The sequence below is a fragment of the Ursus arctos genome, unplaced genomic scaffold (genome assembly GCF_023065955.2).
Source record: "Ursus arctos isolate Adak ecotype North America unplaced genomic scaffold, UrsArc2.0 scaffold_11, whole genome shotgun sequence".
Classification (NCBI taxonomy): domain Eukaryota; kingdom Metazoa; phylum Chordata; class Mammalia; order Carnivora; family Ursidae; genus Ursus; species Ursus arctos.
Window position 1 is genome coordinate 43,311,900 of NW_026622775.1, and position 72,089 is coordinate 43,383,988.

Genomic DNA, 72,089 nt, shown 5'->3' on the forward strand with positions numbered 1-72,089 from the left:
GTGCCTGGGAACTTCTTGCTTTTCCTGCAATGTGACTACTGCAGCTCACACGCTATGCTCAGGACAGGAAGAAAGTAGAAAAGCCCCCTCATCTGTCTCCTTCTATCAGAAAAGTGGCAAGTTATCTAGACTTCTCAGGAAACATCAACTCAAATCTCAGGGGATTCTGCCAGTGTGTCCTTTGTCACCACGAGCCATAGGAAGGATGCAAAGCTTCTATAAAACCAGATACTTTGCTGCCCTCGACATAATTATGGTTCTGTTATCAAAGGAGAACGGGAGAGTAAGTTAAGTAAGTGACAATGTCTGTAATTCGTAGGGGTAACAATGAATGCCAACCTGGTAACTTTGGCTCCACGTATTTGTCTATACGGGGGGTTGAAAGACCCAGAAAAAAAATCAGAAAGTAGTCTCTTTACCAAATGCCAGAAGTTAACAGAACTAATCATATCTATGCAAGGGCTATATGTAACTTCTGCTTCCATGTGGCAGACCACTTGCTGCATGAAAACCCAGCCATGTTCAAGTGGTTGGCTCTTTCATGACACAGTAAGAAACAGATAAAAACATAGATGTGTACAAATACTTTTACAATGATGTGGGGAAGGAAAAAAGAAACAAGAAATTACTTGCAGAAGTTTTCTGGGTGAAACCCTCCAAGTCTCCCATATACGGACTCATTCAATCAACTTTTTACATTTCAATTTAACTTCGTTTTAATTTTTAATGAATCAGATAACAATCTCCTTGTGTTGTTTGAGTATGTGATGGCAGTTGAGTTATACATTAGCTTCTTTTTTAAATGTATCTTGCCGGGAGTTTCTAATTAAGCAACTCTCCTATATGACTCATAAGTAAACCTTTTACCCAGTCAAAAACATCTGGAAGCCACATTTATATTTTTATGACAGATTTCACTTGCTGTCATGACTCATGGATGATAATAATTGTCATTTATTTGAAGATTGACATTTCCTTCCTTTTCTTGATGTGGGGGTAGTTTAAGCTGAGACATTCAGCAACTAATGGAGATTTTGGTGTACTATACGTGAATTCACAGTATTTATGTGTTCTGTTAATTTTCCTTGCAAATGTTTCCTTCAACATAAAAAATAATTGCGGGGGTGCCTGGGTGGCTCAGTCGTTAAGCGTCTGCCTTTGGCTCAGGGCGTGATCCCAGGGTTATGGGATTGAGCCCCACATCGGGCTCCTCCGCTGGGAGCCTGCTTCTTCCTCTCCCACTCCCCCTGCTTGTGTTCCCTCTCTCGCTGGCTGTCTCTCTCTGTCAAATAAATAAATAAAATCTTTTTAAAAAAATAAAAAATAATTGCATGTGGATATATTTACTTAATATATTTTCTGTAATTACATGTTAATATATGAAGTATAATTATTTAAATGAATTTCCAAGTAGACATATTTGTTACCTAGGGAATTTTATTCAAAGCCATGCTTTTTTTTTTTTTTTTGGTCTGTAAATATTCTAAATAAACATTCATGTTGCCAGCTTTTATGACTGGTTAATACTTTCTTTTCTCTTTTTTTTAACGTGAGGGCAGAAATGTGTAACATTGACCTGAAAACCTTGACAGGTAACAAATCCTCACTGTATGTAGGCATTGAACTTTAATTTTATTACTCAAGACATTTTTTCCTTATTAGATTGTGCTTGCTGAGGGGGGAAATACTACTATTGTGTGAGTGGCATAGATAATTCTCATCCAAATTAGTTGATTTCTGTACTGCCTAAAAGCACATGAGACATAATTCTTTTTCATTTTTGTTAAATAATTATTGTAAATAAGCTATTAATTCTCCATCTTAAAAACAAATAAACCCAGCCTTGACCCCACATGCCCTTCAACAATGATACCCACTCCCATTTCTCTGTTTCTGGTTATAGCAAAGCATATTGATAGAGTGGTGTATACTTATAATTCTATTTCCTTTCTTCCCTCTTTCTCCTAACCAGGTCTTCATCCCATCACTCTGTTGAAATCTCATTTTCAGGTTATACGGACTTCTGTTTTACCAAACAGGTCCATAGTTAGTCTCCTGGTCACTTGATCTAGCAGAAGGACACTGTGCATCATTCGTCGCTGGAAACACTTTATTCTGTTGATTTCCAGGGAACCCACCTCTCTTGGATTTGCTCTTACCACACTGGCCCATGTTTCTCAGTCATATGGGCTGTGTCCTTTTGTCTTTTTACCTTGAAATGTTGGGTCACTCTGGGGTCTGGGATCCCCTTTCCTTCTTTGTTCTATGCTCACTCTCAAGGTGATCTTATCTAATCCCATGACTTTATACCATACCATCTGTACGCTGCTAACGCCCAAATTTATATTTCTGGAGCTTCTTTCTTTTGATTTGAATATTCAAACTATATGATCTCTCCTTTTGGAACTAGTATTCACATAAAAACTCTTTGCTGCCCTCCCAAACTTGATTTCTGAGTGTCCCCAGTTTGATAAATGACACCACCATTTGATAAGGGACACCGAGTTTGAAAAATGGCATTTGATTCCATTGTTCAGCCCATTTTTTATTCTTCCATTTTTCCCACACCCTCCTCCAGCCCATGAGAAAATTCTGCAGCATCTCCCTCAAAACACATCTGGAATTTGGTGATGTAGCCCTTCCTTCAACCACTATCCATATTTCTCTGCAATAGCTTCCCACGTCTATACTCTTACCTCCTAAAGTGTATTTTCAACCCAAACACCTAAGGAAACTTTCTATATCCTAAGATCTTGTGAAGTCACTGTTCTTAATATTCCAATTCTATACTATGATACTCAGAATGAAACCAAAGACTGCACCACGCCCCATGAGATCGACAGTTCCAAATGCTGTTCTGCGGGTACTAACATGGTTTCTCATTCACTCTTTTTAGGTTTTTGCCTAGAAGTATTCTCTTTAGATAGACCTATGAAAATCCTTCATAGCTTCTATTAGCTTCTATTATTCTATCTCCTTAACCTGCTTAGAGGCTATTATACTAAGAACTGATGGACATTACATTTTATATGTGCTTGCTTGTTTGTTCAGTGTTTCTCTTCCCTTCTAGAATATAAACTACATGAGGGCAGGAACTCTGCTTGATCCATTCAGGCATACTCTATAACTAGACTCACACTTAGCACATCCAATTCACTTATGGGGCTTCCATGTTATATAAAATCATTAATATTGCCAAAATCATTCCCCTATCTCAGGACACTGTTTTCCCCCTTCACTTTGAATTTTTTAATTAAGCTTATCCACTTAATATTAATATTGTGCACATTTTCTTTCTTCTTTAACAAAAGGAAACATTGTTGAAAATTTTGTCTCCTGCATCTATAACTAGCATAGAGAAAATGAGTTGACCTGGCCAAATCTTTGTTCTGGAAGAGTCACAATTTTGTTATGTATTCTGACACATGAGACCCATTCTTGGGGAAGGGCAGAGCTGTGGGTCCAAGATGTTTCATCTGACATCAGAAAAACAATGTTATTATTGATGAGTCTGAGTGTTTAAGGTTGCCTGTCTCAGGCTTGGTTAACAAAATTAATTGCATTTTCCGTATATATTTAAAAACATAAATTAACAGAGAACATATTAAATAGCAAACTTGTATAACATTTCAAAATAAAATATTTTAAAATTTAAAATGACAAACTTGAATTCTTTTTCTGGTCATGACTTTTTCAAGTCAGGGTTTATGTATGAGATGTCCAGATGCAATCCTGATCAAGACATTCAAAGATAATCTCATCAAACTCCCAATAATCCCAGCAGACAAGATATATTATTAATATCGATAGATGATAAAATATTTTTTAAGTTTTATTTATCTGAGGAGGGGAGGGGTAGAGAGGGAGGGAGAGGAAGAGAATCTCCAGCAGATTCCCTGCTGAGTGAGGAACCACACACGAGGCTCCATCTAGTGACCCTGAGATCATGACCGGAACCGAAATCAAGAGTTGGATGCTCAACCGACTGAGCCACCCAGGCGCCCAGATAAGATTTTTGAAAAGATTTTCATGCCTTACAAATTGGTGATTATAATTTATACCAATTTGATTGGTATAAATAAAAATATTACAATTGGAATTATATTTAAAGAACTGAACAGACTTCTTTCATTAATATCTACCAAGTTAAAATTTCTTGACAAAGCAAATTAACTTTTACTCATATTTTCATGTTAAATACAGTATATTAAAATAATCATGGAACTCTGATTTGCAGAATGGCACCCACATTGTTTGAATGGTCAGAGCAGTGAGCCCACAGCTAACATGGGGGTTACTAAAATCTCACACAAACTATGAAGTCAGCATATACTTGAAGACAGAACTGTGCCCTCCGGGAGACTCCACCTGACCTCCAGGAATTATCCAACTTCCATCAGTTCTACCTCAGCCGTCCACCAGAGCTGTGATTCCTGGGGACCCAAGAAACAAACTCCCCCAGCTACAGTTAGCTGTTGAAATAGATTACATATGGTTGAGGGTCTTTGGAGTCAAGGTAGAGCAGTGAATCCCACTGTTCTTCACTGTGTAGCAATCTGCAGGTCCAGAATGGTTTACCTGCAAGCCTCCTTGTAGCACCCTTCTAGAAACATGTATGAAGCACTTTGTAGTTGGAGCTCTGCCCCAAGCCTCTCCTGACCGCCCTGACGAAGAGAGACATAGTTGCTGCATCCATGCCACATCAGTGTGCTGCTGTTCTTTCATGTGCCTTGACACGGAAGTTTGGAATTTGGGGGAAAGAAAACAGAACCAGGAAGACTTGCAGAGCTGTTTCATCTGGACCTCACAGTGTTAATGCTGAGTCTTGTCTGTTTAGTTGATGTAGTTGTTCATCTAGAAATTCATCAAATGTGTAAAAATATGAATTCTGTTTCTGAGAAAGAGCTGTGCTCTGTGGTTTGTCCTGATCTTCAGCCCTCCTTTTTCACCTGTTCAGTATGGAGGTCATGTGGTAATTGCACTTATCAACATACTTGTAGAGTTCAAAAGAAAGCCATATTTTTTTTTAATCGCGTCTGTTGAAAAACTAGAAATTAAATGTGATTTAGAGGTAAAGAAGAAAAGGTGGATTGCATAGGCAAGGGTGTCCTGCCTCTTCTCACGTGGATACAACCTCTGTTTCGGGCAACATGGCAATAGCTTTCGTCGTTAAAATGCACGAATCTTTCGATCCAGGGATTCCAGTTGTCAGCGTTCTTGCTGTGATGGTGCTAATCCATGTGTAAAATGACGTGCCCGTGATTCTTCTCTACAATACCCTCTGTGAGGAATGCCAGTGAAGGGACTGGTGCAGACCTGGCCTGATTAAGACACAGTGCCAACCAAAGACACTGAGAGAGATTACTTGGCAAGTATATTTTATGGTTAAATATCTCAAGGTTGGGGGCACCTGGGTGGCTCAGTCGGTTGGGCATCAACCTCAACTCGGGTCATGATCCTGGGGTCCTGGGATCCAGCGCCACATCAGGCTCCTCTACTTCTCCCTCTGCCACTCCCCCTGCTTGTGCTCTCTCTCTCTCTCACTTTCTCTCTCTCAAATAAATAAATAAAAATCTAAAAAAATAAATAAAGAATGGATGAAAACATTAAAAAAAACTCAATGTTTTTTAAAATCTCCATAATAACTGAAATTGTTTCCTTCAATGACTATCCAGCTGTCTGGGGCAGAACACCCCACGGGCCCAGACAGCTGACAGCTCATCAGCAGTTTACCCAAGGAGAGGAAAACATAGGTCGCATTTCCACATGGTTGGTATATTTTCCTTCCTCCTTTTTTCTTCTTTACTTTTCCTTTTATATAAGTCCTGTTAGTTTTTTTTTTAAAGATGAAATCTATTGATTGGCTTCCCTTGTATACAAATAAAATAGCATGTTAATGGTAATGTAACTATTTGTCTGATTTATTATTTGACACTGTAATACCTGCAAAGGATTGGAAATAAATTGTCTTTCAAAAGGGAACAGTCCAAGTAAATTATCAAATATCCGTGTGATGTAATGGCATAAAACTATAGATAAGAACAAAGTATTTCTATGTGCATTAGTCTGGAAAGTTTCCCAAAGTATAAGCACTGTGCAGCTATGGTACATGTAGGGTGATACAAAGAACAAATAATTAACATGCTTTTAACATATATATAATATAATATATATAATAACAAAAAAACTAGTAATGACAGTTGGCTTTTGGAAAGGGATGGTGGCTGAGAACAGTGAAGGGAGACATTTTTTACTATATACTCTTTTATACCTTGTTAAATGGATCTTGTACCTTAATTCCAATGTGTGGAGTTTTTTCTACACCATCAACAAGAAAGTCTGCAACACCAGCCTAACGTTCTACAATTCAACTCAATTCTGACACTCTGTACCCAGAGAGCATCAGATTCCATAGGTTAAGAGTTCCGTCCCACATGACGTCCTGCCCCTCCAACCCCCAGCTCCCTCCCCCTCAGATGCCAGTTGCAAACCCAGGTTATTTATCACCTGTGCTTCTTTTTTTTTTTTTTTTGGAAGAATCTTTTTTTTTTTTTTTAAGATTTTATTTATTTATTCGACAGAGATAGAGACAGCCAGCGAGAGAGGGAACACAAGCAGGGGGAGTGGGAGAGGAAGAAGCAAGCTCCTAGCGGAGGAGCCCGATGGGGGGCTCGATCTCATAATGCCGGGATCACGCCCTGAGCTGAAGGCAGACGCTTAACCGCTGTGCCACCCAGGCGCCCCGTATCACCTGTGCTTCTGATTGGAGGTTCCCACGGTCCCCTCCTTGGGTCCCATTAATTGGCCAGAGTGGCTTATGGAGCTCAGAGAAACATTTTACTTACTAGATTCCTTGTTTATTATAAAAAGATGCAATTCAGGAACAGCCTGAGGATTCAGAAAGAGATCTGTAAGGCAGGGTATGGGAAAGGGCGCTGAGCTTCCGCGCCCTATCCCTGTGGGCTACTCTCCCCAAATCTGTGTTCACCAACCTGGAAGCTCTCCAAACCCCATTCACTTGGATTTTTATGGAGGCTTCATTACCTAAGACATGACTGATGAAATCATCCCCCACTGGCAAAGGATTGAACCTCCAGCCCCTCTCCCCTCCCTGGGTTAGGACTGAAAAGTTCTAACCCTCCAATCACAGGGGTGGGTCTCCTAGCAACCATCCCTCTTCCTAAAGTACAGTCACCATGTTAACATAACAAAAGACACCTAGGTTGCTCTTATCACTTAAGAGATTCCAAAAGTTTTAGGAGCTCTGTGCCAGAAGTGAATACCAAACTATTTCTTTCTTATTACCACAGTGTCACACTTGTGAATGTACTTTGAACCTACCACCTGTTAGCTCTGGAACACAATATTAAGTTTGTGCTTGTGTTTTGCTTAACAGAGATCTTCACCCCTGGCTGGTGTTGAGGCTAGTTACACTGGACATGGCAGCTTGTTCACTGCTTGATGAACAAGCAGTTTGGATATGGGACGATCAACATCTGGTAGCCTTGTGGAGATGACAAGCACAAGCTTTAAAGGTGTAACTGAGTTCTAAATCTAGTAATTAGATACAAGTAGTCACAGAGTGATCATACCCTCCACTCACCGGAATGAAGGCTCACTGTTGAGTCTAGTTTCAGCATCCACACTTGGCATATATGAATTTAAGCTTTAGTTAATAGATTATCCTACCAAGATTCATCCTGTAGACTGAATGAGCCAGTGAGCCCTGGGCTTGCTATCTTTCCCCCCTCCCACCATCCCTTCCTTCCTCCATGCCTTCTTTTTTAATGAAGTTGCTGAATATTACCATAGGAAGGATGCCAAGAAAGAAAGAAAAGAGTTCTCTTGATAGGGCTCAATCTATTTAATTGTAAATGTTTGAATATATGAGCTGTTCCAATTTAATGCAGTCCCACACACACATACACAGAGAGTTTTCCATTTAAAAAATTTTTGTTTTGTTTTGGACTGAAAAAATGATGTAATATTTAAAATAAAATTTTAAGCTATTTGCAATAGTTATACTCATTTTAAAGCCACTTTAACTATATATAAAATAATTTATATAATTTCATCATACAACAGGGTCCTTGTTCGTATATGTACTAAATTGTCATTATAAACACTTATGCAGTCTTTTATATTCTATTTTTAACTTGCTCTTTTATCAGCCAAGAAATATTCATCCAGACCCCATTGAGAAAGGAGAAATACCAAGATGTATAAAATATTGTTCCTGTCTTCATAAAGCTCTTATTTCAGTTGGGGAAATACATACTTTCATCTACAAAGGTGAGACCTTCAATAACAGTTGTTTAAGGCAAGGAAACGGTGTAGAAAAGAAAGTAACGAAGTTACCCTGGGTATGTGTAGGATGGTAGGGATCACAGTGGATTTTCCCCACAGGGAACCCATGAGCACCACAGGTTGATTAATTTTAAGAGTGAAATGGCTCTATGTACAAAAATACAAGAGAACGTTAATCAGTCTCATAAAGGGATTGGTTTTATTCTTCTTCAAACCAACAGATTTTTTTTTAATTATTTGACAGAGAGACAGCAAGAGAGGGAACACAAGCAGGGGGAGTGGGAGAGGGAGAAGCAGGCTTCCTGCTGAGCAGGGAGCCCAACTCGGAGCTCGATGAATCCCAGGGTCCTGGGATCATGACCTGAGCAGAAGGCAGACGCTTAACGACTGAGCCGCCCTGCTCCCCCCGCCCAACATCTTTTCTTATTTTGCACGATTATTGCAATTCTACCAAGAATTGTAATTTTGTTTTAAAGCTTAAAAAGAACCCTAAAGCTTATCTCAAAAATTAAGTGGTCAAGAATATCCAAGGGAAAAAAAAATCTGAAAGGAGGAGCTATTAGAAGGTGTGGTTGAAATGTTGCTTTTCTACTCAGTGTTCAATCTCGGTTTAAGCCAAGCAGCTAAGACATTCCTCAAAACTGTGATTGAATCAAGGATGTGTCATCCAGGACGAGCAAGTCGATCTGATCAGACCCACAGAAAAGACGTATCTCTAATTAGGGGAGAAGTTTTCTCTATATCTCTCCTATAGATGAATGAGTAAGCATTTTGTTCTGTTGTGCAGTTTTTTTTGAATTGTGGTAAAATACACATAAAATTTACCATCTCATCCATTTTTAAATGTACAGCTCAGTAGTGCTAAGCCCACTTAGAGTACAGTGCGGCCAATCTCCAGAACTCCTTTCATCTTGAAAAACTGAATTTCTGTCCCTGTTAAACAACTCCCGGTCCATGTCTTAGAGTTCCCTGGCAATGATAAAAAGGTCTCCAGTTTTGTTTATGAAATTTCTTTTGTTTATCTATCGTGCTGATGGGATCTGACAAAGCAATCCATGATGTCTTTCCTTTCTTACACGCGCACCGCAGCGAGGTTCGTCCTCAGAGTGAAGCCTCCTGAGTCACTATCTCAAGGCCTGTGTTCCACGACCTGTTGGCTTTCCTGACATTCTTTTTTTTTTTTAAGAGAGACAATGCAAGTGGAGGGGGGTGAGGGGGCGGCAGAGGGAGAGCCAGAGGGAGAGGGAGAGAGAATTTTAAGCAGGCTCCACGCTCAGTGCGGAACCCAGTGCAGAGTTCCTCAAGACCCTGACATCATGACCTGAGCCGAAATCAAGAGTCCAATGCTTAACTGACTGAGCCACCTCGGTGCCCCGCCTGACATTCTAATACCAGATACAAAGCCTTTAACGAACTCCTTAAATATTATGATTTTTTTCATTTTATAGATTTAATGAGGTCCACCGTCTTGATAACAAGGATATTGACTACAAGAATGTTTGCTGTATTGTTACTTACAATAGTAAACATTTATAAGGAAACAAATTGCCCAAAATAGGTTAAATTGTAGTTGCACCATCAAAGATTATCAGAAAAAGCATAATAGCATGGAAATATGCTCATTATATATTGAGTGAAAAACTCTGGTAACCAAATATATATAGAAAGTCTGGAACAAGATATATATAGAAATAAAACATATGTATACATGCATGTATTCAATCGTTTTTTTATTCTTTAAAATAGAAAATGAGATCAAACTGCATATTTTGTTACCCAAGTTTTCCACTCAACAATATATATATTGTTATGTGTGTGTGTGTGTGTATATATATATATATATATATATATGTAATGTGTGTATATATATATAGTTATGTGTGTGTATATATATGTATGTTATGTATGTGTATATATGTGTGTATATATGTATATATATGTTATGTGTGTATATATGTGTGTATATATATGTTGTTATGTGTGTGTATGTGTGTATATATGTATATATATGTTATGTGTGTATATATATATTGTTATGTGTGTATATATATATGTATATATATGTGTTGTTATGTGTGTGTATATGTGTATATATATATGTGTATATATATGGAAAAAGATATATATAGAAATACAACACATATGTATACACAGGCGGCATGGGAGAGAGACAGAGACATAGAGAAAAACAGAGAGATAGAGGAAACTGTATCTCTATTTTCTTCACTCAGTTTAATTCCAACTACAGGAAAAAATGCACTGGAAACTAAAAGGTGGAAGAGTACAAAATATGTTAGCTATGATTATTTTGGAGAAATGGGAATGTGGGTTATTTTTGCTACTTGCACTTTCTAATTATTTGATAATTTTGTAATTACATTACCTTTGTAATTTGTGTAGGATTTCAAGTAAAAGAAAAGTTTATATCCAAATTTTCAATCATTTTTGAAAATTTTTCAGTCATTTCTAGTAAAAGGTGTATCAGCATAATATGATTATTTCATCTTTTGAAAAAAAGTTCTGATGTAGTTAGCATACAGTGTTATGTTAATTTCAGGTGTACAATATAGTGATTCAGCAATTTTATACAATACTCAGTGCTCACCATGATAAGTGTACTCTTAATCTCCTTCACCTATTTCACCAAACCCCTCACCCCCACTCTAGTAACCCTCTGTTTGTTCTCTATAGTTAAGAGTCTGGTTTTTTGTTTTTGTTTTTTTTTCTTTGTTTTGTTTCTTAAGTTCTACCTATGAGTGAAATCATATGGTATATGTCTTTCTCTGGCTTATTTCACTTAGCATTATACTCTCTAGGTCCATCCATGTTGCTGCAAATGGCAATGATTATTTCATTGTTAGCCCACAAATAAAACTCGTACTGCATTTTCCGAAGTTATGAAACGAAATTTGGCAGAATCAGAAAATAACATCACCCCGGGGCGCCTGGGTGGCATAGCGGTTAAGCGTCTGCCTTCGGCTCAGGGCGTGATCCCGGCGTTATGGGATTGAGCCCCACATCAGGCTCCTCCGCTATGAGCCTGCTTCTTCCTCTCCCACTCCCCCTGCTTGAGTTCCCTCTCTCGCTGGCTGTCTCTATCTCTGTCGAATAAATAAATAAAATCTTTAAAAAAAAAAAAAAAAAGAAAAGAATATCACCCCCAAAAATAAATCTTGAATGATTAACTTTAATTCAGCATAACATGAAGTATGCTACTAAAAAGCAGACATTAAGTACATCTCCTCAAGTAATTCTTAAAACAACATCCTAAATTTAATACCAATAATTTAGTTAACATTATACAATTACATGTAACATGTTTCAAAATAATCGAATCACATGAAATTTTAAAACAAAAAGAATTCAGGGAAGTCTCCAGTTAAGCATTTACATAGCATTAATTATTCTGCCAGCCAATGTACCTAGGAAGCAGGGCAATTGATAAGATCTTTGCTTCATGTAGCATGGAAGCATATGGGTCTAAATACCTGTTAATACAGCACTACTGAAATTAGAGCCAAAATGACATCAGGAAAATGTGTTTTCTGTACTAGTTTATTCTCAGGAACTACTTTGACTAACATGCAATTTCTCCCATTTGTTGAAATTCCTTTTTTCCATTGTATCTTTGCCTGTGACTCAGGGCTTGAGAAACTTCAGTCCTCCCCCACCCATGAAGTCCTAGTGCAGGTGCCCAAAGAGCCTTGATCTGGTGGAGTAATGGAGAAGGCATTGGAAGAATAAGGGACATCTGAGAGGATCACAATGAACCAAGTTGATAATGACCATGGTTACAAAAGTTAGTGTGAAAAGTTTTATGGGATTCTCAAAATTGTGGAATGGTAGGCAGATTACTAGAAAACTGGACACCTGATCTCTAACTCCAGATTCTTATGGTTAGTGGTATGGGCTTGGGTGAGTCAAAGTAGTCTTGTTCAACTTAGAAATAGGGTTTAGGCCACTTTTATTAAAGTATTAAAACCCCTCCAGATGCAGTTTTATCACTCGGGTAATACAACTGTGGACACTTAACTATTATCAGCTACTGCTTTGGCAACAGTGAAAAATATCAGTTTTAATACTATTAAAACAATAAATCAACCAGTGACATTTTCAAAACATGATGCAATACAAACGACTGAAAAATCGTTATCCCTGAACAGGCCTTATCTTCTTAAAGAAAACTGTCTCTTCCTTCTGATCTAAAATGCCATATAGTTTCTTTCTTTATGTAATAGTTTCTTCTTGGTTGTTATGGAAAATACATTGTGTATAAAATTTTATTTTTTGTACTGATATGTAAATTTCTAGGGAAATTGTTTTCAGTAATGTTTTAAAATATTAATTAAATTCTTATCTTTACTTTGAAGTGTCTGGCATTCAAGTGATGAATACAACTTACAAAACTAGTTTACTCTGAAAAATCTATAGGCTTTTAGTGTCCCTAATTTGAATTTGAATCCCCTCTTATTATAAATTAATGAAAACTGGATGAGCAAATGTATATATTGATATCTGATATTTTTAAGGATATATGGGGAACTCCTACCCCTTAAACAGATAAATACATTCAAGAGCATATTACCAGGCTGGATTCACCCCTTCAGATCTCAGAAAGTACATAGTGCTTTACTTTCACCCAGCTTCCAAAACTCAGCTTTATTTCTGTTGCAGGAGAAGAGAGGATTTCATTCAACTAGATAACTGACCAGCACGGGTTGCTGTAAACAGGAGTAATACATTATCATAAAAGGACAAACTTCCCCATTTGAGGGAAATGACCTGTTGGGTCTTTGCAAACACCTCAATTTCTCTTTTCATCCTACTTCACAAGCAGTGCTAAGAAGTTAGTATTTAGATTTCTTCCTAGGAACTCCCTAATACAGATCACCTCCGTATTCTCCTTTGAGTGTTAGACTGGCCAAGAAATAACCATTATCAAATAACCATTATCAACCCCGCTATGCTAACCTTCTTCTCACACACATGAAGTGGAGAATTGCAGGGCTCTTAACAGTCAATAAATGAAAACAATGCCATGTGCTTTATATCAATTACTAATTTCATTCAGTACTCACAACAGCTAAGAAGTGATAATGGCAAACCACTAAATATGATAATGAAGAAGGAAATAATTGGGAAGTTTAAGTCAATATTTAATGTGAAATTTAGGACACATACATTTATGATCTCATATCCCTGATCTTTTTTCCTTTTACTTCCCTGGAATTTGCAAATACCTTTTTAGCTCTGAATAGCTAATTCGATACCATAAACAACGATTCATTCTGGTAGGCACTAAATACATATTTGGTGAAAAACAGAGGAGCTAAATCCCATGTTGATAATACACATTGATTTCATGAAGTATGTCCTAGTTCCTGGCAGTATAAAAAGTCTTCTAGTTTTATTTATAATTTTAAAACAGATTTTAAAACAAATTTAAAACTTTCTAAGAGGACTGATGTGATCTTAGAAACTGATCCACAACGTCTTTCTTACCTTGCACACGCACCACAGCGAGGTTAATTGTCCCAGCGAAACCTCCTGAGTGACTCTCTCAAAGCCTATGTTCCACGGCCTGCTGGCTTTCCTGACATTCTAATACTAGATAGAAGGCATTTGACTAAATCTTTAAATATTATGGAATCTTCTTTCATTGTATAGATCTAATAAAGTTCACCACCTCTAATAACAAACAGATATTTCTTAAAGGAAAGACACTCTCCGGATAACAACACATGACTTTAGGATCTGAGAGGTAAAATGTTTTTGTAAAGCGGATATAATACAGAGCACAAAAATGAGCATATTGATTCTAGAGGGGAAAAGACTTAATTCTAATCCCGACTCAGTCACATGCTAAATGTATGGCAAGTTATTTCTCCAAGCATCAGTATTTTTTTATCTGCAAAATAACACCTACACTGAATAGTTTTAAAGGTAAGAATTAACATTTGTAAAGGCCCAGCAGAGAGCATACATTAGGTGCTTAATAAATAGTAATTATTTATTCTCATCCATCATTGCATTGCTTCACTGACGAAAGCAGTATTTCAGCTCTGAGAGCACACACTTAGTCTGTGATAAACTAGCTGACCAGTTCAAGTATGAGTCCAATTAATACAAAGATATGCAGTGATCAAATAAATAAAAGTTCTTTGGGCGTTTTCTACAAATTGCCTTCCTATACAGCTATCTACTAAATATAAGTAAGACTCTGGAATAAGCTGAGAGACCAAAAATTGCCTTTATCACCTTTATGGCTTTAGTCTGGAAAAAATTATTAACAGTGATAATGACCTTGAACTCTCGTGGAATTTTCATAATTATTGCGTGAGTCTATCACTACCAAGAAATGGATTACTTTTTTGGTACCACTGAAATAATAAAGTGACACAGAATTTAGAAGACAAATTTCAGAGGTCTACTCATTATAAAGTGCCTATGATTGTCACATTAAGTCTGGGACAGCTAAAACTCATATTAAAACATAAGGAAAACTTTTAAAATAAAATGCCTCGATGATTCGAGTTCTACTGCACTACTGCCTCACCTCACGGAGCTCTAACTTGCACGGCACAGGTGCAACGGCTCCAGCTATAGGTCAGTTTTAGAAAAAAACAAAACAAACAAACAAACAAACAAATATATATATGCATAGCCCCAGTGACGATTCCTCTTAAAACCTGAATCCAGGTGCACAATCATTCAGCGATTCAATTATTTCTGTGATTATAGTTCCTAGATGGTTTCCTTTTCATGCTGGGGAATAGAAACACTTAGATACCACGCACGGCTTAGAGAAAGCGACCATGGATCATCTGATGGTAAGGACTGTCAGGACATGATAAAGGGCCATTCGAAGAGCAATCTGATGATTAGCTTCTCATCTGAGGCAGTTTACCTACAGTCCAAAAAATGCTTTCAATCATTTCACTGATTAAACTCCAAAGCATCTTTTCCATTGTCAGTGGAAATGGCTGGCATTAATTAAAATAGACTTTTCTAACTATAACTAATTGAATAAATAGTGGCTAAAATGGTGAATTGATAAAGAACTAAATAATGTAAAAATGAGAATTATCAAAACACTTTTGAGAACACAGTTCTGCTTGGAGGGCTCCAGGGAGGAAGTGCCTCATTTTCGAGAAAGGAATGACGCTTCTTTTGTTTTCGTTCAATTCTTTCCTGCCTTTCTTTCTTTTCCTAAAGAGAAAATAGAAAACTGTAAGTTTATATACATATATGAACATTTATTTTCAAATCAAGTTGCTTGCTAAAGAACAAAGTAATCTATTATAAGACATTTAAACGTTGCTTCCTATTTAGCTGGTTATAAAGGAATAGCTAGAGAACATTGCACATTTATAAGCACACTACCAACAGGTATTATGCACCACTTAATCACTTATATTTTAATATCAAAAGTGATAATATAAACAAAGCTATGAAAAATGGGAAAAAAGACCTATAATTCCATAACTCAAAGAGAATAATTACGAGAATTTAATGACAACTTGCTGAAAACAGATTCTCAGAACTAAATTTACTGGGCGCAGAGGTTGAATATGCCATGACAGCAGGGATACTTCAAAATTTTTATAAATAGTTGAAAATTAGGTCGCATGTTTCTTTGCTTGAGAGCATTTTTATTTCTTTAGCCCTTTTGTGAATTCTTATGCTCAATTACCTAGCTCATCTAACTATACGGGTATCAATGCTTTCAATGTTTAGCAATTTATATATTTTCATATGATAAAATCTTTGCAGTGAACATTTTATCTACATTACTTTAGTCTTTTTTGGCAAAGAAAAATTCAGAAATATTTCAGCCAAGACAACTGTTTAAAGAGTAATGTAACCAAAACCTGTGTGTAACCAAAACCACCATCTGCCGTATGGGAAAAAGAAAAACCATAACCAATACTTTCGAAGGTCTCTGTGTTCATTCCTTCATCACACTGCTTCCTCCCCACCCCACTGAGGTAACCATTACTCTGTCTGATGCTTCTCATTCCAGGGCATCTCTTAATATTTGTATTCTAAATGTATTAATCCCAAAACAAGTAATTTTGTTTTGCATATTTTTACAATTAAGAGTAAAAGGTAACATGCTATGTATTTTTTGTGACTTCCGTTTTTATTCATCTTAATATTTCTAAGATCCACCTATGTGAGTTATAGCTCTAGTTCATAGATATGCCATAGAATATTCATAGAACTTCAACATGTCAACTTATCACCATTTGTTAACCTATTTTTGTTGTTATTGAAAACATGATGGGTTTTTTTTTTCCCCCACATAAAGACAATACTATAAACATCCCTGTTGGACTCCTTGTACTTCCAAGTCAAGATCTGCTCTCCGATGTACATGCCTAGGAGTGAAATCACTGGTTTGTAGGGTATTAATATGTTCAACTTTGCTGGGAAATGATTTATTTTTCAAAGCAGCTGTAGGACTCCACCCTCCACGCAGCACCTACACTGACTTTTTATGTGAATGCTTTAATGATTTTAAATTCAATATCTGTTCATGTTTTCCTTTCTTATTTCTACAGCACTTCTCGGTTTAGAAAAGCATCTTATCCCCGTGAGACTTGATAGTGTTTCATTTTCTTTCAGTTCTTCTATTGTTTGGCATTTTATATTTAATGCTTAAGTGCTTTTGGAGTTTCTATTGCTGTTGCTTTGACGTGATTTCATGCCCAAATGTCACACAAATAACTCAAGTTATAATTTCCTTGCATCTATTAATTTGTGTTACTTTATTATATAGCACATCGTTACTTGGAACAGGTTCTGAGAGGTCCTGGGGGGGTCTATTATTTCACTGGTATTCATTCAACTGTTAAGCACTGAGATCCTACTCTGGGTCAAGCAGTGTACATACTGGGGGCCACGCATAAAGTGATTCTAAATCCAAACACACAGATTCGGTCCCTCAGGGGATTTTCAAAATGGACAGTTAATAAACAATTAAATAAACAACAGACCATTTCAAATTGTGAGAATTTCTATGGAACATATAAAAAAGTTGTTGTGATTGTTAAAGAATAAAGGGCGTACTTATGTTCAAAGGAAAGTGGATTCAGGGAAAGTCACTTCAAAGTGAGACAAGACATATAAGAGAAGCCCCTTGTGAGAGGCACTGAGGAGGAGCATTTCAAGCAGAGCAAACAGCATGTGTGAGGGCTCAGACAGCGGGAGACACGGGGGAGGTGAGAGGTAACCAGAGAGCCGGCGCCGCGAGAGCCAGCATGACTCAACCTGGGCAGAAGACAGGAGAGGGTACCAGAGAAGAATAAAAAGGTAGGTGAGTGAGGTGCTGTGAGGCCTGCAAGCCACGGTAACATCTGGAACACAGGTAAGAGAAGTCAACAAGTGCCACTGAGGAGGAAAGCGGAGAAATGCGAAACACCAGGGGAGCAGGGCACCCTGGGGAGAAGACAGTTGCCAGAAGGTGAAAGCGACCAGGTAGAATGTTTGCGAGGTCTGGGGAATGCAGCAGAAAACAACACACTGGATGGCTAGATCTGGCAAAACTAACTTTCCAGGCGTAGTTCCAGTAAAATGATGGCGAAAGAGACAAGCGTGTTGTTGAGGGTGTTGAGGGTAAAAAGGGTATAGAGAACCAAGAAGTGTAAATAAAACTTTTTTAGAAGTTTAGCTATTAAAAAAAGAGCTGTGAAATGTGGAACCATATCTGAGGCGAATGAGGAATTGAGAATTAAGAATTATACATCTTGGAAAGTGATGGGAATAATCCAGGAGAGAAAAATGCTGGTTCACAGGGGAGTAAAATGGTAAATTTATATTTTACTGCTTGATGGAAACAGTCCTATACTTCATCTTATTTTGAAAATATTATCTTCCATATTCTCACATTTTTATTATACCGGATGAATTTCAGAGCCATTTTGTTTCCCTGCACACCCTCCCTTCAAAGAAATGACTATGTGAGGATTACTATGAAATTTAACATTAATCCAGGAATGCTTGAAATGTCAGTAGTACTTGCTCTTTTCATCTTGCAGCTCAGATCATCTCTTCACTGAATTCTCCAAGTCTCCGCTAACACTATAAAGTTTGGTGGTTTCCTTATACGGGTGATTTTCTCAAAGAGCAGCAGTATCCAGAAACCCTTAGACAGTGTTGGCCCTGTGGGCTGGATGGCTTGGAACAGGCAGCATCTTGGTACCCTATGAGGTGTCTACGATTCTTTCACCAGCACATGTATGGAATTGACAGGTGTCACAAGGAGAACACCAGAATGCAAGGTTCCCATCAGCAGACTATTATTCACATACAACAAAAGGAATGAGGAGAGGGATGAAATTCTTTTTCTCTGTCTTAACATTTTGCTCCATGCTGGCTACTCCTATAAAGCAAAGAGGGAATCTCCTTTTAGAATCCTAATTGAGAAAACAAACAAAACAAAACAGAACAAACCTGTAATTGGGTCACTGCCAGTCATTTCAGTATCTTAGAGAGAGGCAGACCCTCCAGCTAGGGAGCAGAAAAGCAGGGACAAGGCTGTGTCCACAGAAACTGACTGAACAAACCTCTTTTTGTCCATTCCATTCAACACGGGCAGAGAGAGAGAGAAACATGAAACAAGTCTGATCTTACTAGTCGGTGCTAAGAAAGTCAGAATAGGAAATAAGCAACTAATTCTCAACTTCAATATCAATTAAGATGATCAATAAGGTCATCTGGAGGAATAATTAAAAGAACCTTGTTACACAGCCCTTTTGAATATTGTCCGTTGGAGTGTGAATTTTTTACTCATTTTCTTATTAATGGTAACTATTCATTAACTGAGAACCAGCATGAAGAAGAGAATCTTACTGATCTTTGGCTGTAACTTTCCACTAAAATGATAACCCCCCCAATGCTCATTACTCAAGCTAGATTTTATAACAAAATTTTGAGATGTCACTTTACATTAAAGTTGAAGTTTTTAGACTTCCAAATGGGGGTATTTTTCCATTCTTTTTGCAAACAAATTGCAATAAGAAATTGGTAAACTGGAGGACTAGACCTGTAACATATTGTGATTGGATGTTTTTATAAGTGGCATTATATCTGTCGAGGTTATACCACATATCAAAACAAGTTATTATCATTTTCATCTTTGACTGATGAGTTTTTGTTCTCCAGAGGACTGATTAGAATGAAAAAGTGACTAAATACTGTAACAAAACATAATGTACCTAAAGATGACTTAGTCATTAAGAACATTCTATTCCATCTTCAAGAGTATGTGAAAATAAAACTGACAAACATGTACATTTAGTTGCCCTAAGTGATGTAGCACAGTTGGTATGTTTCCTTGATAGAAGAAGAGTTTTCATTTTTCCTAGAAGCAAGCACTATTTAAGAATCTAAGGAAGCCATCATAAATACTACCCTCCTCATTCAAACCACCCAACTGCTTTTGATCACTTTATTTTCTTACTGTTTTTCTGCATGGAATTAGCATAAAGCCGCACTAAAAATCAACACATAAACAAGAAGAAATTCTGTTGCTATTTTATTAGGATTACATTAAATGTGTAAATTACTTCAGGGAGCACTGACATCTATAACATCATGATAAGACTGAGTGTTTCTACACAAAAGCAGGTTCGATCCATGTTCTCAAGTCTTCATTTGTGTCCTGTGGAAGTGTTCTAAAATTTTCTTCATAGTGGTCTTCCCATTTCTTAAGTTTATTCCTAAGTGCCTCATCTTTTTATCCTATCTTTAAATAGCCTGCTTTGTGTCCTGCATGCCTCTCTAGCTACTGTTGGTTCCAAAGCTGATGTAAAAAAGTAAACGATAACAGTCAGAAATACTTTGAAAGAAGAGCTATGAAGAAAGATTAACCAAAACAGATATGAAAACATATAAAGCCCTGATAATGAAACAGCATGGTGCTGGAACATGTACAGTGAGATCTGAGATTGACCGATGGAACAGAAAGTCAAGAAACCAACCCTAAAATCTGGGAATGCATCATATAACAGAGGCAGTACCTCAAATCAATGGATAAAAGATAGGCCATTTCATAGGACATGCGTTTGGAAAAAATAAAGTCAGAATCGTATACCCCACTATAATCAAGCTAGATTAAAAGCTGATCAAATGTTAAAATGTCAAGATATTAAAATCATAAAGTTACTAGAAGAAAAATGGGAGCACTTCATTTAGCCTTGAGTTATAAAGAAGGTTCTTCAACTACGCTTGAAAATCAGAACCCAAAAGACTGATAAATTTGACACGAGAAAATAAAATCAATTTTTTCATGGCATAAAATACTATACGCAAAGTTGAGAGACCAACAAAGCAATGGGGAAAAAGTAGTTGTGACTCCTACCAGAAATGATAGGCTAATTTCCCTAATATATAAACAGGCTTCTAAAAATCAAGAAGAAAAAGACCAATAGAAAAATGTGCAAAGTCTATGAATTAACAGTTTCCAAAAAAAATTACAAATGACCCTTATACAAATAAAAGCTGCTCAAGTTCAGTCCTAACCAGAGAAATACAACCACAGAATATCCTGGACAATATGTTTAACTAGCGGATTGATGTGAACTCAAGGAAAGTTTGACAAGAATTCCTGCTGGAAAGAAACCCTACTGGATCCCAACCCCAGTGGAGCAATTTTACATGTTGTGATAGCCGCAACATGGGACGTGCTAACCACCCATTTGAATGCATCGCCTACTCATGTATAAAGTACTTATTCATATGAATGCCTTACTTGGTCAAAAATTGATAAACATGTATATTTATAATGATATTTTAAGACAGGAAATAGTATTTTGCTTAACATCAATGAAAAAGAACTATAAACGTAAGTACACTACAACAAACAAAAAATATAAAAAACAAAATAATGATAAGTCCAGCTAGACGTTTTCCTCCCAGACTTCTTACTTTTGCTAAAAAAACACCAAAATGAAACCTTCTCCTTGAGGTCATTAGAAAGATCAAAAGAGAACTTAAAAAATGAAAAAAAAAAAAAAAAAGAGAGAGAACTTAAAAAATGGAGTAACTTTCTCACTATTCAATTCAGTATTATTCTGTGTCATGACAAGTCCCACCTAAAACAGTCTGGCATACCGTCAGCAGCGCACTTGTCAGCTCTCCATGACTTTAGACCTAAGAGTCACTGCAGAGCAAGAGCAGGTGTGACTGATAAGTGACTGAATGTGGGGATGCAGATAAGGAAGAATATTATGCCTGAAGTTTTAAGTCTGAGTGCTTGAGGGAACGGTAGAAGCGTCAACAGAAATGAGTAAATCAAAGACAATATGATAGACACGGGGAGAGAATGGATTCCACAACGCAGCTTCAGGTAGAAATGGCCAGAGACAAAGAGAACTGGAATTAGGGACAGAAATGTCACGAATAAAGTGCATTCATAAGACACAGGGCATTAACACACAATACCTACCAGCCATTTTTCATATTCATCAATAGCTTGCTTATCTTTATCTTTTTTCTCTGCTCTTTTCAGTTCTTCTCTTCTTTTCTCATTTATTTTCTCTTTCTCCTTTTCTTTGAAGAAAGCGTCCTTCTTTTCATTCCTACATAGGGTAGCATAGAACACTGGATGTTGGTTAAAGGGGAGGATATAATAAAGATTCCCTAATAAATCTTTGCAATAATGAGATGGCAATGCATTAGTAAGTTTCAAGGAAATAATCTTTTTAAGAGCCTGAAAGTGTTATTCACTTGAAATCTATCGAAATAGCTCTCATTTGGGATTACCATTTCTCAACGGCTGTTAGGTTATCTTTCCTTTTCTCAGCAATCGTTTCCTCCTCTTTCTGCTTCTTTGCTCTTTCGTATTCTCTTTCCTTTTTATTTTTCTCTCTAAGATATTCCATCTTTTTCTCTTTCCATCGTTCAAAGGCCTGAAAAAGTTCACAACGATTTTCGTATTAACTGTGAAAATGATCAGGTGAGGAGAGCCACAGCTAGTCACTAATCTACAGTAGTCAGATAAGGCGAAATGATGCCGGCAGGGACTCCAAGCCACTAAGTACCTGCAACGCTTCTCCCTTTCTCACGGCATTTTCTTCCTCCGTTTTCTTCTTGTTTTTTTCTTCAAGCCTTTTTTGGGCAGCTATTTTCTTTGCTTCCTTTTCTTTCATAGCCTTCCAGGCCTCAAAGGATGCTAATGCTTCTTCTCTCTTAGCAGCTTTTTTCTATTTCAAAAAAATAAGAGACAGACGTGTGTGTATAAACAGATAGTGGTAGATACAGACGCACACATATAGATTGTGTTGAATTCCCTTCACAGTCATCATTTCTAGACATTGTTTTTCAAAGCAGGTAACTGATTTAGAATGGCTTGGACAACTGGATTTAGAAAAAAATGTTGGCATTATTCATTGCAGTTTAAAATGTCCTTTTCTAAAACCATTTATCAGATATTGATCTGCTATTCATGGGAAAGAACCCCTTTTTGGCAGTGTACTAAACAAATGTTATCAAAATAAACTATAATAGGCTGAGTGGTACTGCAAAATGCTCATACTAAAACATTCCTTTACAAGAAACATATCAGGAAAGTTGCAGGCTTATAAAGTAAGTCAGAGTGAGGTCAACCGGCCAAGTCATGCAGGAAGTCCTGGGATCTTTGCTTTGAACCCGAGTCTTGACTGACATCAAAGCATAAAACTGTTACAAAATAAATGTAGCCCGAATGTTGAAACTGGGTGCCAGACTGGCAAAGAAATAAGTGAGTGTATGGTAAGAATGTTATTACTTGACTGACCTCCATTTAATCCCACAGTATTCTTTGCCTTATTGCTTAAAGCTAAATGACCTGAAGCCTTATAAAGAGAAAACATGCTTTAGAAGTAAAGGTACAAGCTACCTCAGCGAGTTGTGAAATGACACGAGAAGGTGTCCGGCTCTGAGCACAGCCGTCTAGTGCCGCAGAAGTGCTGACGGGGACGCAGCGCACCCCTGCACGGCTGTTCCATGCAGCACCGGGCATTCGGGAACTGAGTTTCTTTCTAAACCCATTTAACATTGGATGGCATAGGAAAGGGCTTCTAGTTCCAAAGTCGGGAGGGAACTAAGCATGTTGTGGGCCACCAGGTAGAGACTGAAGGACAGGCCAGAGTGAAACAAGAGTCCAGCTCCAGTGAGTGGGAAGGATACTGGTTAAGAGCTCACGTAAGAGTTGGTCTTAAAGACACATGTAAAATTCAGGACGGAAAAGAGGAAAACTGGAGGTTCATGTCTGATGACCCTTCATGTTCTTGGCTAAGTTGTAAGACTGAAGTCAATTTTTAACAGTGAAAAGTAAAATAAGAGTGAATAGATGGTGTCAAGTAATACTAAGTTCCTCATCAGTAGTGTCAAATCTATTCCACACACACAAAAAACCAGAAATCTCTGCGTATCTGTTTTCATGTAAAATGGTTATATTTATATCAAACTAAAAACGTATAAACTACCAGAGAAATAAAATCAGTAATCAATTATTCTATACACATGTTATTTTGCCATGTAAAAAACAGTGGATTTAGAAATGGTAAATGCTCAGAAATTTTACTGACTTAAAAATCCAGAATATTTTCCACTTCTGTGTTTCAGAATACCTGTTCATTTTGGATCCTTAAGTTCTCACTTTCAATCCTTTTAATTCTGTGCATTTCATGTAAATACACATTTTTCTTTTCTAACCACTCCTGTGAAAACAAGAAAAATAGTATATAATATTCAGTTTCCCAAATGAATCAGAATTCTTACCCATTTCTGAAATATTTGCTAGAAATTTTATTTTATTTTAAGGTTTTATTTATTTATTTGAGAGAGAGAGCACACAAGCAGGGGGAGTGGCACAGGGAGAGGGAGAAGCAGACTCCCTGCTGAGCAGGGAGCCCGACACAGGACTTGATCCCAGGACCCTGAGCCGAAGGCAGACACGTAACCAACTGAGCCACCCAGGCACCCACGAAATTTTAAAAAAGTAAAACACAAAATTTAGAAATTCTATATAAACTAGTATCATTTTTCTTTTTCTGATAATATTTTAATACATAAAGATGAGCATGAGTTAAGAAAATATGTTATCTTTCTTAGTTTTAACGACAGACTTCAAAGATTGAATATAATGGCTACAAAAGTTAACATTTTCCTCCAAAATTTACAAGTACAATTTTCTAAAGTGTAGTATTTTGTATAACAAATAAGACCAAAAAAAGGACTTCTTTTGGAATTGTGAAAAAAATCAGGAAAGTCTTTTTCTGTGTAAGCTTAATGCAAATACAAGGCCCAGGAAAAAAATTAAAACTCTTTGTTCTTAACAATATACATCTTAAGGAGAAAAAGTATAAAAACATATATAGACCTTAACAATATTTTTGCTTTTATTGTATTTTCATAAATTGCCACGGCATAATCTCTTAAACAACTATGATCAGTTAACCAAAGCGTGGAAAGAAATAGTTTAGTAAAAAAAAAACTAAACTTTGGGTTGCTCAGGTATTATAAAAGAAAATCTTTCCCAATAAGTTACGTATTAAATCACCACTTCTGACAGGGTCCTTTTATTCCTTGATAAACAGGTAACATTATTACGTGATCAGTTCTTCATTTTTTGTTAAATGTTTCCCTTTTTACCTGATAAACAGCTGCCCTTATGCTGTCTGCTCTTTCGGGTTCTGGATTCTGTTTCTGGGAGGGCTTTTGGTCCAAGACTTTCAAAGTCCCTAAATAGTGAGAAGAGGTAGTTGTCGACAGAGGTCTCCTCATAGAACTAGATTTCTTTAAAAACTCAGAGGTCATTAATCTGAAAAGATCCAAATAAATCAACATAAAATATTACAGTTGCACCTGTATGAGAAAAATTCATTAGAATTTGCAACCACTATATTTGAAATTATATTGTAAATTAATTAATTATAACTATTTTGAAAGTGATAAAAAAGAAAAACGAGGATAGTTTTTTCTTAGTCTACTAAGAGCTTCAAACTGATTGCTCTTTCTAGATATTTGTAATTAGAACATTTTTTAGAAAAATGGACTACATCTCAAGTTACATGGAAAAATAATATTGATAGAGTAGATTTTAAGTCTCTTGTATCATTTTGTTACAAAAACAACTCTAAATACAAAGTTAGAATAGCACCCTCTATTTCAGGATCATGGCCCATGATCCGGTTTTGTACAGTTTATTTATTTCGTAAGTTTATTGCACCATAGCTATTTCCCTGCTACAACAGCAGAACTGAGTAGTTACAACAGAGACTGTACGGCCTCCAAAGTCTAAAACATGTACTAACCGGCAATTTACAGTTAAAGTTTGCTGACTTCTGTTTTATTTGATTTATGATAATTTAAGAGACTGAGAAGGTTTTGATTGGCATTTATGAGATAGGCGTTCATTATCATCAGTGTGAATGGAGCCATATAGAGTCTTCTCATTTCAATAAACCAGCTTAGTCCATAGAACCTCCAGGCTTTAAGTACAATTTTCATGTGTGAGACAAAGGTACTTCATAGAGAAGCATAATGCTGGACTTCAGCTTTATTACTGCATATGTACTGTCTCAGGAAAAACAGAAAAGAAACTCTATCCCAGGAACAATGTAGAGTATAGTGAACCGCTAATCAACTCCTTTTCATGAAAGAATATGATCAACGGAGGAATTTTATCATGAAGTAACTACTTCATTCACTTTAGGAGCTGGGAATTTAAAGAAAATCCAATAATACCAAATGAAATTCACTTTACAGAAGTTAAATTAAAACTGGCTTTATTGGAACGTACACTCATTAATGAGGGATAGTGACAGCTTTATTACCTGCCAGCTGCACTGGATGCTCTATTATTTGTTGACTTTTTAGTCTTCATATTTCTATCTTCAATGGTTTTCTATTAAAGAGAAAATACCATAGATGGATTACTCACCATGACTACCAGTTAGGCTTAAGAGGCCAAACAGCCAGGAAATCAATGTTTTTAAAACATCTACTATGTGTCAAGTACAGTAGCCACTGGAAACTAGTAAGGATACTACATTTTAGAGACGGATAATGGACATGAAACACAAAACCAAATGTGAGTCATGACGGAGATAAACTAGGGTCCAGTGACAGTGACTAGGGTGAGGGGTTATGTTAATGACAGTGACCAGGGAAGGCCTCCCTGAGGTCTTGACAGCAGTGCTAAGACAAATGAGGAAGAAAGGGGCCACATGAAGGAAGGCCTATGGAAAGAAAGAAGCAGTGAGTGCTACAAGCCTGAGAAGGGAAAGACCTTGATAATTTTGAGGAACAGAAAAAGGTGAATGACGCCAAAGCACGGTGAATGGCAGGGACAGCGGATGAAGATATGGTCAGAGAAGAGTCATGAGGGGTCCTGAGGATGTGGGAAGGAGTTTGCATTTTATTCTTCCGATGACGATCCAACCAAGAGACCTTAGTGGGGAGTGATGTGATTCAGACTTGAGGAAGATCCCTCAGGAAAGAGAAAGGATAAAGCCAAGGATTCAATCAAAAGATATGTTACGATCTTACTTGTTATACAGAAATTGCCTGTTGTTATTTAGAATTCCTCTACTACATTTCTAGGATTCTGTCTATAAATTCTAGAATACCCTTTTTCTTTTTAGGGAGTAACTTCTCTACTTTACACAGACAGATGGGTGCTAGCATTGAAGTGAGACCACAGACGTTAAGTACATCGCTAACTTGGCCTGAGTGACTTTTCCTGAAGAAAGTGGTTAGGAACAATAAACCCAGAACATGGTTTAATGAACCTTCTCCATAAATTTTAATACAAAGCACTAATATTCTATATTATAAAAGTCTTATTCAACCACAAGTTTTCAACTAGCACTGTTATCTTCCCCAGTAGTAAGTATACATAACCACCAGCTAACTACAGCTATAAGGAATAAAGACTAAGTTCAAGAGAAATAAAGACTAAAAATGCTATACCATAAATCTTAAAAATACAGTATTCTGGTACATTATAGTATAGTGACCAAAAATCTGGTTCTCAAGGTTAAAATAATAAAAATGTTTCTGATAATAATCCTGCCCATCCATTTAAACAAGTAAGATATGGATAAACATTTCTTAAAGATCTTCCTTAAAATTTATAAAATGTTTAAAAATGATATCTAAAGGAGTAACTTTCACTAATTCAAAACCTCAGAAATTGTTCCAGATAGCTGCATTTTTATAACAGGAAGACCCATAGAAACCCACCCACTTATGGGTTTGCATTTCTGAGATATTTAAGAGTATATTATGATCATATACCTTTGATAATTTTTAAGGAAATACTGACTTTTATTATATTCACTGCAAACCTTCCCCGAAGTAAAACTCCACTGACTCTATTGTCTACCTGACAATATACCATGATCAAAAGATGAGTTTTCCACAGACAATTCAGAAGTAATGTGGCAGATAAAATATTTAAAAGGTCTACTTTGAGTTTTAAGCTGTAGTATAAAAGGTATAATTTCATATAAATACCTTTGAAGACTCAGTTGCATCAGTAGATAGTAAGACACTCTGAGATTTCAACAGTGGAGGATCAACTGTTAAGTCACTCATAATCAGTTCGGCTTTCTCCTTTTCTTCTTCAAGGTCATTACTAATCACTTGGCTTTCCTGGGATTTCTCAATTGGAGGAGTAACAAAGTCTATCAAAAATGAATTCTCTTCATTTTCATTTGATTTCATGTGGTTTTCAAGGAGTTCTTCATTCTGATCTATTTTGAGACAGAGTCACAAAACTAAAACTCCCTTCTGAACTAATAGGTGGATAACAGATGCATTTGCTTTCTACTAACTGAGGATTGTTTATAAATCTCTTTGTCTTGCAGAATAAAATACAAGGAGAGCTATTATGTTCAACTTGAATAAACTTTTCTCCAAAGTGATCTATGAAAGAGAAAATGGCTACTCAATCTACTAAAATATCTGACATACCTAATACTTAGAAAACAACATCATATAGGGAAAGAGAATGGAATAACTACCCTAAACCAAAGACACACCAAAAGCTCCTGATGATGATAAATCAAGTAAGTAGCACGGCAATATCTATTCTAGTCAAAGCCGGGGTTTCTTAGCTGGAATATGAGGCTGTGTAAGTGCGAGGCACACATCCCTATTTACCAGAGACACAATGGGTACAGTTGTACACTCGTATACGTGCAGGAGAACCAAGAATTCATGCAATTTTAGAAGAGTCATCACACAGAATAAAGCCATCCTCTAGACAGCGGTATTCCTGCTAAGATGCACTGTGGCCTCTGATACCCGCCCTTAGTAATAGGCACTAAAGGCCTACTGCTCATCCTTTCCATGCTCCAAGGGACAGTCTCAAGCTCTGGCATGAGAAGATTCAGTTTTGCAATTACAGAACTGCTTCCATTATTCTGTCTCCCCCACTTTGGAATGTTCAACAGAAAGAAATCAGTCATCACCAACTTTCAGTTCTACTAGGAGCCACCTAGTGGCTAACCTTCTATCTTTGCTGTCAAAGTCTTAATTCTGCTGCTTTCATTATAGCCATCTTTGAAACTTGTTTTGAAGTAAGCAGGATTCAAAATAATTTGGTAATAGAGTTAGACCTTTTCATTTGGAGAGCACTCATGACTCAAGTATCATTAGTGGATTCTTTAGAGCTGTTAATCAGTGCGTTCGGTAAAAAGAACAAGGACTGTGGAGCCAAAGATCCAAATTATGGCTCCGTCACTGACCTTGTGTATGTTTCCCAATATCTTTGCACTTCAGTTTTTCTCGTCTGTAAAATGACAAAAATTATGCTACACAGTAAGCACTTAATAAATGTTAACACACCTCAGTTCTAGAAACAGTGATGCCTTTTCGCTTTTATTAAGCTGTTAAGTCATAGGACTAAGGAAAGAAATACATTGACAACTCACCCTTACACTCACTGTGTGCTTACTGTGGCACTGTTCTCAGTGCTTTACACGTACTGTTAACTCATTTAGTTCTCACGGCCTCTGTGTGGGGTAGATTACTCTTATGATCCCCATTTTAAAAATCAGTATACAGGGCCAGAGAGATTTTGCTGTTGGAACTGCATCTAATTCTGCATCTAAAATCAAATAGCACAGTTGGGATTAAAACCGAGGCAAATACAAACATGTATCATTCCTAACCATGTATTCTTTCTTTTACAAATAGTATTCCAAACAATATGGAGTTCACACATAGACTAAGATGTAATAATCTGATATAACCACCTTTTATGGATGCTTTTCCTTTAGATCCTGGTGAAAAGGAATCTCCAAGACTTACTTTAAGGGGTAATGATGATAGGTTTGTTACCCATGGATCCTGTTTAAAAAAAAAAAAAAAAGTATTTACTATATAAGTTTAGTTCTTAAGGTTTATGGTAGGGCAACAGCATTAGTTAGACTATTTTATAACTCTGAAATCATCATCATTAGGAATTTGCTGCTGAAACACCAAAAGCATTAAGCCTATGGAGACTAACACACTTTACTGTCAAGCCTTGATGTCTTGATCATTAAATGGGGTCACTAAAGAGCTATTCTAGTTCTTGAATCTAGTTCTTGATATTTGTTTTCAGTGATTTTCAAAACCCTTGCTCGCAAAGCAAATCTCATAAATATTTGAGACACAGATTTGATATATTTTCTCTAATTCTTATTTCTAAGAAAGCATAATGGAGACAGTAGGCAAAAACCCTTGGTGTCAAATATTACTATTTGTCCAAATGAAAGCAATTTATAAACCAAGTAGACAGCTACTACCAAATAGTTAGACAGAAAAAGCATAGATTTCATGCACCTGAGTTGTCCTCAAAATTCTGAAAATTATATCTGAAATGAAACAATTATATTTGTGTGTCTTAACTAAACATGTCTTTAGAGAACAGTAATCTAGCCTAAAGTTGATGGTATCATAATGTAAGAAGTTTGACTTTGCTGTATAAATAATTAATTCTATTTTTCAATTCCACAATATTTTATGGTACAAAGACAATTATTTGTCAAAAGCAATAAACAGAAACCATCTAGGAAGCTGGCAAAAGGGCTGAAACACAGGAATCTACCTTGAGAGACAAAGCTTTGCAGAGGAGACTGGCTAGTTAGTAGCTTTTTGCCTGAGTACATTCACCCATCTGTGCAGCTCAAGTGGTAGAAGGTTACAGCCTTACTGGACTAGCTCAAGGGAGCAGAGGATAGAGTTTAGGACGAGAAGATCAGCCAGTAAGTTTGAGGAAGAGCTGCAGTGGACATGAACCCCAAAACTTGCATATAAAATTCACCCAAAACCCTCTGCTCATCTATGCATGGCATAGAAAAGATGTCAGAGAAGATCCTGTAAAATCACGGCAGTCAGAAACTGAAAGAACTAAGCAGAGATTTCCGTTGATATCCATGGCAAGGGAGACAGAGTTGGGAATCTGAGTCCAGCCACAATACATGTATACTAAAACACGTGTTCAGAGGAACAGAACAGAATCTAGAATCTCTACAACATATCGTTCATAATATCCTGTATTCAATCAAAAAGTTACTAAATAGGTGAAGAAATGGAAAATTGTGGTGCACATTCATGAAAAAAACAAAAAACCCACAAGAACAGTCCTCAGGAGCCAACCTAGAGATGACCCAGACGTTGCAATTAGCAAACAAGGACTTTAGAGTAGGTATTATAAATATGGTCAAGCACTTAAAGGAAACGCACGCATGGAGGTTGACACAGATGGATCTTAAAGATACAAAAAATACAAAAAAAAAAAAAAACCAATGGACATTATAGTGTTGGAAACTACAATATTAAAGAAATTTGCTCGATAGACAACAGCAGATCGGGGATGACACAACTGGGAAGTGAACCTGATGGCAGAGCAATACAAATTATTCAATCTGAAAAACAAAGGGAATAAAGACTGAAGAAACATGAACAGAATTTTAGAGATCAGGTGAGACATAGCAAAGATTTCAGTCCTAAAAGGAGAGAAAAGAAAACTAGGGCAGGAAAAAATAACTTAAAACTCCCCATTTTCATAGAAATTATCAGTTTATAGATCCTGAAAGCTCAATGAAATCCAAGCAGAATAAATGTTTTTAAAAAACCCACACCTAGGGCACCTGAGTGGCTCAGCAGGTTAAGAGAGGGGGCCCAGCGTTCCCCCCCTAATAACAATACATAGTAAACTCTCTGATGAAATCCTGAAGGGTCATATTTACTCCCATTTCGGCAGATTCCCAAAAATACAGGACAGTGCCATGATCATTCAATATACCTTTGCTGAGTGAATAAAACCAATGAATAAAATGACACTGGCTATATGGTCCTTAGCCAGAGATTATACAATTCAAAGATATGTGAATAAAACTCTAAATTCTTATGATGAAAGATAGACAGCATTGCATAGATTCAAAGGGCAACATATTTTTTCACATTTTACTTTCTCTGAAAGGAGATGATGCATTTTATAATTACTGGTGTATATAGATTAATTGGCAGAGTTTCCTTCTTTCGTAGCAATACATAAAATAACGCTATATCTTTGCTATACCTTACAGTTGGTGAAGTTTTAGACTCGATGGAATACTGTGTATTAAAAAAAAAACTTTAGATTATTTCCCTATCAATTGCTGAAGAAAACACATAAACACACACACAAAACACACACATACACACACATGCATGCACACAAATATTCTCTTCTTCATAATCAGATGCGAAGACCTCAGTTCAAGAGCACAATTCAGCAGTTCATCAGTAGTGCTGACCTCAGGATCGAGGTTTTCGGAGAACGATTTTTTCTCAGCTTCTAGTTGTCGGTCGCTTAGCTTTGGAAGGGGGGAAGGTGCAGAATGTGCCTCCAATTCTTCACGGAGGGCAGTTGTCTTATCTTCTCCTAGCCCCTCTTTCTCCTCCTTATGGTTGTGTTTCTTCAACATGCTCCGTGGCCGAGGTGAAGGCTTAAAGTGATTGCCTGCTTCAAGGCTGCTGCTGTTTTCTGTTGAAAAACAAACCGTTTTAACATGAGCATACGAAACAATGCCCATGACTTCAACTACCACGGGGGTGCCATCCCACTTTCCTCCTGTGCCTCTGCTCCTTGGCTCTCTGTCCTCGGGCATCCAGAAGCAGCCCACAACCCTTCTCTACACAGAGCTCCCATAAGCACTGATAAGCAATAGCTCAAAATCAAATTTTCTTTTTTAAAAGTAGCTGTCATCCTGGAAGGAACTAGTATACTTTACTCTTGTGAGAAGTTAACTCTTCAATTTTATGAACTCTCATAGCACTCAAAAAAATAAAAAACAAAATACAACTGTGCCCAGTTTCTGCCTCTAAAAAACAGGAGGGGGGCTCATCCATAAACCTTTAGTGAGTCTCTGCTGCCAGGCACCATACACGTTACTCACATTACTGGACTTCATATTCAAGACAGTGACAATGGCCCTGTCCAAGGATTTTACAGGTTGGGCGGGGAGGAGGTTCTAAACAAAAGAAATCTCAAGAGAAAGGTAAGTTCTGTTGTAAGTATGAAGACGATGTGGGTACTGGGGACAGAAGTGCTCGCTCTCACCAGAGGGAGGAACAAAGAACTGCATTTATGAGCTGCTATTCTCAGAGTCCATAAAATCTCTCTGGAGTAATTAAAATTTCTCAGTGACTATTTCCATTACTTCCAAGTTTAAAACAACAATCTAATGCTGGTGTACTTCCAGCCCTCAAAATATAAGAAAGTTTTTTACATAAACTTTTTGCCTAAATTTTACCTGTTATGCATATTCATTTCTCCACTGTTCTACCAATGTTTTCTTATGACAAAACTTCAAAACTGAAATAATCAACACCTTCCTCCTCTTTATACATGGGCTTATGAATGCTGCTAGAAGATTCCACCATCATACCAAGCTGGCACTGCTATAAATGTTTCATTGCCAATTTTAGCTGTGTCCTAAACTCTGGTCAAATTCTCAAGCCATCTCGGATTCTTCCCTCTGTTCCCCCATACCCAAAGCGTCAGGATACCCTATTGATTCTTCTTGCTACATCTCTCATTTATCCCATTTTTTACACCCCATTCCCCCTCAGCTCTTCATCCGCTCTTTCCTAAATTACTGCCTCAGGGGTATTTATAAAATGAAAATCAGATCACATCGCTTCTCTCCACAAAATGCTTCAATGGCTCCCCAGCGCCCAATCCTACAGAATAAAAGCTTAAGGGCCTGTGAAAAAGATAAAAGGTCTTATGGTCTTCTCCCCGGCTGCTGGTGCTGCCTCGTCTACTGACACACCCTCTCCAAACTGTGTTCCGGAAATGCCGGGCTCCTGCCGTCTCGCGCATGCGCCACAATCCCGCCTGCTACCATCCCTTTACCCAAGCCGACCCCTCTGCCTAGAATGTCCGCTTCCTGCTTCTTCTCCTGACGAATGGTTGCATGTCATTCGAGCCCCAGTGTAAGAGAATATGGTATAATGCCTGGAAGAAGGTGTTGAGTCAGGTTTTTTAAATTGTGGTAAGAACACTTAACCACAGATCTACCCTCTTAACAAATTTTAAGCGCACAATACGGTATTGTTAACTAAAGGATTGGTGTTGTACAGCAGGTCTCTGGAATATATTCACCTTGCGTAAGCGAAACTTTACACCTGTTGAACAGCAACTCCTTTTTGCCTCTCCCCACAGCCCCTGGCAACCACCATTCTACCTTCTGTCTATTTCAGATATTTCATACCTGAATCGTGGCTCTGACATCAGCACTGTAACCTGACAGAATCCTATAACCTCCACAAGCTCAGTTTTCCCATTGGTAAAATGAGGTAAGAATTCCTACTGCATAGCACAGTACCTGCCTCACAGTAAGTGCTCAGTGCACACTAATAACCATGGTAAACTTTTCTTTCTTTCATTGTGTTTTTTGTTTTCGTTTCATTGGTTTGTTTATCACACCCTTTTTTTTTCGGGGTGGTCTCTCCTCTTCTCCATCCTTGTAATTCTAGTGGGCTAACAAGTATCTCCTCCATACCTCAGTAAGAAGGGTGGGCCCACAAGGCATACCATCCTCCCGGCTTATCACTGAAACGTCATTTCCCCTGTCCACAGCAAGCGGTCAGGTCAGTATTTTTCTATTTAGAGTTGGAGAATATGCCTTTAAAGTCATGAAGCTGGAAGGATATGATTTGGGGACTACTCCTGTCAGCTAAGGGATGTCTGAGACAAAGAGACCAAATGACAAAAATATAGGACAAAAGGATGGAGGAACTGAGCCAGTAATAGGGGTGGGAGGAGATAGTGAGAAGGTCTGGGAATCAGGGAAGGAAGACAGAAGTAGAGAATCCAAATGACATAAAAGTACTGTTTCCAAACTTAATCACACCTAAAGAGAGGTCTTCTCACATCCATGCTCAATAAGGTGATAAATTCCTCTTTCCACAAGTTTGAGTTGAGTCATTTGCAACCAAAACTCCTGACTACGGGTACTATTATTTGTCAGTTACAACTATTCTTGCCATTTCCTCCAGGAAGCCTTCCCTGATACCCTTAGGTAAACTCAGGTGCCTACTTTCCTGTGTTCTTACTGCATCTTTTATGAAACTTACCATTAAATTGTAAAGTCTTTGCTATGGTCTGAATGTTTGTGTACTCCCCAATTCTTAGGTTGAAATCCTAACCACAAAGGTGATGGTATTAGGCAGTAGGGAGGTGATCAGGTCATGAGGATGGAACCTTCATGAAAGGGGATTATAAAAGAGCCTCCAGAGAGTTCCCTCGACCCTTCCTCCATGTAAAGATATAATGAGAAGTCTGAGACCCGGAAGAGGGCTCTCACCTGACCATGCTGGCACTGTGATCTTAGACTTCTAGCTTCTAGAAATGTGAGAAATAGGTGTCTGTTGTTTAAAACCCATCCAGTCTATGGCACTTTGATAGAGTGGCCCAAATGGACTAAGTCTTGGAGGATTGGTACTATGTCTTTTTTATTATTTTTTTGGTACTATGTCTTTATAATATCGTATTCTTCGTTTTTTTTTTTTTTTTAAAGATTTTATTTATTTATTTGACAGAGAGAGACAGCCAGCGAGAGAGGGAACACAAGCAGGGGGAGTGGGAGAGGAAGAAGCAGGCTCCCAGCAGAGGAGACTGATGTGGGGCTTGATCCCGGAACGCCGGGATCACGCCCTGAGCCGAAGGCAGACGCTTAATGACTGAGCCACCCAGGCGCCCCCATATTCTTAGTTATTATCACAGTGCTTGTAACACAGTGAAACAGACTGTATTCAAAATAAATATGTATGGAAAAATAAAATGATCTGCTTATGAACAAATGCTAAATAATAAAAGCATTTAGAAAAGTGCTTAATTTACACCAGGCTGTTCTAAACACTTCAAATATATAAACTCATTTAATTGCCTCAAACCTCTAGTGCAAGTTCAACTATTATACCCACTTTACAGACAAATAAAATGAGGAACAGAGGTTGTGTGCCTATGGCCATAAACTCTAGTTTGTGGGATTAAAGCAAGAGCACCCTGGCTCCAAAGTTCATGACTTTAGTCACTTTCATGTTAAGATAAAAGCAACAAACCCGTAAAAATTACTTTCTGCAATCACTACCCATGTGACAGTTGCTCAGTAAAGTGAAAGAGTCTAGTTATTGTACTTTCCACAAAAGACAAGAAGAACAAAAGAAACTTTCAGGTTCCAATATTTTTATAAAGCATTAATTGCTCCTCGGAAATGTCTCACCACATTAAAAACATTAGGCTCCAAACTTTGTAAGAAAAAGGAAAAGTCTAAAAATTTAGAAAAGGATAAAGCTTAGCTTGTGAACCACACTTTCTTTCATGAGTGAATCATTCATTTATTCATTTATGCATTAAAATATTTATTGAATTGTATATGCCAGGCACTGACCACTAATCTCAATTTTTTTCTTCAATCCGAAGAGCCTAGGAATAATGACCAAAATTTCACTTCCAGAAGTATTGTCAAGTTTTCAGAAAGAACTACATCTATACATTTTCAAAATGCTTTCTTTTATAATTAAGTATAAATGATTACCTGTTTTTGGTAATTATTTTTATGTAACACATAGTAAATTGCAAATGGCTAATGACTTTACAAATAAGTATTCCACATTTGTATACGGTATTTAGAATCCTGGTGCCATCTTGTGGTTTAAAGACAGTATTTATCTATTCATTTTGATTTGTCACAGGTTTTTTTTTTAAAAAGGTATTAAATAGGTGGAATACTGATGATTATCTACCATAAAGTTCTAATTATATACTTCTACCTATATCAGTCCAACTTTTAGCTTCTGAATGCTTACATTTTCTTATTTACTTAATGAAAAGCTCTTCAGAATCAATACAAATAAGATAAATATAATCTACAAAATAGATTTCTAAAGTTGGTGGGACTAGGAAACACTGTCTGTTCTATCCTTCCTGAAGAGTCCCCATTCATATTTCTTTATTAATGGCTCCAAGAAGTTCTCTCATAAAGAAGTTACTTTAAAATTTCTATAATTCTGTGTTTTTCCAATAATACCAATGAGCAAACTGTAGAATGTTTTTGGGGAAATGGTGAACTACTGGATTATTCACCAAGTTCCATTATGCTCCCTTTCTCTCCATTTTTGATGCTATTCAGTACACCAGGAAGGTACATCTCAGCAATTTAATTCTGTCTCATTATGCCTTGTGCTTATATTTTTGGTAGAATTATACAGCTTCTGAGATACACTTCAATAGATTCTCAAAACAATTCTGTAGAACAAGAAGAGCGGGTTTTATTCTCCTCCTCATGAGGACAATAAGGCCTACCCTACCCAAGGTCACATATAATTACCATACTGTGGCTTTTCTCCTAGTAGTCCCTGCTCTGTTCATATCTGAAAGTCAATGGGATTGTGGGGGAAGGAGTGGTTCCCTAATATATGTCTGAAATAAAGTTCTACCTGATGTTACCCGTGATATCTAATATGTGAAACATAGAATATTTACCAGTGGAGTATTTAATGATGATATAAAGGAAAGAGATTTTTATGAAGGTTAGTATCAACTAATATTTTTTCTATAAAACAGGAAAAAACAACTAGAAGACACCAAACCCTTAAACTTCTATGCCCCTGTTTCTATGTGGTGGCCCAGGGGATCTCAGAGAGGCTGGTTCCTGTTTCACTCCATCTTTGCTCCATTGTGCCCAGAGCTCAGCAGAATTGTGGAGAAATTACTGTATTCCCAATCTCACCAGGAACCTCCCTTCAGAAAACTGAGTTTTAGTGGATTTTCCCAGGGAACAGAGAAACTACATGGAGATTCTCTTAAGGAAAGTTAGAGGTTTAAATACCAACATCAACAAAACTCTCTCCCTTCATATACTCAAATGTCAAAAAACTTTCTGGCAAATGATGGCATGGAAATGATTGTTTGAAGGACGAGTTCCTTCCTGATGTAACTAATTTCTGGAGTGTAAGATGGATTAGGAAGGACTGCATTGCAGTCCTATCCCTAAAAACAAAATTGAGGCCCAAAGGCCTCGCAAGGCTGGACGGGAGCCACAGCTGTGGATGACAAGGTACTCTGTCCTTTTATCAGGTACTAGCATAAATGCAAGACTGACATGCAACTGGACAGCAGCATTATGAGTTTTCTCTATGGTTCCATTATTTTGATTTATAACTCTAAAATTAAAAAGTTAAGTCTACTTCTTAAATATCTACTAGCTACCATATAAAGATATTTTGTGATTATCTTAAAATAAGTTTTCAAGGGGCACCTAGGTGGCTCAGTGGGGTAAGCGTCTGCCTGCGACTCAGGTCATGATCTCAGGGTCCTGGGATCAGAGCACCCTGTCAGGTTCCCTGCTCAGCGGGGAGTCTACTTGTGCCTCTGCCTCTGTCCCTCCCACCACTCATGCTCTCTCTCTCTCTCATTCTCTCTCTCTCTTTCAAATAAATAAAATCTTTTTTAAACATTAAAAAATAAAAATAAATAAATAAATAAAATAAGTTTTCAAGAAATGCAATTATAGTAACGTGAATTACCTGAAGATGTGCTTTTGACTGGAAGAGTTCTGGGTTTAGGTTTCATTTCAATTTTGTCTTTTTCAATTTCCTGGTCTTTATTTTGAGATTTAGATAAGGGAGTTCCAACCATGTCTCCACAACCATCAGGTGCCATTTCTTCCTCATTTTTGGCGGAGAACACTGGCTCATCTTTCACTATGTCACTGTCTGATTTCTTGGTTTTCAAAAAGGACAGTTTTGGAGACTTCTTTTCTTCATCATCTGATAAATGGAAATCATTCATTTTTTTCTTATCTGAATTTTCATCTACTGAGGTGTCAGAAAAATCACCCAAGGAAACTGAAAAATGGATGAGAAAAAATGTTTTCAGTAGTCTCTTTTAAAGTTGTGAGGGTTATATAAATCAAAAAGATTGCCTTGAAGACTAGCAATTAATTTACAACCACGGGTGGATGCAAGTAGCTCTAAAACACAGCTAACTTACACAGTTTTTATTGGTATTCATGAAATAAAAATTTCAATTTCATTCATGTATTCAAAACATACTTATTGAGTGGGAATTGTGTGCCAAACCCTCCGCTTGCTCTGAGAAGTCATTCAAAGGTTCCTCAAAATAACAATGACATAGAATATTTAAATTAGGTTTTGGACTGTAGAGCTTTTATGTGCAAACGACTTCATTATATAAAACCAAAAGCGTTGGTAAGTGGAAGAATTTTACTAGTTATTTGCTAATTATATTATTTTCCATAAAAATTTCAGTACTACAATTTCATCCATACCAGAGTACTGGATTTTACTGTGAGAAGAATAATAAAGAATGCCAACCTAACTACATAGCAATGCTGTAACTAATGTTTTGATTGTTTTCACAGAGAACATTAAAAGTTAGTCACTATATTAAAGAATATTAAATATTAATTTAATTATTACGAATATTAAAGTATAAAACTCTGAGCTTCAAGTTTAGAATTCTGTGTGCTTACACCGGAAACCCAAAATGTTAATATTTTTACATAATCAAAAGAGATCATACCAGCACTGATATACTAGGTTTTTAAAACTGAGCCCCTATTACGGCCAAAAAAATCTGATTTACAAAAAGCATTACAAAAGTGATTCTGACATGCACCAAAGTTTAGTTCTCTAGGCTCTAGTCTTTAATTTGCTATAGAGTCTCATAGAGTTGACATAGGTTGTGTCCAACATGGTTTCCAGCAGACGGGAATTCTTTTATTTCAAACCTGCTATCGGTTAATTTCTATTTTCAGTATACACCATTCAGAAACAAAGGCAATCATACAACTTCTTGAAGATTACAAGTAGCTTTTTACTCATTAAAAAGTTGGAAATTTAAAACCAGTGTATATATAGGTATTATTTTAACGTGATTGTTTTTGAAGGGATGAGCTAAACATAACTAAGGAAGCAAAAAGAGGAAAAGCGGTTTACTTTTCCACATTCACGCATACCAATCTCATCACTGTCAAAGTCATCTGAGTATTCAGAACTTCTTTGCCTGGCTGAGCGAGCTGTAATTGCTTTTATTAGCTCATCCTGAAACGAAATAATTCAAATCAATTTCCACCCAAACATAGCGGTCTCAAATTTAGAATTAATTCTTTAAACAAACAATGCTTGATTAATAACTGCTTTCAAACTCAGGTTTCATTCATATAACAAATGTTCAATGAAAGCCTACCTCATGCCATGCACCCAAGCCCTCAGACTCAATGTGTAACATCACAGACAAGATCCTTCTCCTTATGGAGTTCAATTGGAGGAGACAGGCAATATCAAATAAATAAATTACAGGGTGTAATTAGGGCGGGAGAATAAGACAGGAATCAATTTAGACGGGATTTATTACAAACTGGCATTTTGGAAGAAACTGGTACTTTTTAAGATCCTTTGTTTTAGCACATTACAGTAACAAATGTAATTAATACTGTAAACTTAGAGGCTGAGTTCAAAATTATAGTGACTGGAAAGAGAAAACTGAAATGTTATTATGTTACAACAGAAAAAAAAATTATATGCAAATTTGAAGTTGCTATATAACTTAACTTTTAAAAGTTGATTTAAACTTTTAACGTAGTAAGAACCTAGTAGTGAAGCTAGTTAAGTAGTCTGAAGACCACACAGAAGAGTTTTAATACTGGAGCCTAAACACGATCATCTGCCAAACCTCCAAAGAAATGTAAGGTGTACTCCTGCATTATACAGGGCCCTTTCTAGAATCGTTTCAAGTCCAACATTGTTAATACAGTGTTTACCTTTAAATTCACTCAAAATAAAAACGTTTTGAAATACTTTACCTGGAAAGTAGTCCTTTTGGTGACTTTTGGACTCTTTGTATAAGCCAAAGTTGTGCTAAAAACTTCATCAGACATAGTGGTTTTGTTTTTTCACTCTTTACCTTTATAAAACAGCTAATAAATAATAGGAATAATTCAAACTCTGATGGTGTCTGAAATATACAAAAAACAAATCAGACGTTTTTGCATGTTTGAGAATTTCTATTATTACCCTTTAAAAAGTGCTAAAAAAAGCAAACGAAAAAAACAACTAAGAAAAGCATCTCATGAACATTGCGCTACATGTTCAGTTAAATATAGAGTTCTTCTAAAGAAATATAAAATTTTCACGAGTTTGTTATCAAAAAAATTAAAGTCAAGTTGAAGTTATCCTAAAATAGTTATGCATTATTTTAAGGATGATCAAATAAATGACCGCAACAGCTTAATATGATAAAATGTTGCCAATTAAAATACAACATCTTATTTTTCACTCGTCTTCCATTCAAAAAATATAACATTACCCACGAAACAGCCATACCTTATTTTAAAAAGACTACCAAGGAGATCAGCAGCATAAAAGATACAACTAGAAGGACCACCAAAACAAACAAACCAATAAACAAACAAAAGCTTGCGTACAGCTCTAGTGAAAGACGAAGATCATAAAGCTAAACTGCAATAGCGGTATTTTTTTCCAGTCGCTCTCCCCTCTCACAACAGTGCCCATTGGGCTAAATAAAACAAAACGATGCTTCCATGGTAGGCAGCATTAAAATCACTGCACGAATGGGCCCGTGAATTTTCTTGTGCTCGGAGTGGAGGCCTGGGCCTCGGCCACCCCGCCGTCCGCCGCCCCGCCGTCCGCCGCAGCGCGCGCCCAGGGACCGCTCTCGCCAGGCCGGGTGGCGCCCGGGTCCCAGCCGGCTCCGCGCTGCACCGCGCCGCCCGCCCGCCCAGCTCCCAGCACTCGTCAGGCCCGTGCACACGGAACGCTGTCCACGTCCCGTACCTCCGAGAACCCCCAAGACCCGTGTTCTATACCCACCCCAGCCAATCCTGCGGTGGGCTCCTCGCTACCCTAAGGACTGAGCCCCTGGCCTTGAGCAGAAACCTCTCGTCCTGACCGGGGCCTGCAGTCTCTCGGAGACTGGCACTGGACTGAGCAAAGGGGAGGGACTAAAAGCGGAGATGGGAGGCGGTTGCTAGGAAACCGCGTCTCCGGAAGGAAGTGACTTCCCTACCGCCAGGTCTCTCGGGTACCCAACACCTCTCTTCCGCCTAACGCGTCGCTTAGGCAACCGCCCAGACGAAGGAAATGACATCACCCCTTTGGGTACCGGGAAAGGGGTGCATTATCGTCTACAGTGCTACAGCTGTTGCCTAGGAGATAGGACCCTCCCGCTCCCACCCGAAACAGCGAGCCTAGAGCTTGCTCTTGGAATGAGAGTCCTTACTTCCACCTGCTGCTTGAGCCCAAGCACATTTACCGTTTTGCCAGAGTTAGGATATGAAGTTCTGCTAATCGAAATAGTGTACTGACAGAATAGCATACTGACAGATGGAACAGAATAGCTACACAGTGTCCTTTGCAGGCTAAGGAGAGGACCTGCTCCATTGAATCCTGGTACTCCTTCCCAATACCCGTGTGATGTCAGGCAAATTATGCTCCAGTTTCCTCTTCTGGGAAAAAAATAATAATAATAGCTACCTTAGAGGCTTGCTGTGAGTACCGAATGAAGTAATGCAGGTGGGATACCTGCAAGAGTGCTTGGGATTTCATTCAGTCAATATTAGATACACTTTTTATGCAACTCAGTCACCAAGGACCTGGAAAGAAGTCATCCCTTGTCGACACAGCTTAAAACCATTCCAAGTGTTTCTTTAATGTAAAGTTTCTGCCTTTGTATACGAAGTGGATAATCTGGTTAAAATCAAACCAGTCAATAAACAAAATGGTCTCAGACTGGAGGACCACATGCTGCTGAAGTAACCAAAATCAACATTACTTAATTAGCCTAGGGAATCTATTTAATAAACAAATGACAAGAACACTTCTTTAAAGACTTCAAAATAACATGGATTTCTATTTTTTTTTTAACATTTTATTTATTTATTTGAGACAGAGAGCAGAGCAGGGAGGAGAGGGAAAAGCAGTTGCCTGGGAACAGGGATTCCGACGTGCGGCTCATCCCAGGACGCCAGGATCATAACCTTAGCCGAAGGCAGTGGCTTAACCGACTGAGCCACCCAAACGCCCCTACTATTTTTAATTTAAAGGATATTTAACCCTAGCTAAATTGGCAAATGAGTTCATTGACTAGTAATTAAATTTATTCCAGGTATTTTTTCCTATATCTCTAAAATTTATTTATTTTTCAATTATCCAACAATTATTTATAAACAAATCACACTGAGATATGTAGATTTAATAAATAAATGAATTGAAAACTAAATGCACATAACAAGAATTATGAAATTTAGTTAAAATTATGCTTTTAGTAACATTTATGACATTTACAATTCAACTTTTTCAAAACTGTGTTCCGTTCATATCAACTTGTTTGGAAAATTCAGTTTGATCAACATTTGCTTAATTTTGATGTTTTCAAACATTTTTGAGTGAATGATTGCATGAGACAAAGATTTCCCATTCCTACTAGTTACTGTTGACTTTCTAATTCATATAAGTTATTAATAAACAAGTATGATTCCATCATGGTACCTTTGCCCACACTGAGGACAGAATCCACATCGTCCTAATACGTGAAGTCCTGATTTGTTAATGTTTATATTCATTAAAAAAACTCAGTTCATTTTCTACCCACCTGGATAATTTTTCATTTAGATATGATGTAAGAAAATAAAATTCACAAAAAATGTTAATGAAAAAGCCTTTAAGATCCTATCTTTTCTATAGAACACACTAGATTTTTATTTTCAACTTAGTACAAAATAATTACTAAATGATATCAAGCTATGCCTTACAAAGCTACGGTAAACAAAGGCAATTAACCTGAACTCAACTGTATTTCTACACAAAACCTAAAGCCAGGATTTTTCTACTATTACCCTAAGCAGCAGAGTATTACGTACTTCATCAATATTTTCGGGTAGCTTCAGTATATGTTAATAATAACAGTATATAATACCTGAATTAATACTATGATTCTATGTAACACATAGTTTGCAATAAATGCATAATTGTTGAATGAACTCATGAATAAACAAATAGCATTTTAAACTGAGAAATAATTTTTGAAACATTCCAAAAGGCCACATATACTCAGTTAAAAAAATAAAAACACTACAAACAAAAAATTTCAGTAGCTTATGTAACATTTTCTCTTTATTTTATTTTTCTTTTTTCAAATACATATTTGATCTCAGACGTATTCATTTAGCAAATATTTTTTGAGTTTATGCCCTTTTCATTTCTCAACGTTGCCTTCACTCAATCATTCATTCACTCAGTACTCCCATATCAATAACATTCTGGGTCAGATCTGGGGAGTTCAAATGTAAACCAGACCAGGTCTCTGCCCAGGGATCTTATAGATCAGAGACAAGCTGAAAGTTTGGGTAGGCACACGGTGATTATACATTGTGCTAATTTCTCTGTAGAAGTATGGAGAGAGAAGGTCTCAAGAGAGAGCAAAGAATTCTTCCTGGAGGCACTACAAAGTTTTCACAGAGAAAGTAAGTGTGAGTTGGTTAATGAGTTTAGGACATAGGAGGAATCAGAACTATATTTTAAGCAGAGGAAATGGTCTATGAATATGGATTCTATCTCATTGTAGATTTAAACATTTGCACAAAGTGACAGTGTGCTGCCTTTTGGGTTACAAGGGGAGTGAGAAGAATTATTTCCAATCAAGAAGCAACTGAGGAGTGACTCTTCTTCAAAAGTTCCCTGCCCTCCCCTTAGCAGGCTAATTATTTATTGTCCTGTGACTGGCAGCACAAGTTAGAGACAAAGGAGCTTGTACTCACAGCAAGCCCTGGGTGAATAAATAAAGCACCTGTCTTGCATTTTGAGATGTGCATTACAAAAAGCAAATTCTCATAGATGTCAATTAATGACTATATATACATTAAACACAGAATGCGCATGTCAGAAGAGAATAAGAGTAAGCATCCAAGATGCAAGGGCATTTCTCAATACCAGTGCCAACTTATGGGGTGAGAATTTCTAGAAGGAAAGTCGGAATCTTGAGGAAGCCAGTGATAACCAACTACACCGATTAAAAATGTTTATCAGCTTCTGATGAGTGAAGGAAACCAGCCATTGTTAGTCTATTATTCCAGCATGTCTAATGTAAGATTTTGAGACTCCGGTAGGTTTGAAAAAATACTATTCAACTTGATAATCAGGTGGTTATTTTCGTCTGTGAAATGTCAGACAAGACTAGTTTGTTATATTGACTTTATGATGTTACTGGTGTTTTAAGAAATCTTCAATTTTAATAGCGTTTTCATATACACAATGACATTATTCTTACTTGGGAAGTTGGGCTAGTGTGTTCTTTCTTTCCTGATCTATTAGCCCACACTGTGTAAAATAGTTTACATATCATTTCTTCCAAGCGTCGCTCCCTCTTTCATCTACCTTTTTGAAATTGCTCAGCACCTTCCTGCTTTGTGCACCTTCCCCTTAAGACAAATCTGGTTTCAGGATAGAAAAAGACAAACTATTACTGTTTTTGCACAAAAATTTTATGAGTTTTTGTGGAATTAAGACGCAGGGTTGAGGACAGCCCAGGCATTGCTCAGTTGGAGTTTCCTTGTAAAAGATCGCCCCTTTCAGGATTTTCAAAGAAAGAGGGGCCAGAATCCAGATGTAGGTAATGTGAATAAAACAAATTCTTCAACACTGTGGAGAAAATCTAATTTTGCTTTAGCATTGGACTCCTGCGAGAATGTAATTTTTCCTTGTTTTTCTAAGTTGGGAAGTCTTTTCCAGAAGGTGAAAGAAATCCATGGCATGCATTAGTAACCTACTTCCAAAAGATGGCAGCAAAGGATTTAGCACCTGGGAATGTAACAGGAACATAATCATTAATATTTAGGGGATATTTTATTATGCTTAGAGTGATTAAAAATTAGATTAAAAAATACACTACCTTTAAAATAATTTCATAAAGATTTTTGAATGATCAACTTTTCCTTTATATTAGAATGTTAGGAATTTAGCTTAATGTGACAAGAAAATATTTTTTTAATAAATACTTTTAAAAGACTCGCATAACTGCTCATACCCCAAACTATTCTCTACTCTCCTGAACTCAGCCATGGTTATTGTTAATAGGTAGTATTCTTTTCCATACTACTTTTCCTATTCACATAAAAATGTCCAGATTACATGGATTCTTCTATAACCTGGTTTTTTCACTTGAATATCCTTTCATGTTAATTAAAATTGGAATTGTGCATTACTTTACGGTTCTACAATTATGGATATTCTAAAATTACTATTGATGGCTCTTTAGATTGTTACAATTTTTTGTGATCAGCCTTGAATAAACATTGTGGCATACTTATTTATTTTGAATAAAATCCTAGAGGAAGAATAATTGGGTCAAAGTATATGTTAGCTAGCTTTATATTTATTGCCAAAATGCCTTCCAGAAAGGTTTTTAGAACATAAACATAAGAATATAAGAACATAAGAATAGCGTTCACCAAACTTTATTCATGAGTTAGATACCCCTACTGCTCCCTTATAAGATGCAATTTTGTTTGCTAAGCTTTTCTTCTCATTTTATTCTGTGTAACTCCAGGGTTGATTGTCTCTTTTCAAACATTTTCGTGTATTGGCACCAAATAAAAAACTACAGATCAAGTAAAAACATGACTATAAAATATTTTCTTCAGTTTTTAGAAAGAAACATTAACGGTTAAAGAAATAAAGGAATTGTTTTAGAATGTAACAGGAAAATATTCTTCTGGGGGTAAAAAGAAAACATTTCAAATTTCCTTGGTTCCATAACTATTATTTCTAGCATTAGGAAGGGGCTATTTAATATAGTGCTCTTAAGGAGATCCATTAGGTCACGGAACTAAAAATAACATAAATTAAAGCTCTTCATGTTTAAAACAGGCAATGATGAATGCTAAGGCATGACTAAATAGTTTATGTAACTTCAAAGGCACTACATTTGCCCAATCAAGGATTCAATTTTAGGCATTTTATATACATATACTGTAGCCAAACTTAGAATAAATGTTCATAAAAACTTTCTATTATGCAAGTTTCTTAACCTTAAAATGAACTTTTGTGATTCCTGTGTAAATATATAAGGTGAGGCTTTTATTCCTTGATTTGGATCCAAATGTCAACCTTTTGTTTTAAACAGCATGTCCATACAACCCATAACCAACTGACTTTTTCTATTATGGAAAAAAAATAAAGAATGTACTCTATAAGAATCCGATGCAGACAACTTATTCTCCTCCCCCTCCTCCTCCTCCTCCTCCTCCTCCTCCTCCTCCTCCTCCTCCCCCTCCTCCTCCTCCTCCTCCTCCTCCTCCTCCTCCTCCTCCTCCTTCTTCTTCTTCTTCTTGCATACATATTACAATGTCTCTTTCCTTCTATAATTAAGGTCCACAAAATTTTCCCTTTAAAACAGCCAACACTATGTTAGATAAGATAAATTTTCCCTATTAGCTACCAGCGAATCTCGGTTTTCTCCCCGTTTTTATTATGTTGGTTTCATTTTACATTTTGAAGTGTTATGTATCAGGGGTTGGTAAAAGGACATCTAAAAAGTTACAGATAGTACAGACTTTATTTTTCTTCTTCTCCTTCTCCTTCTTCTTCTTACCATTTCTTTTCTTTCTTTTTCTGAGAGGGCTAATATTGCAAAATCTAAATCTTTTGGAAGTTTGGACTCACCTTTTTAAAAAGGAAATCTCACTGTTTTAGATGGAGTGAGACAATGAAGTAATGGGACATGATTTTGCATCTGGTTTATGAATATCCGTTTTAAAGTTAATATTTGAGAATGTTTTAGATTCTTTTCTTTTAGACAATGCAATTCAAGAACATTATGTCTCACTTAGAGAGTTCTACTGTCTAAATGAACTGTGCCACCCTGCAAGAATAAATTAGAATCCTAGAATGCCATGGAAATAATAACATAATTCTTGGTATATGAATGCCTTTGACAATATTAAGGGAAAACACCTGTTGGAATACTCCCAATGACATAGATGAAATACACCAACATCCTATGCATGTTTTCCATTGTTAGACAGATTTAATTTTCACAATTTTATTCTTCATACTTAATCAAAAGTGTGCTATCCTATTTTATATACATTGATTCTAGTTCTGTTCTGCAGAATTTCAGAAAATAAATCTAATTCTTCTTTCACATGACAAAACTTCTATTTTAGAAAGATTTACTATACTCTCTCCCCCTATTTACCATTTCCCTTTACTGCTATTTTCCATAGTTTCAAAAACCCGTGATCATCCTGCTTGCTCTTTTCTGAACCATATTATTTGATTTTGTCCTTCAAAAGTTGTGTCTAAAGATAAGCAGAATAACCTAGATGTGGTTTAACTTATGCAAAGGAATGATTCCTTTTTAAGGTCTGAAAACTGCTAACAGCCTGAGGTTATGTTGACGTCTTCCTAGGAGATGGCTTCCACTGTTGGTTCATGTTGCGGACTTGTATTCAACCAACTGCTGTGATTTTTTAGGTACCATGTGATTCAAAAACAGTCTTTGAATCTAAATGTAGGATGTGATATTTCCATGTGTTAAATACCATTGTCTGATTTGGGGCATCTCTTTTCAATCTTTCCTCTATAGAAAACTTCTTGAATTCTTATTTTGTCATCAAGCATAAAATTTTTCACTTTTTTATTATCTTTACATTTGATAAGGATATGTACATGGCAAGGATATGTACTAAAAATATCATTAGAACATTTAATTTATCCACATTCATGGATGTTTTTCTAAGCAGGGCTAATGCCAAGTTCCCTTTGCTATTTCCCCTTTGGCGGTGGTCTAGAGAAATGGAATCCTCTTCTTTCTCCTTCCAAAGGCAGCAGTAGCAACATCAGGCCTCCCTTACATTTGGTTCTCTTGTCCTTCAGTAGCACTTCCCAATTGCAGTTACAATATTGCTTTATGTGATGGCTGTTAATAGGTTCAGTAGTCACGTAATATGATTGAAACCTAAAACATCGTATAGAAAATCATAAATGACCAAGAAATGTTTAATTGAATGAAGCCTCAATAGAAAATACCCTATGTATTTACTATAATCTGGAATTTGTCATTTCTCTCTGCTGCAATTTAGTGAGAATTGCCTTTCCTTTCTAAAAATTCCTCAACACTATCTAGTAAGAAGTTGCTATGACTGAGGTCAAAGAGGTTGCTGCCTGTGCTCTCCTCTAGGCTTTTGATGGTTTTCTGTTTCACATTTAGGTCTTTCATCCATTTTGAATTTATTTTGTGTATGCTGTAAGAAAGTGGTCCAGTTTCATTCTTCTGCATGTTGCTCTCCAGTTTTCCCAACACCACTTGAAGAAACTGTCTTTTTTCCATTGGATAGTCTTTCCTGCTATGTCTCTTGAGGCAAGAGAAACAAAAACAAAATAAACTACTGGGATCTCATTAAGATAAAAAGCTTCTGCCCAGTGAAGGAAACAATCAACAAAACTAAAAGACAGCATTTGGAATGGGAGAAGATACTTGCAAATGACATATCAGATAGAGAGCTAGTATCCAAAATCTATAATAACGTATCAAACTCAACACCCAAAAAACAAATAATCCAGTTTAAAAAGGGGCAGAAGACATGAACAGACATTTCTCCAAAGAAGACATCCAGATGGCTAACAGACACATGAAAAGATGCTCAACATCACTCATTACCAGAGAGATACAAATCAAAACTACAATGAAATATCACCTCACACTAGCAGAATGGCGAAAATTAACAACACAGGAAACAACGATTGTTGGCAAAGACATGGAGAAAGGGGAACTTTCTTACACTGTTGGTGGGCATGCAAACTGGTGCAGCCACTCTGGAAAACACTATAGAGGGTCCTCAAAAAGTTAAAAATAGAAATACTGTAACACCCAGCAATTGCACAACTAGGTATTTACCCAAAGGATACAAAAATACTGGTTTGAAGGGACACAAGAACCCTGATGTTTATAGAAATACTATCAACAATAACCACATTATGGAAAGAGCCCAAATGTCCATTGACTGATGAATGGATAAAGAAGAAGTGGTGCGTATATATATACAATGGAATATTACTCACCCATAAAAAGAATGAAATCTTGCCATTTGCACTGACATGGTTGGAGCTAGAGAGTATTATGCTAAGTGAAATAAGTCAGAATAAGACAAATACCATATGATTTCACTCATAAGTGGAATTTAAGAAACAAAACAGATGGGGGCGCCTGGGTGGCGCAGTCGTTAAGTGTCTGCCTTCGGCTCAGGGCGTGATCCCAGCGTTCTGGGATCGAGCCCCACATCAGGCTCCTCCACTAGGAGCTTGCTTCTTCTTCTCCCACTCCCCCCTGCTTGTGTTCCCTCTCTAGATGGCTGTCTCTGTCAAATAAATAAATAAAATCTTAAAAAAAAAAAAGAAACAAAACAGATGAACATAGGTGGAAAAAAGAGAGAGAAAGGCAAACCATAAAACAGACTCTTAACTATAAAGAACAAACTGAGTGTTACTGGAGGGGAGGTGGGTGGGGGTAGGAATTAAATGAATGATGGGGATTAAGGAAGGCACTTGCTGTGTTGAGCACAGGGTGTTGTATATAAGTGATGAATCACTAAATTCTACACCGGAAACTAATATTATACTGTGTTAACTAACTGGAATTTAAATAAAAACTTGAAGAAAAAAATTCTCAACACTATTATATTTAGTATATTTAAAATTAATATAGTTAATTTAATTACACATAATTAAATTATATTTAATTAAGATGATTTGGGAGGACAGAATTATACTGCAAAAAATTACTATTACCAGACATGTCAATGATTGAACTATTTTTAAAAGAGATATTAATAGTTTTATTTTAGCAAATGAAGAATTTAAGCATAGAGTCAGAATGAAAACAGAAATAGTCCTAATAGTTCTAGGATTAGTTAGGAGACATTGATAGACTAGGCTGAGTACATTTCAAAAATGTAAGAATTTTTTTTTTGAGTGTTACATATGAATTATTCCAAATCCTAGGATAAGCTACATTTCTATTACAGGAAACACCAATGGACATGCTTCCCTTTATTTTATTTTTTAACTTTAGACATTTGGTTATTAATGAGAATATTTATTTCTACTTGATTTTATGGTTAGACTTTTTTTGCACAAACATAAACATACACACAGACTTTCCTAGTTTTTGAAGAGGATTCAAACTATCATTGAATAAGAAAGCTTTTGTCACTTTGGGCATTGCTTTTATTTTTTGGAGTTAGATTTTGCCCCATTCTATACACCACTCTCACCATAGTTATCCCAATAAAATCTCAACCATATTTCCTGTTTCCATGTCAATAGAAGGCTACATCTTGAAAAGGGGGAATAGAGGGGTACTTTTTTTTTTTTTTTACCACTTTCAGTGTGAGTAGAGTTGGGGGGCATGCAAGGAGGACCACAAGGTGGTTGCTACTGCTGCTATCAGAAAGTTCACAGAGAACTGGTGGAACCAGCAGAGTAGTGAGATCACGCACAGGAAACAGTAAATGGGAATGGATAATTGCCTCACTTGTTCAACAAATAAGGTGGAAATTAAATATGTCTGGGGCACCTGGTTGGCAAAGTTGGTTGAACATCTGCCTTTGGCTCAGGTCGTGCTCCCAGGGTCCTGGGATCGAGCCCCACACTGGGCTCTCGGCTCCACTGGGAGCTGGCTTCTCCCTCTGCCTGCCACTCCCCCTGCTTGTGCTTTCTCTCTCTCTTTCTGACAAATAAATGAATAAAATATTTTTAAAAAGAAATTAGATCTGCCTGTCCATTTCTAAAATGGAGGTGATAAAAATATACATAGAGTGGAAGAATATGAAAACCAGGGAGTGCTACACAGAAAATGGAAAGAATGGGGACGCCTGGGTGGCGCAGTCATTAAGCGTCTGCCTTCAGCTCAGGGCGTGATCCCAGCAATCTGGGATCGAGCCCCACATCAGGCTCCTCCGCTAGGAGTCTGCTTCTTCCTCTCCCACTCTCCCTGCTTGTGTTCCCTCTCTCGCTGGCTATCTCTCTCTCTTTCTCAAATGAATAAATAAAATCTTTAAAAAAAAAAAAAAAGAAAGAAAATGGAAAGAATGAAGCACAGGGTAGGGGGAGTAGAAAGTGCTTTCAACCACATCAGTGACTGTGTGCAAGGAGGGGCAGCATTTTCCAGACTGTGAGTGTGGCCCACTAATGAGTCATCAGATTAATTTGATTGTAATCAAGATTAAAAAGAAATTCCTGGCATAAACTAGATTAGAATAGTACAAAAATACAGACATTACAAACTGAAAAAGTATGTGCTATTTCAGAAAGCCTGTATTCCCACATATACAATGAATATATTACATATGGAAAATATGCAACAAATATCTATTATATATTACATAATATACAAAGATAATATGCATAAAATAGAAATATACATTTATATTATATATACACATATGTTGAGGTGGTAGAATAAAATATATTTTTTTACAGTAGATATGGGCAAAAATTTTGACAGCCACTGAAATATTGAATGCAGTCTGCTCTTTTAGGAAAGAGAATGGGAGGAGAAAGATAAGAATATCCTAGTTCTTATACAACCTGGAAACCAGTTTCCCCAAAACCACAATACTTAATTTGTCGACCATTACTGGAAGACAACTTCAATTTGTATGATGGCTTTACAATTGGAAATGGACTAAGCACTCTAAATAACTAATCTTGCAGGGGTCGATACAATTAATAGCATCAAAAATGTGAACAAAAGTTAGAGAAATACAGAACTCCATGACTGCACACCTGCTTCCAAGCCCGCCCTCCCACTCTATTCAGGCAAACCTATGTTTTATTATTACACATACACTGTGTTTTGGAAGCATCTTTTAAATAGAAATGTCATTTCTTCCAATCCTCCCACATGCCATCATTCAAAACCCTTTCCCACATTTATATCCTCCACAAAAACTTTCATAATTAACCAAATACAATGTGATAATTTCTCCCCGAGTATCCACCTTTATTCCTCATGGTCCAGATCATTTGATCTCTATTATATGTGGGCATGTATAGAAAAAGTAAAATAATTCTTTATATAACTTCTATGGGCGCAGAGTTAGGGATATTGTGTGTTCTGTGTGTGTAGATATGATATAGATCTTATATAATTATATGTCTTTTTACTTAAATGTTACTGCAGATAAGGGTTGCATTTATTTTGATTTTGGTATTTTTTAGTGGAGACGGATGAAATTTGTTTAACAGTTCTTCCCAAGGGCAGTGCATGAACATTAGAGAGTTTAGCTACTTTTAGATTCTGGTAAGGATAGCAATGGTGCTAATTTTGTCCTGAAGAACAGATTGTTTCTTGAATCAGCTCCCATAACTTCTTTCAGTAATCTTATTCCATATCTTTTTCAACATATTTTATGATTTTTCTTACTATGCTCCTCGAATAGCACAAATTTAGACTACCGTGTAATATATTAAACGTGCATGCAAATACGATATTCAAAAACAGTGCAGAGGACACTGTTTCAACAATTGCATGCATATGTGTTAGAATAAATCTGTGAACTCACCTCTCCTTATCTTCTTGTATCCTGGCTTTTTCTTATTGGCTTATGGGTGGAATATTGCTCTTTCAGTGGGCCAAGAGAATTTACAAGATTAAATTGGATGTTTATGATTCAAAGATGGCATTAATTGTTGACGTTCCCTTTAAGTTTACAATACTCTTATTGTTGGACATGTATAAATGGCAGGTAAACAGAGAAAAACAAATTTTTGAAAAAATGAATCAAAATGTATTTTAGAAAGGAAAAGATCAGAAACAAGGTAATAGGCAAGGTTGGAAATCAACTCAGTGGGGGCGAGAATGTTAATTAATTACCAGGAATAATGCTGCACAGACCACACTGACACCTGTGGCTCTGCTCACCAGCTCTGTATTGTAAATCAGTAGGCATCCAAATCAGAAAGTTGCTAGATGCCTGTTAAAACTAGATATAAACCTATCAAATTCTATTCATTTATATGAGCAGCTCTTAGATTTATGTACCATTTTTGTGTCCTTATTCATTAATTTCTTCTATTTGCTTATTAAATTTTTATCTTCTCTATTCTTTGTTTTTTCTTTTTATAATTTTTTTGGATTTTTGTTTCATGTTTTCACTTTTTTCACAACTTCAATTTCAATGTAAATGTTGAAAGTAGATGTTGCAAGTTGGCACCGTGTTCATGTGTCTTGCATAGTGACATTTTTTCTGTTTCAATTTGTCAATTAAATTTGGGCAATAGGATCAGAACTCTGTGTTAAAATCCTGGCTCTTCCACTTAAGAACTTTGTGAAGTTGGGTAAATTATTCAATGTTTCTGCAGTGTCCTCCTCTGCAAAACAGAATAAAATGGGAATACCTATCTCTGACTGTTGAGAAGATTAATAAAGAAAACATGTAATACATTTATCCTAATCCTAGAGTCCATGATGGAACGGTGACTATGTATTTATATGTGATACAGCTCTCAGTTTTATATCACTTATATGTTATATAATATATACTATATGTTCCAGATAAACTCCAGCTGCCCCTTAATAAATCAAGATCAATTACTCTCATGTTTGTGTGCTGGCAAAAGAAGCCCAAAATGCCCAGGTCACAGTCTCAACTTCTAAATGGGACCACTGTTTTATCCCCAGGAGGAAGCATTACTCTTTTGGGAAGCAAGACCTTTGCAATGGACAGAACCCACCATTTCAGGGATGAGAAGCACAGAGTCTTCCGGTAACTCATTAGGAATAACAGTAAGACAAGGCTTTTCTACTTTCTCGCTTGTTCCTGTGTATCTTTGGGAGAGCCAGCCCTAGTATCTGTACCAGTTTAATGCACGTGCTGCATCATGTGGGAGGGCACCCAATTCTAACCAGTACAGTAACTGAGATCCATTCAACCATAATATGAGGCCAGTTGCTTCTGGGTAAGAGGGAACATGATACAACCAGTGATCCCATGGGGTCAGCGTAGTGCATCACTTCTTTCTTCTGTAAAAAGTGTTCCTCAGTCAAATGCAGTTTTCTAATGGATACCATGATGGTAAATATGCCATTCAAAAAACCTTTGGGTGGTGTTGCTGGCAGAGCAATCTAAACAGAGAAGACAAAGCCATATGCAGAATAAGTATGTATATTTCAGTGATCACAAATCTCAAATTCCTCCATGATGGGTACAGGCCAATAGAATCAAACTGTATGAAAGTGGCTGGTTGGTGCCCTCTGCATATGGTGCCCTAGCAGGGGCTTGGTGTTGGTGTCTGCTGTTGGAAGGTTAGACATTCGACATTAGCAGGAGCCAAATCAACCTTGGTGAAGAGAAGTTTAATTTGTTGAGCTCATGTATAACCTCCATCCTTACTGAGGACACCACTTTGAGTAAACACTGGGGTAGCTGAAGAAAGGCTGACTAATATTCCCAGAGCATTAGCTAATCTTATCTACCTGATTATTAATATAGTCTTCCTGGCTTTTATATACAGCACTCAGTTAGAACAACAATATACTAAAATATGGGGTCCATTCCAAGTGGTCTACCCACAGACCTTCTTGTCATCAATTCTGTGATATTTTATTTCCAAGAAATCATCAGACAGATCAGTAGCTCCTTGTAGAGGAACTGCCATCCCTCCTTTATTGTGCTAAGGGTGAATAAGCAGATCGACTGCCCAAAGTGCCGTCTACTGGAGAATTTCTCACTCTCTCTCTCCTTCAGGGGCCGTCATGCTGCAGCAGCCCACTGCTCGCTGATATCCGCATATTGCCTGCTTTTTGTTTTTTTTTTCGTCTCAGTAACTGGTCGTACGAAATTCCCAACGTGGTCTTTCTTTCGGTTGAGGAAGAGGTGAAATGCGGTTGGAGCAGATGCCACAAAAATCAGAAGCACCCGCTCCTGTAACTTCCCGTGTGCCTTCAGGACTTGCTTGCCCCCAATCTTGTATGGACGCTGCTTCCACTTGTTAGTTGAATGTTGTTATGTATCTTCAACTTCATGACTTGGCAGTTCCGACAACAATTCATGTCTCATAAGATGATCAGTTTCTACCAGGAGCCAAGTCAGGGGCTCTTTCTCAAAAAGAGATTATTTGCAGAAGTAAGCATGGCTATTGGGTCTGTACATTGATTCTTTATCCGGACTTACCAGAAGCTCCATATAACCTATCCACTTGCCTTAGATTGGAGCAGAAAACTCACTTGTTTTATATGTTGCTTCCAAAATTCACAGATAATGCCTTTTCTTTTCTTTCTTTCTTTTTTTTTTTTTTTTTTTGGTGGCGGTGGTAAAGGTTACAAGATCCAGCAACATGTCTTTATGTTTGAAGATAATGTCCCAATATGTCCAGCATACTGGGCTTCTAGACGTTTTCCTGAGGTGGGGAGTATCTCTGTGGATACACCACTTATCCTCTTGTATACTTGTGTCTTACCAAGACATCTAGGCTATGTGCTGCATCCTGTTCACAAGGGCCAAACAGCATGAATTTATCAATATGGTGCACAATAGCGGGTAATTTGTAACAAGGTAGGCCTATCAATTATCTTGAGCACTAGATTATGACAGAGATAGTTCATGTATCCCTAAGTTAAAAAAGAGAAGGCATAGTGTTCTCTTTGCCATGTGAAAATCAACTGTTCCCAGTGGTTTTTGCTACTCAATATATGTTTTTAAAAAGGTTTTTAATGCTCAGTAGCTTCGAACAATGCCCCATGAACTCTGTGGACTTCGTTCTGCAATGAGGTCACGTCTCAAACAAAAGTTGCAGTTGGAGTCACCATCTGATATGGCTACAATAAGCCATTGTCATTTTTTTGGGTAAATCTGTCTTCCACAGAGACTAAATAGGTGAGTTAAATGAAGATTCAACAAGAATCACTACTCCTGTACCCTCCTAGTCTTGGGTGGATGCCATGATATTTACAATTATTTCAGGTAGCCAGTATTGGTTTTTTATTTATTATTCGAAAAGGCAGATCTATTCCAGGGTTTCCTCTTGACCCTTCCTACATCAGTCACCCACAAGCCAGTTTCAGTGAGCCAAAGTGGGGCTTCTGCAAGTTGCAAGGTATGCCTATGTCAACTGCAAATTCACAAATTAGCAGAGGGTTGATTCTCAGACCAAATGGACTTACAGTGAAACTGACTTGGGTAAAATATTCTGTCCTCACCTGACCTCTGGAAACCTGTCTTATGATGAAGTGCCGTGACATTTTGCCCAGATATGAACTTCATCTCAGAACCCGTGTTCAGTGTTTATCTTCTCCCAGTGCCTCATAAAAATGGCTTTAAGTCCCTTTCAGGAAAAGTAAAGAGAAATTTAGAGCTCATACGTGTGACCCTTTTGCCAGATCCTCAGTGATATTCACCTTCCCCTCAGGGAATTTGAATCTGTGAACTGGGTCAGGTCTGGGAATTGACTTGGGGATGTTGTGGCACCACGTGTCTTTAGAGACTTAGAGCTCTGTGTGCTCGTGTTTATTGTAATTGCAGAGATCAAGTGAGACTTCTATAGGCTATCCATCTGTCTAACTGGCATCACTGATTAGCTGCCTCTAAAGATCCTTACAGGTTACTTAATTCTCATTACTGCTCCAACTTTCCTGCTTATTACAGAGTCAGTGCCCACCTCATATCTAGAAATTAAGTGCTGTCACTAGGCCTCTAACATTCTCAGATCCTACTCCCTCCCCAGTAAAATCAAGGAGTGTATTTCATGCTATAATACCTGCCATCATTTCTGGCCTGCAAGGAACCATTTAGAGCTCTTCAAGGATACTGGAGCCCCCTCACTGAAATACGTTGGTGCTGCAGAAAAGTGTCCTTCTGGATTCTTCAGGGCACGTATTAGGGATTGGTTGAGTCAGTTACACATAATAAAGCTACTCCAACATTTCCATTGCCTTATTCTTTAGACTCCTTTTTCTGATTATACAAAGGAGGTTCTAGAATCTCAAGTTCATTAAATACACAACACCATCGAGTCCAGATTTCCATCAGACAACCAACTATCAAAACTCCTTCTGGTGCTTGAGCTAACACGTTAAACAAAGACCCTCTGATAAATACGGCATTAAAAAATTCCATCTGACTGAGTGTTAGACTAGCTCCTTCCCAGTTTAACACTGATAGAATGCCATCCCACAGGTGTTCTCCAGGTTTGTGCTGAAGTACATGGAAAAATATTGTGCTTATTTTGGTTTTCATGCTATCTTTTCCTTTTCCATACTTTTTACTTGTTCACATTCAGCATATAGGAGTCTAACTCCATTTACAGATCTAGAGCCATTAAGAAGGGTGGAAAGCAGGGGTGCCTGGGTGGCTCAGTCCATTAAGTGGCTGCCTTCAGATCAGGTCCTGATCCCAGCGTGCTGGGACCGAGTCCTGTGTTGGGCTCCCTGCTCAGCGGGCAGTCGCTTCTCTCTCTGCCTGCCCCTCACTATACTTGTGCTCTCTCTCTCTCTCTCTCTGACAAATAAATAAATAAAATCTTTTTTAAAAAAGATGGTTTAAAAAAAAGAAAAGAAGTGTGGAGAACACAGTTTGAAGCATAAGAAAAATGCCTCAAATAAAGGCAAAGAGGAATTACCAAGAAAGGAAATCTAATGGCCCGAGGCTAGGAAAGTCAAGCTGTTTCTCCCGGACAGTGGACAGTCGCAGTGGGATTTAAAAGACAAAGGTCACCAGATTATTCTGAATCTACCCAGATTTCTCAAATCCAGTTCTTTAGGACCCACACTTTCTCAACTGTGTCCTGACTTTCATACAGAAAACTTACTCAGACTATGAATTCAAGTAGAACTATAATTTAGTTTGTGTTGTAATTATAAGCAGAAGGATAAAATTTAGATTTGCATTCATAAACAGTGGCCTTAGAACTATGAGGGAGAAGATAGTCCGTCTTGGGTAGTCGTGGAAGCACTCTGAGGGTCCCAGAACTACTTCTGGTAGCAAATATCCCATGAACCAGGGTTCAGTAAGAAAAACAGAAACCATTCCAAGTCTTTAAAGCCAGAAGGGATGTCATATAGGGAATTAGGGGCTAAACAACAGCAACAACAAACTATAGAAAAACCTTTGGGTAGGAAGAGCAGAAGAGCTACCACAAATGTTAAGGAAGTCAAGTGGTGTGAGAAACATGAGGAAAAACTGCCAAGGCCGTGTGCTGCCCGCAGCATGATAATGGCTGGTTCACTGGAGACTCCCGACAACATGTTAGGCCGACAGTGTTCTGTTCCACATACTGTCTAGTACTTCCACTAATACGTTCCAAAGGAATTACTTCAACCATGAAATGTCTCTGCTTGACTCCCTTTAATGGGGTAATCCAGGCTATTGTAATGCCTCCAGAAACAAACACATAATTTATTTTGATTGACAAAATAAACAAGAAAACTAAAAATAAAAAAGAATTCAAGAACACAAAACCAAATACAATATAAACATTTTCTATTGTGGTCTGTTTTTATTTTTAGTCCCTTAACTGTTACTCTTATAATGTTCTTATAAACATTTAACTTGATAGTCCATGTCATATTCATTTTAGGAATGCAATCTAAAAAACAAAATGAGGACTGTGGAAAAAAATCATCTCGATATTATTTACATTGCTAAAATACACGAGTGATTTTAAAATTAAAATGCTTTTATTCTGATGGTTCAAGTAGGGAGATGATTTTTCCTTACCTTCTGGTTCCTAAGAGGAAGAATTTTGCTTATTAAAGTATTGTGGCCCCTTATCCCTCCTACATTGTTGGTGGGAATGCAAGTTGGTACAGCCACTCTGGAAAACAGTGTGGAGGTCCCTTAAAAAGTTAAAAATTGAGCTACTCTATGATCCAGCCATTGCACTACTGGGTGTTTACCCCAAAGATACAGACGTAGTGAAGAGAAGGGCCATATGAACCCCAACGTTCATAGCAGCAATGTCCACAATAGCTAAATCGTGGAAGGAGCCGAGATGCCCTTCAACAGATGACTGGATTAAGAAGTTGTGGTCCATATATACAATGGAATATTACTCAGCAATCAGAAAGGACGAGTTCTCAACATTTGCTACAACATGGACGGCACTGGAGGATATAATGCTAAGTGAAATAAGTCAAGCAGAGAAAGACAATTATCATATGATTTCTCTCATCTATGGAACATAAGAACTAGGAGGATCGGTAGGGGAAGAAAGGGATAAAGAAAGGGGGGGTAATCAGAAGGGGGAATGAAACATGAGAGACTATGGACTATGAGAAACAAACTGAGGGCCTCAGAGGGGAGGGGGGTGAGGGAATGGGATAGACCGGTGATGGGTAGTAAGGAGGGCACGTATTGCATGGTGCACTGGGTGTTATACGCAACTAATGAATCATCGAGCCTTACATCGGAAACCGGGGATGTACTGTATGGTGACTAACATAATATAGTAAAAATCATTAAAGTATTGTGGCCCCTTAAGCCATGCTTTATTCCTCTCCACAGAAGTCGGATGAATTAATTCATCAGAGCCATGGATCCGTATTTTTCATGTGGTTAGAGCTAACCGTTTTAAAATCTGAAAGTAAGAGATCTCTTTCTGCTCACTCCATTTAAAACACTGTGAGGCAGCAATCCTGGATAAAAGTGTTGCTCTGTGGTCCCATGCATGTTGGGTGAGCTGGTGCAGGATGGGCACTGGAGAGGGGGCAGGGAGGCACTCCACTTAACTCTCACGTTTCAGCTATAGCCTCCCTTATGGCTTCATCAATAATAAGGCAGATCTGCCTTCCTCCAACATCTATCTCAAGGTGGTTTTGAAATCAGATTTGGAAGAAGAGTCTGCAAACTCAGCCCAACAACAACAACAAAAGTGTCCAACTTAAACCAAGGGGGGAATATACTGTACAAGATGGTGACTATAGTTTGTAATACTGTGTTGTATATTTGTAAGTTGCTAAAAGAGTAGATCTTAAAAGTTCTCATCACAAGAAAATAACGTGTAATTCTGTGTAGTATTGGATGTTAATAGACTTACTGTGATGCCCATTTTGCGATATATACAAATACTGAATCATTATGTTGTACACTTGGAATTAATATAATGTTTTATGTCAATCATATTTCAATTTAAAAAATGGGCCGAGGACTTGATGAGACACATTTTCAAAGAAGATAGTCAAGTGGCCAACAAATACATGAAAAGATGCTCACATCATTAGCCATTAGGAAAATGCAAACCAAAACCACAAGATACCACTTCACATTATTAGAATGGCTGTAATTAAAAGAAAAATTGGAAAAAAGTAAATGCTAATGAGAGGATGAGAAAATTACATTGCAAGTGAGAATGTAAAAGGGTGCAGCCCCCGTGGGGAACATTTTGGCAGTTCCTCAAAAAGTTAAACATAGAATTACCATATGACCGAGTAATCCCACTCCTTGGGGTACACCCAAAAGAACTAGAAATAGTTATTTAATTAAAAAAAAAAAAACTTATACACACATTTCACAGGAACATTATCCACAATAGCTCAAAAGTAGAAACAACCTAAAACTCCAACAACTGATGAATAGATAAACAAATGTGGGATACCCATACAACGGAAGGTCACTCAGCCGCAGAAAGAAGGAAATACTGATACGTGCTACAAAACAGATGAACCTCAAAGACACCACCTGAAGTGGAAGGGACCAGATACAAAGGAACATGAACTGTACGATTTCATCCGTGTGAAATGTCCAGAATGTGTAAATCCCTGGAGATAGAAAGCAGATTAATAGTTGCCGGGGGCTGGAGAAAGAGGGCAATGGAGAGTGACGGGAAAAGTGTGTAGGAGGCTTCTTCTGGCTGTGATGAAGATGTTGCGGGATTGTATAGACGTGATAGTTGCAGAGCATTGGGAACAGACTAAATGCCGCTGAATTGTACATTCGAAAATGTTTACTTTTATGTTATATGAAGAAAAAGAAAACCCTACATGTGGTTCCTTTAAATGTGAACTTTGAGGGGGCGCCTGGGTGGCACAGCGGTTAAGCGTCTGCCTTCGGCTCAGGGCGTGATCCCGGCGTTATGGGATCGAGCCCCACGTCAGGCTCTTCCGCTATGAGCCTGTTTCTTCCTCTCCCACTCCCCCTGCTTGTGTTCCCTCTCTCGCTGGCTGTCTCTATCTCTGTCAAATAAATAAATAAAATCTTAAAAAAAAAAAAATGTGAACTTTGAGAATCAGACTAAGGAAATTTTCTGAAACAAAGTAACACACAGAGGCTTTGTGCCAGGGGGATATACAGCTTTGGACCTGAGGCTTTAGCTAGTTGGACAGTGTGGGATTTATAAATGTCTCATCCCGTCCTTAAGCAAAGATGTATGAGCTTACTGAGCCTTAATAAGCATGCAGTTGAGGCAAGGATTCTGTTATAAGAAAATATTGATCTCTGCCTGTTTAACTTCTGGGACTACTTATGTAAAGGGGTTTCCCTGCGCATTTGACCAGGGAGTCTCAAACTTTATTGTGCTTACAAATCCCTTCAGTAGCCTGGTTAAAATGTAGATTCTGATCCAGGAGGTATGGGGTGGAAGCTGAGCGTCCCAATTTCTGACAGGCTCTTAGCTGACACAGACCGGTTGGTGCACAGACTTCATTTCTTGAGTGGGATTAACCAACATATTTGGATCTGTCATTTTTAGAGAGCCGGCACCAAATAGTGATGGGAGAGCAAAGTGAATGGCTACTCCTCCCTCTGGTTCCCTTTGGATGGCTTTGTCCTTATAGGCTTTCTTATTTATTTAGGAATAATTTTCTTTCTTATTTAACTAGTATGGATTCTCATCAAAAATGTCAAGGTGGGGGATGCCTGGGTGGCTCAGTTGGTTAAGTGTTTGCCTTTGGCTCAGGTCATGATCCCAGGGTCCTGGGATCGAGTCCCACATCGGACTGCCTGCTCAGCAGGGAGTCTGCTTCTCCCTCTGCCCCTCCCCCTGCTCGTGCTCTTTCTCTATCCCTCTCTCAAATAAATAAATAAAATATTTAAAAAAAAATGTCAAGGTGGTATTATTTTCAATAATTTTAGGAACTGAAATGATAAAATCATGGGAGAGCAATGCTTACCTGCACCTTTCCTTCTTGACTTGCCATGGGTCTCTCTTTCTCCCCTTCCCATCTGTCCTTTTGCCTATACCTATCACCTTGCTTTTCTTCTCTTTCCCTCTAGCCCACTCTCCATCCAACTCCATCTGCATCTCTGTTGTACACTTTGATAATAAAGGGACTAAGAAAGAGTAGACCAAAGTTTAGAGAGAGACGCTTGTACTATCAAGGATCAATTGACTGATAGACACAGAGATAGAACCCAAGTTTCCAAATGTATATTTCTTTTAAAAAAATGCACTTTTACTAAGATTAGAATTTTAACTGACCACTCACATCACCAATTAAAATTAGAATCCGGATTAGAGTCTGCATTCCTTATTAGGGCAATTGATCCCACCTACAGTACAATTGAAATTGACTAATGCATAAGTTTATACTTTCTGTGTTTTATGCATGCTTAATTTAATTACACATGTCATAAATCATTGGGTATAAGAATAGATAACTAAATCCTACCAGACTTTTTTTCAAAATGACTGTGCCAGTTTCTATTTGCAGCAACAAAGAATGACAGTATCAAACCCCACAATTTTGCCAATAATTTTTGTTACCCAATTTTTGAAAATTTTTACATTCTTAAGAATTTTAATGTGTGTCTTTCTGATTAGTAATGAATTTGGACATTCTTCTGACCATATTTTCAAAAAAATGTTAGCCTTTGGGGCTTTCCTTTCTGTGAATTGCATATATAAATATATAATATATAAATAATTCAGTTTATATATGTAATAATATATAATAATATATAAATAATAATTCAACTTATTTAAGGAAAAAGAATTTATCCATTTCTCCCACCTCCCACTCTATACCCCCCACCTCTGACAACTACCAACCTGTTCTCTGTATCTATGAGCTTGGTTATTCATTTATTTATTTATTTAGATTCCACATTAACAGAGATCATATGGTATTTGTCTTTCTCTGCCTTATTTCACTTTACATAGTGCCCTTGATGTCTATCCATGTTGTTGCAAATGGCAAGGTTTTGTCCTTTTTTATGGCTGAATAATATTCTATCATATATATACATATATATGAGATGATAGATAGATAGATAGATAGATAGATAGATAGATAGATAGATGATAGATAGATAGATAGATAGATGATAGAACAATTTCTTTATTCATCCCCTCATAGACACTTAGGTTGTTTCCTTTTGTTCGTCTCTCTATGGGGTTTCCTATCTTTGCCTTGTTGACTTATACTCATTCATAAATATTCCATGTTCATGAGGTTCTTCATATTTCAACAGAGACTCAGGTTCTGTTAAGAGAAAAATACATATGAAAATAAAGAAGGCGGCGTCTCTGGAGCACAGCCTCTTGGGAATCTAGAAACAGAGAGATCTTACTTGACTGGAATCTATTTTTACAACCCCAAAACTCTTTTCGGGTCCAAATAGCTCTGGGATAGATTAACTGCTTGTCTCTTAGCAAAATGTATTGCTAGTGCTCCAGCCAGATTACCTTGTTTTGTCACCTTCCCCTCCTTTGAAGTATTTTCCACGTCTAACAGCCAGAACTTGCAACAATTTCGCAGGTGACTATTGTGAGCAACAGCTACCTTCCCTAGTCATGTGCTAGAAGCCCAAAGGCTCTAGAAATCCGTGTTCTTTCAAGTTACCCCTTAACAAGTGACTGACTGGCCTGTGTTTAGGAGATCCTTAACTCGCTTGCCTACCATCAGATGTCTGAGGTCCAATCTACCCTCCTGAGTTCCCCTGCAAGAGCAGTTGAGGCAGGGGAACCACTTGGTCCCTGTGTGCGGACATTTTCAATGTCGGCACTGAAAACCCTGTGTCTAGGAACTGCCTTTGGTCCTAGGCAAGCCTACTTGGGACTTTGCCTGGCTTCACATTCTTGCTTATCATCTTCTCCTCCATCCAGCTTCCCACACCTCTCACCAGTTTCTACTCTGAGTAATTTCTTAACAAAGGACTTGCAAGCAAATTTGTCTTGGAGTCTGCTCCTGGGGAGAGTGATCTAAGACCCTCTCTTAACTCTAAGGCCTTATGTTATTATGAGTCAGCTAGTTTTTCTAGCCCTTTGGCTCCTTTTCTTTCTATTACTCATGTGTATCTCCAAAGCCTAATTTTTCATTTCCATGAAGACAACCATGACCTGATTGGTCCAGTCTGTCAGCATGATCATGTTGGGAAGAATTTAGATACCAAAAGACTTGCAGCATATTTAGCAGATGTTCCTTGTCATAAAATAGCTTCTACTAAAAACAACCCCCCAACCCCTTTATTTTGTTATTATTTTATTAAATGCTAAACATCTTATGAATTTAGGAATCTTTTGCAGTGCTAGCCAAAGGAAGATTTTTAGACAAAAGTAATCATAATGGATATAAACCAAAAAAGGCAAGGCAAAAAGTCCTGGCATAGGAGGCATACAGTAAGAAGAATGAAGAAGTGGCAACACTTTCTAATAATTGCATTTCAGTCATCAATGTATACGTTGTAACTTGACTTTGGACAGTCGATTCCTTACAGTACAGCTTATGAATACATAAGCATTAAATATTTTCTCTATTTGCATGCTCTTAGACGAATCTACTTAAAACATCTGTGGTTTTAATGTGAGATTTTGCAGCTATGAAGCTTGATTTCTTTTTCCAGCTCTGCAATTTGCTTGAACTTGTTTATATAAGGAACACCAAATTAGCTTGTTTTACTTAGAGTCATTCAAGTATGCCCAACTTGCGTTCCCGTGTTTGAATCCCACACATTCGATTTAATTTTTTTTTCCATTGCTTTCTCTGGCTTCTTTGAAGATTAAAAATGACATATATGTTTTTAGATGTTTAGCAATGCTTCTCAGAAAATTTACCTATTTCAGAAGATTTTACCTTTTAATTTAAATCCATTTCTTTTTTCTGGATGATGATGAGTTTCTGAAGGCTGAAACATCTCTAAGGATTTTGCATCTATTCCAAAGCTGAAGGCTTATAGGGGCAACTCTTACACTGTCTATTGTTTTAATACAGGATTATACTCAGACCTTTAGTATGGGTTTTGGAGGGACCTTTAAGAGATTTTTTTTATTCCTTTTTCTTTTTTGACATTAATGTGATTCCTGGATGTTCTTCTCTAGTCAGCACTTCATATTGTCAGGAAAATCCTCTTTACTTTACTTAATAGTTGCTTAGACATTTACTCTTCTCTGTAGAAATCCTGGTAATTTTCAGCCTGGAGCAACCGAGCTTCTGCTCTTTGAAATATACCTTGGTCAACAGAAAATGTAAAGTAAGATACAGCGTGCCTTTAGTCTGTGTCTTCTCATACAGCCCATGGCTTTTGTTTTTTGTTTTTTTTTTTAACTTCAGGTTTTTAAAGTAACTAATACATAATATAAAAATAAAATAGTACTGAAAATCTTACAATAAAATGAATGGGCTTCCTCATTCTCCCAACCCAACCCTCCTGACCCTGTGTCCCTCTAAAGTCAACAATGTTTAACTGAAGCTTTATTTTTAATGATTTTCCATAAAAAAAAAGTCATCTCTAAAAAAATATAATTCAACTACTATATCTAGACTTATAATTTTAAAACTATCTATTTGCATACTTCCTGGTGAAACAGCTACAATTTATCTCGTTCACACCCACCACCAATACAGAGTTGTGTCACTTTTGGATTCTTCAACTAGTTTCCTTTAAACTTTAAACTTAAAAAAAGGGGGGGGGGCAAATTGACATCTCTCTCTCTCTTTCTGTCTCTTTTCCACTCTCTTTTTCTTTGTAGAAACATACATAGTGTACTATTGAAAGCCAAAAGGGAAGACAGAAAAATAGTTTGTTTACCTAAATGGTAACAAGGGTGCTAGTAAGATTTAGGGCATTCCTGCTAATGGTTGCAATAATGTAATCCTTAGTAGCATACTTATAGTGGCATACATATAGGTAGCACTTGATACTTAAGTCTTGCTTCCTACCTTGATATTTTTGAGTAAGATGAATTATAGGAACAGAAACAATAATAGCTACCACTACAACAAAATGTCAGATATTTTCTATATTCCTTCTATGTATTTCTAAATTCTCACCACACTCCTGAGGTAAGTGTTATTGTGCCCATTTTACAGATCAGGAATCAAAAGGCAGGGAGGAAGGTGTCTTGGCTAATAAGGGAGAAGCTGAATTGTCTTAAATAACCCAAGATTGGAAGTCATGCGATGTCACTTCCTTGCCTTCTATTGGTTGCAAACGAGTCACTAGCTTGTCAAGAGTTGAGGACAAGATTCCAGAAGATACGGTGTTTCTATGGTAATCTTGGAAAAAATGTTACTCAAGGTCATTGGAGTAGTAAGTGGCATTCGGACTCCAGAGTCTTATAAAGTCCTCTGTATTGTCTCTTTATTGCTATAGATAATACTTGTACTGATGCCTCTTTACCTAGAACAGGTTTGGATTTGTGGGATGGCCTGTGTTCTATTTCTCAAAACCTACTGTGGAGATTCCCTGCTGTACCAATCATTATATTAATTTTAAGTGCTGACAACTACAAACCTACATTTTATCCTCCTGCTTTATTAAGTAATTCTTAACTCCTTTCTTACAAATACCGAACTTGATTTTGTCATCTTCCAACTCTTGGATTGTTTCACTCTTTCTTAGAATCTTTGTCTTCTTCTTACTTGGTTTATTCCCTTATTTTCCTAGAGTATAACCTTCAAGAGTTCCTTCCTTTAAAAATTTTTAAAAAATAAAAAAATATATATTTTATTGTGGTAAAAACACTTAACCTTAAGACCTACCCCCTAACAGATTTTTAGTGTTAAGCATGCAATGCAGTATCGTTAACTATAGGCACAAAGTCGTACAGCACATCTCAGGAACTTACTCATCTTGCAGAACTGAAACGTTACTCTGGTTGATTAGCAATTCCTCATTCCTGACCCCTCACTTTAGCCCTTGGCAACCACCATTCTACTCTCTGAATCTATGAGTTTGACTATTTTAGACACGTCTTATGGTAGAATCATACAATGTTTGTCCTTCTGTGACTGGCTTATTTCACTTAACATAATGTCCTCAAGGTTCATTTACATTACAGCATATTGAAATATTTCCTTCTTTTAAAGACTGGTAACATTCCACTGTTTGTATATATCACATTTTCTTCATTCATTCATCCACTGATGGATATTTGGGTTGCTCCACATCATGGCTATTGTAAATAATGCTGCAATTAACATGGGAGTGCTAATAGATATTCTAGATCCAGAGTTAAAATTTTTTAGATAAATATCCAGTAAGTTGCTGAGCCTTATGGTAGGTTTTGTTTTGTTTTGTTTTTTGTTTTGTTTTTTTAAGTAAGCTCTATGTCCCATGAGGGGCTTGCATTCACAACCCCGAGATCAAGAGTCACATGCTCTACTGACTAAGCCAGCCAGGTGCCCCTTACGGTAGTTTTATTTTTTATATTTTGAGGACCCTCCGTACTGTTTTCCACTGCAGCTGCACATTTTTTTTTTTTTAAAGATTTTATTTATTTATTCGACAGAGATAGAGACAGCCAGCGAAAGAGGGAACACAAGCAGGGGGAGTGGGAGAGGAAGAAGCAGGCTCATAGCGGAGGAGCCTGATGCGGGGCTCGATCCCACAACGCTGGGATCACGCCCTGAGCCGAAGGCAGACGCTTAACCGCTGTGCCACCCAGGCGCCCCTGCAGCTGCACATTTTGGATTCCCACTAAGAGTGCACAAGGATTCCAATTTCTTCACATTCTCACCAGCAACTTGTGTGTGTGTGTTTGTGTGTGAGAGAGAGAGTGTGTGTGTGTTTATAATAGCCATCCTAGTAGGTATGAGGAGATATCTTATGGTTTGGATTTGCATTTCCCAAATGATTAGTGCATGACCATCTATTCAGATACCTGTTAGCATTTGCATGCTTTCTTTGGAAAAATGACTAATTCTTAGTGCATTTTTAATTGAGTTATTTGGGTTTTTTTAAAGATTTTATTTATTTATTTGAGAGAGAGAGAGAAACAACATGAGCAGGGGCAGGTTGTGGGGGCAGGGAGAGGGAGAAGCAGTCTCCCAGTTGAGCAGGGAGCCCGACAGGGGATTTGATCCCAGGATCCTGGGATCATATCTCAGGCCAGCAACAGATGCTTAACTGACTGAGCCACCCAGGCGCCCAAGAGTTTGACAATAATTGGAATTAATTAATTATTCTTTAAGTGTTTGGTAAAAATCCATCAGTGAAGCCATCTTGTCCTTGATTTTTTCATGGGACAATTTTGGTTATGATTCAGTCTCCTTACTAGATATAGGTGTGTTTAGGCTTTCTATTTCCTCATGATTCAGGAATCATGATTCCTTCATGATTCAGTATCCTCATGATACCTGATAGGTTGTATGTTTCCAGGAATGTATCTGTGTCTTTTAAGGTATCCAGTTTCTTGGCATACAGTTGTTCACTATAGTCTCTTATGTTCCTTTTTGTTATTTTTTTCTGAAAGATTTTAGAATGATGGCTTTATTCCTGGTGTTCTGAAATTTACAATGGCGTGCAGTGAAGTGTGTATAATTTCATTCTTTGGTCTTGAAATTTGGCCTGCTCTCAATCAAGATACATGTCCTTCAGTTTTGGAAAGCTATCTTCCTATGCTTTTGATAATTTCCTCCTTTCATCTTCCATTCTTTCTTTCTAAAATCTTCCTTATTTCGAAACTGGGCATTGTGGATTGATCTTTCAGCTCTTCCTTCCTTCCCTCCCCCCTTGCTCTTAGTCTTCTATTCGTTGCTTTTCTATTTTATTTTTAAAAGATTACCTAAAATCTCCTTCTCTGCCAACCAATCTTTACGTTTATTTCTGCTTACTTCTACTACCTTTATTTTTTGGCTGTTTTATCTTTCCATAACACTGCGAAAACGTTAATTAGCACTCCGTGTGATTCTTTTAAAAATTTGTTTCTGACTCTACGGCTGTTTTCTCTATTTTTTGTATTTAAAAAATTTTTTTTTCGGACCCGACGATTCTTCAAATGTTTATAATTAGTGATCTGCTCCATTCAGAAGTGAATCTCTTAAAAACTAATTGGAAGTTGTATGGGCATAGGTGGGGCTTGCTGACTGCTAGAGTTTATCTGCCGTGTTTTGGATAGGTTGCCAGCAATTTAATTTGGTAAACCAGCAACTGACAATAAAATGCTGGAATAATTTACCTGGAAGAATAGCTGCTAGTCTTATATGTGTTTGTATGTGTATGTACATGCATGTCTGTGTGTGTGTGTGTGTGTGTGTGCACAGCAGTAAGAATTTATCATGGAGACATTTAGAATATCAGGATGGTCTACTATTTTTTATGCTTATATATGTATTTATCTCAAATTAATGTATTTTTATTATTAATTATTCTTAGGAGACACAATTAATATAACCATATAATTTTTGCAATGAAATTTTATTTAAAAGTACTAAACATCAGATTTGTTTAATTTCTAATTTGTAGGTATCTTAAACAAATTTGATTCATTGCTTTCTTATTTTTGAGCTAGAAAAAGAAAAGCAAGGTGAGATTATTTTCTCACTATTTCTGTTGAAGAATTTAATCTCAAAATTGATGTGGTAATTCAACTCTATTACTCACATCTGGACACTTACCAAGATTTTAATATTAAAACTAACAAGTATGTTTTGTTTAATAAACCAAAAATTAGTGAGTGATGTTTATGACTATGAATACCCAATTGAGAGTTCTTTCTAAATCATCAGAGATCTATACACAATTGAAAATGGTGAGGATTAGTAAAAATTACATTGCTGTTCAAAATTTTGCATTATGAAAAATAAAATATATATTCCTGTGTTCATTTACAGTCATGATTTCCTTGATTTAGTCTAATCACAGGAGGAAATGACCCTCCATCTATATGTTAACTCACGGGCAATTGGAACCAATGGGCCATGGTCAGCAATGTCTTTAATTATTGTTTACTGAGCATCCATGGAATATATAACATTGGCTTAAGTTTGAGTGGTCCTCGTTCCTGTCATTGGAGAGCCTTTGACCTACATTAAGGAAATGTACTACACAAGGTCAGGACAGGTACATAGCATATAGTGGGGGACAGGGATGCTGAGTTTGTGAGGATTTGCCATATTTTGCCCATCACAGAAACTTACATACAATAGTTTTGACACGTGGCAAGTTCGGGTTTTAGCAGAGGTAGAAGAAATCTTTTAAGTTCTTTCAGATGTTGGAAGGGTAGTTAGATGAAATTTTGGAACCATAAAAAGAAAAACCCATGCAGCTGGTAGTAACAACATCAACTTGACTCAGGCAACACACGTTTACAGATCAGTAGTAAAGTAAAAGGAGGCTTGCCGTGGTTGATGACAGCCTGGAAAATTATCCTACCAAATGCCCCGAGAGAAGGAAATAAAACAGAATGAAAAAACACAGATAGGATAATTGGCATGAAGGTATGAGTTAGAAAGACGAGTTCCCTAAGCCAGCATCTAAGAAATGAGAATAAAAGACACATTCATTGCAAAAAACCACAAAAAAAAAACAAAACAAAACAAAACTACATGGACTTCTTTAAAGAAAGAAGGAGAAAATCATATACAAAAATAGGGAGAAGCAGTATCTTAACATCTAATATTTTCAGGGGGATATTGTCAAGGAAAACCTGAGAATATAGTTTCAAATTCAAAGTGATTGAAGGCAGAGATGAGATTGTGTAACATGCATTGAAACGGCTTGGCAAAAATTTACATGTTTCCATGGGCATATCCGTAAAAGGGATCTTACCGAGAGGTAGCCCTGGCAGAACTGGTAAGAGTTCAGATAATGGAGCCAAATTACCTGAGTTGGGATTCAGCTCCCCTGATGATTCCTGGTATGTGACCCTGGGCAAATTGCTTCACCTCCGTGAGCCTCATCGTAGAGGAGATCTGAGGATTAAATGAGTAAATATACACAAAGCACTAGAATAGCACCCAGTTCATAGCCTTAGCAGTTATTTTTATTACCATTATTACCATTAATTTTCCTTTTTCCAGTGCGTGTAAGGCATTTTTAAATATTTCTGCGTATTTA

The 72,089-nt window shown here is 37.2% G+C and overlaps 1 protein-coding gene across 1 annotated transcript; it reads right to left on the minus strand.

Annotated features, from left to right (window-relative positions):
• Positions 1-11,474: 11,474 nt before the first annotated feature.
• On the minus strand, positions 11,475-41,819 carry MAP9 (microtubule associated protein 9). Its single transcript, XM_026499530.4, has 14 exons — positions 41,695-41,819; positions 40,668-40,819; positions 39,822-39,906; positions 38,368-38,688; positions 32,088-32,317; positions 29,559-29,652; positions 27,814-28,052; positions 26,130-26,200; positions 24,946-25,114; positions 23,922-24,011; positions 22,353-22,514; positions 22,075-22,220; positions 21,758-21,890; positions 11,475-15,516 (listed from the first exon to the last, which is right to left on the minus strand). The coding sequence occupies exons 2-14, from the start codon at positions 40,740-40,742 to the stop codon at positions 15,394-15,396; spliced, it is 1,938 nt and encodes a 645-aa protein (XP_026355315.3). The 5' UTR covers positions 40,743-40,819; positions 41,695-41,819; the 3' UTR covers positions 11,475-15,393.
• Positions 41,820-72,089: the final 30,270 nt, after the last annotated feature.

Excerpts from the sequence above, each read along its gene's own strand:
- MAP9 (XM_026499530.4), bottom strand. The coding sequence starts at position 40,742 with ATGTCTGATGAAGTTTTTAGCACAACTTTGGCTTATACAAAGAGTCCA. Across the intron at positions 22,221-22,352 it reads GAAAGGGAGAAGCGTTGCAG|GCCTTTGAACGATGGAAAGA; the intron begins GTACTTAGTGGC and ends GAACTTTTTCAG. Across the intron at positions 15,517-21,757 it reads ATGAATATGAAAAATGGCTG|GAAAAGAAAGAAAGGCAGGA; the intron begins GTAGGTATTGTG and ends TTTTCTCTTTAG.